The 71599-nt window shown below is 41.0% G+C and overlaps 3 protein-coding genes across 4 annotated transcripts in view; all 3 read left to right on the forward strand.

The window, feature by feature from the left end:
* Positions 1–10700: 10700 nt before the first annotated feature.
* On the forward strand, positions 10701–42757 carry ITCH (itchy E3 ubiquitin protein ligase; the record flags this gene model as incomplete). Of its 2 annotated transcripts, XM_082007072.1 has the most annotated exons (23): positions 10701–10785; positions 13255–13393; positions 15487–15611; positions 16782–16919; positions 19058–19100; positions 21167–21336; positions 21922–22153; positions 23425–23520; positions 24974–25148; positions 26123–26189; positions 28082–28166; positions 29548–29676; positions 30346–30418; positions 31217–31288; positions 33048–33136; positions 33808–33967; positions 34250–34383; positions 37511–37651; positions 39444–39564; positions 41073–41177; positions 41414–41510; positions 41897–41969; positions 42658–42757. In XM_082007072.1, 23 exons carry the CDS (start codon positions 10716–10718, stop codon positions 42755–42757), a joined length of 2634 nt encoding a protein of 877 aa, XP_081863198.1. The 2 variants fall into 2 exon arrangements, with proteins under 2 accessions (XP_081863198.1, XP_081863197.1); XM_082007071.1 differs by lacking the exon at positions 19058–19100 and having other exon boundaries at positions 10716–10785; positions 16782–16923; positions 21134–21336.
* Positions 42758–46939: 4182 nt separating this feature from the next.
* On the forward strand, positions 46940–53571 carry DYNLRB1 (dynein light chain roadblock-type 1; the record flags this gene model as incomplete). The annotated part of the gene is made up of 4 exons (XM_082007180.1): positions 46940–46963; positions 50111–50186; positions 51831–51998; positions 53118–53571. 4 exons carry the CDS (start codon positions 46940–46942, stop codon positions 53159–53161), a joined length of 312 nt encoding a protein of 103 aa, XP_081863306.1. The 3' UTR covers positions 53162–53571.
* A 5288-nt stretch (positions 53572–58859) lies between these two features.
* The window catches only part of MAP1LC3A (microtubule associated protein 1 light chain 3 alpha), a gene marked incomplete at its 5' end in the record, with an annotated part of 17354 nt that continues 4614 nt past the window's right edge, over positions 58860–71599 (forward strand). The window contains 2 exons of the mRNA XM_082007244.1: positions 58860–58899; positions 69033–69088. Coding sequence (XP_081863370.1) covers positions 58860–58899; positions 69033–69088 — 96 coding nt within the window. The remainder of the gene's footprint in view (positions 58900–69032; positions 69089–71599) is intronic.

A 71599-nucleotide genomic window follows, 5' to 3' on the forward strand; every position in this document is an offset into this window, starting at 1 on the left:
GACCAATGTGGTAGCTTAACCATGGCTGGCTGCCAGGTGCCCACCAAGCCACTCTCTCACTCTCCCTCCTCAGCAGGAGGGAGGAGAAAATAAGATTGAAAAAACTCCTTAGTTGATACAAGGATGTGGAGATCACTTACAAGTTACCATCATGTGCAGAACAGACTTAGCTTGGAGAATACTAATTTATTGTCAATTAAAAATAGAGTAAGATAGTAAGAAATAAAACTAAAAACACCTTCCCCATACTTCCCCTTTTTTTCCAGGCTCAAATTCATTCCTTCATTCTCAACTCTTCTACCTCTTCTCCACCCTGAGCAGCACAGCGGAATAGGGAATGGAGGTTGTGGTCAGTTCATAACACTTTGTATTTGCCAGTTCTTAGTCCTCACAGTTTTTGCATGCTCCAGTGTGGGGACCATCCTGTGAGATACCGTACTTCACAAACTTCTCCAATGTGGGTCCTTCCCCTGGGCTGCAATTCTTCAAGAATTGCTCCAGTCTGCATCCCTTTCCATGGGGTACAGCCCTTCAGGAGCAGGCTCTCCAGCATGAGTCCCCCAGCTCCTGCCAGAAAACCTGCTGCCATATGGGCTTCTCTCACAGAATCACAGAATCATTAAGGTTGGAAAAGAGCTTTAAGATCATCAAGTCCAACTGTCAACCCAACACCACCAAGCCCACTAAACCATATCTGAAGTGCCACATCTACACATTTTTTGAACTCTTCCAGTGATGGTGACTCCAGCACCTCCCTGGGCAGCCTGTTCCAATGCTTGACCACTCTCTCCATAAAGAAATGTTTCCTAATATCCAGTGTAAACCTCTGCTGGCACAACTTGAGGCCATTTCCTCTCATCCTATCGCTGGTTACTTGGGAGAAGAGACCAACACCCATGTCACCACAACCCCCTTTCAGGTAGTTGTAGAGAGCAAGGAGGTCTCCCCTCAGCCTCCTCCAGATTGAACATCCCCAGTTCCCTGAGCCGCTCCTCAAGACTTGTTCTCTCCATGGACTGCAGCTCCTGCCAGAAGCCTGCTCCTGTGTGGACTCTCCATGGGCTGCCACTTCCTTCAGGGCACATGCACCTGCTCAGGCATGGGGTCCTCTGTGGGCTGCAGCGGGACAACCTGCCTCACCATGGTCTTCTCCATGGGCTGCAGGGGAATCTTTGCTCTGTTGCTTGAAGTACCTCCTCCCCCTCCTTCTTCACTGACCTTGGAGTTTGCATAGTTGTTTCTCACATTTTTTCCCTTGTTTCTCACACAGCTGCTGCACAGTGTTTTTTACCTTTTCTTAAATATGTTACCACAGAGATGCTACCAACTAACTTTGGCCAGCGGTGGGTCCGTATTGGAGCCAGCTCTGTCCAACATGGGTGTAGCCCCTGGCCTCTTCTCACAGTGGCCACCCCTGCAGCCCCCCTCCTACCAAAACCTTGCCATGTAAATCCAATGCAACCACCTACTATGGAGGCAGGTTTGGGGCTAAATTTGATTGGTTGTCTTTGATAAGTTAAGTAAAAATGTTCTATACGCATACCCTTAGGGATTTGTTACTCCATTAAGAAAAGGCAACCAACAGTGATTTAAAAATCTTGACCTATGGGGTAAGCTTCCAGAAGAGGGGACCTAGGAACATAGTTTAGCCCATGATTATTTGGATAAAAGAGCACAAACCCTTATAAACAAACTTTTACTTTACGAGTGCATTGTCAGCCCATGATAACACCCGAGTACTTTCAGCCACAAAAGGAATAGGCTTCAGTACCTGGTTTCTTGAATGAGAAGCAATTTGTCTTGCTTTGTGAGTAGAAAGGTAACTGCTTACCTTCCAGTCCCCAGATTGTAATGTTGTTCTGGTTGTGCACTACCACTGAAAAATTTTCCTGAAGCCTCATCTCAAAAGTATTAAGATGAAATGTAGTTCTGAGTCAGTGCAGTATTGTATTGAAATTATATTATTACTACAAGTTTTTTCTAAAGAGTTTAAAAAGCCAAAATGAATTTCTAAAAGTAGTGGTTTGTAAAATGCAGGAGTTAATCCAGTTAATGTCCAGTTAATACCAGTAAATTCAGCAGTTTAAAAATGTACGTTTGTGGTAGTTACAACAGTACCAGTTTCATGGTCTTCTCTATCTTCCAGTTAAATTCTCTCTACTGTGGGTTAACATGCATGCCAAGTTTAATGTATCCTGTTTTCCAACAGTGATGTTTAAGAACTAGCCATTTTAAGTATTGCTCTATTTCTAAGATGACAGCAGCAAACCAGTTTTAGCTTAGTGGTTTGCATATATGAATTGTTGTCCTCTTTGAAATGGATTGTACCATGAGAAGGAAATGGCTGAAATAAAAATAGACTATCTCTTTGTTTTCACAAATGGTTTTAATTATCTCATGCACTCTCTGCAGTGGCTTTTCTTGCCAGGCTTTTTGGAATCAAGCAAAAGGCATATGATGTTCGTGTACGCTTTTGCCTGTCTTTCCCTCTTTGAGCATTTCTTAAAAGTTAGTAAAAGCTAACATCCTTTTAGTTAGGAAGTTAATTGGCAAGTTATCCAAGTTGGTGGCAAACCTGTTTTGTCCCTTTTGTCCTGCCTGCCACAGTTTCAGTCTAAGAACAGCTTGAGGTTGGGCAATTACTGATGCACTGCTGAAAGGGGAAAAAGCTGTCAAATTTTTTTTTTTAAATTTTGTATATTGCAGTACTGTTTCTATTGTTCCTTTATATGTCTTTTTTCCAATTCTTTTATTCAGTATCAAATAATAAACAGTCACATGAAATACTTCTGCTGAGGTGCAGGTTATACAAGCAGCTTCTTGGTGCATAGAAATGCTAATGACTGAATTATCTAAAATTTTGATCTAAGTTTTTGGTTTGGGAGGCCTTGAAGACATAGTTTAATTTGGATTGCAAGCAGTGTTGTTGAAAGCATTTTTCTCTGCAGATTGAAGTTGATGGACCAGTTTTTCTAATCTGCGCAGTTTGCACAAGGAACACTATATGCTATAAGGATCACAATACCAGGTGATCCCTGGTATTGAGGTGAAAGTTACAACATGAATATCACTGGGTGTCTGGCCATAACATTTTCAGAGTTATTCTGTCTTTCTTTGGGCAGTCTCTTTGTTTTGGTAGGTTAAATGTTTTTCAGCTTTTCCAATTTAGAAACTTTGGATTCAGAAGTTTCCCATATTTGGTTCTCTTTTGAAGTTGTAGATATTTAGGAAACACAAGGAATAAGCAATGAGGATTAGTGTTGCATAAATAATTGAGTGTTTTAGGAAAGGTGTTTAAAGCTGTTAGTCTGTAGTTCCTTAGTCTTTGCAATGGTAATTTTAAATCAGTTCATGACACAGAGTAGAGCCATCTTTTGATCCTGTTGTAGGATATCAATATGGTGTCAGACTGATTATCGTTCATGTTGTGTATGAGGTTGCAGGAAAGCAGTATAACAAAACTCAGCGTAAGACTGTACAGGGAGAGGATGTGGTATTTGCTTTTAAAGTCGCAAATTAATTTTACCCACTCACACTCATGCTGTCATACATTTATTTATGCTTTCTCTCACACTTGTGTGCTCACAAGCACCAGGATGTTTTTGTGTGTTGAGGTGGTATAGCCAGTGTCTCTTATGTGCAACATGGAGCATGGTACCAATGGTATCTGTCAACTGATTATCATGCATCAGGTTCCTTTTGGTGACAACAAACTACTTTATAGGTGACTATTTTATACCCTTTGCGAGTCGAGTTGGTTTATGCTAATCCTTTGCTTTAGAATCTGGTTTATTTCAGCCTCCATAAATGTTAAAGTGAAGGCTAATGCTATTTGTTTTTTCCTGATTTGGAATATCCGTATCTTCACAGCTACTGTATGTTTTCCTGTTGGGCTAACAGGAAAAGGAATGACATATGTGATGTGCTGTAACCCTGTTGGCACTCTCCTCTTTAAAGCACAGGCTCTTTTGCTGGCCAGTCATTTATGCTGTAGTCTTATCAGCGTGAAGGCATCCTGGTCTTGACACAAACACTCCTCAGTTTTATTGCTGTAAGACATGCCCTTTGTTATCAATAAAAGCTATTCCTTTAACCTTTCCTTTGCTGTTATTTCTGATTTATGCACACACATTACAATTCCCTACAAGGTATGTTTACTTGTAGCACAAAAACATCCAGTAGAAAGATTCAGGATGGTAGTTCTCTAGAATAGATTTAGATAATCTCGCTCATAAAATATAAGACCGGTTTTAAAGGAGTTGTGACTTCTAACTCTGATACACCACTGCACTTTGATACGGTGTAGAAATGATAGTAAGCAGACATAGCGAGAAAGCAGTTCCTGTGTTGAGCCAAAGTACAATGGATTGTATATATTGTATACATTAATTGGATAGGGAAAAATGTAAAATACACATTTTTAAGACAGCATAATGGATGAAGTTTCTACTTCAATGCCAAGGATTTCTTATTAGCAGGCCCATAGTAGGGAAAGAACAGAAGTTGTGTAGCTCTTCTGTTTCGTGATGTATGTATCTTGCTTTTCCCTCATTGCAGCCTTTGAAGGTCATGTCACTTGGGTCTCTTCCCAAACTGATTAAATTGTATTTCCCACAAATATATTTTTAGCTAGTATATTGAATTGGCTCGTGTTGTCTTTGAGTCTGCATATCACTCATTCTTATCAGAACAGCTGCCTGTATGTTAGCTTTGTAAATAGTTAAACTGAGTGTGTACACAGCAAAAGGGAGGTGTGCCTGTGTACCAACTGGCGTATCAGTGCTAGCTCTAATCTGGTGAGTACAGTTTTTGATAGCAGTGGAGATATGACAACAACAGGTCAGTAATTCAACCTAGAGTCTGGTTTTGGACCCAGTATGCACTGTATTTCACATTTGTTCAAAAAACAATTTAGGCATCTGGATTTTACGTTTCAACAGATGTATTGTGGCAGGGCCTACTTCGATTTTACTGCATTTTCAGTAAATAGGTGTAGTGCTGCTCACATGCAGCAATGGCCAGGGGAGCTAAGCTGCATTCTGCTGCTCCTTGATTCCATTCCTTATATAAATATCCCTTGATGCAAACCTCATAATTGCTTCCTCTTCCAACGTGTACTCAACACTCTTATAATCTGTGTCTATTCTTTTCTTCCTGGTTGATTACTTGGCAGTTTCTTTCTTTCTGTATGTCTTCTTACTTGTTTGGGCAAAACTGACCATGTCCTTAAAACTTATTTTAGGGGAAAAAAAATTATAGAAATGTAAAACAATAAAAACAGCTTTGTTAAACTACTTTAAAGTAAGAAGATGAAACTTGAACAGTTAAAGTAACTGCAAATTTGCTAAACAAGTTAGTTGCCAAACCAGCTGTCTCTGCCTAGGCTTACTGGGTAATTATATTTAACATTGAAGAGAAAAGAACTCTTCCACAATATGCATGCCTTCAACTAAAAAGAGGCTTCAGTGTTTTGAGGGAAGGAGAGGAAGCATTTGTATTTAACTTCTTGCACACAAAAAAGTGCAGAATTAATGTAATGTAAACAGCTGACTTTGAGCTTTCTCTGAAATATCTCGTCTAATCTCTTAATTGTCTGTAATGCACATACCTGTTGATAAAAAAATTAACTGTTGTAAGGGGAATGAGTTACATCTTACATGCAGTTTTTTAAACAAAACTTTGTATATTTTACACTTTTTCCAAAAGTATCTATTCCTGTGTTGCACAGTGAGGTTTTCAAAATCATTAAAATTACTAGGTATGTTAAAGAAATTTTTTCATTATGCAATTTTTTTTACTGGATTATTGAAACAGCAAATACATTTTGGATTGCTACACTATAAAGAGCAGTTTAGCCTGTTCTTAAAATCAATTACTAAACATAAGGCTTACAGCAGCCAACAATGTGCAATTATTTCAGTATTTTTTAAATTATAAATAGCATGTGCCAACATATTTTCGAAGCTATGCATGTATAACATACAGTCACAGGATTTCATTCTGACCTAGTTGTGCCTTCTATGAAACAAAATTACCTTCTTCCATAAGTCAGTTTTTTAACAGATGAATCCCATTGCTGAATAAAGTAACCATAAGTTAAATTGATGTGACACTCTAAGGATCTCTTAAGACTTTGATAGCATTTTTCTCCTGTTTATAGTCCCTGATTTTGTGGGGTAAGAAACTCCTTCCTAACTCTTCCCTTACTTTGCTTTAACCAAGAAGCACTCAGGGCTGCTTTTCTCCCCACTTTTTCTCATGATTTGTTATAAGAAAAATAAATGAGGATCCTCCCTTTCTGCCTTGCTTTTTCTGAAAGTGTTTGTAGCGTCTGGGCTATGCTCCTCTAAAATGTCGTCTTTCCTCCACACCACTCACACAAAAAAAGTCTGGTGATGAAGCTTGCTGGTTTGGATTAAAATGCCACTGGAGATGATGCAGCTTGGCCTGACAGCATCAGGTCATGCTGTAGGGGGGGGGCTTCTGAGAAAGCACAGTAGTTAGAGGTGGAATTCAAAGAACTGAATCCCAGAAGGATGCGTGTACCGAATTTCCTATTGTGAGGCAGATTTATTTTAAGTGATGCTTGTTCAAACCTGCCAGAATATGAACAATGGCATATGCAGTTATGAAGTTGAGCATAATTTATCTAATAATCTAGACACTACGGTAGCATGTTATAAAAACAAACCAACCTAACTGGGAGTAGGTATGCAGCCACCGAAGAAAGCAGGCAAGCATTTGAATGATTTATTTTTAATGACAAGAAGATACTAATTCTCTATTATTCTGTATTATATCTTTTTATATGCCAAATAATTTGTCTTGTTCATTTCTAAGAAAATTATACTTATGTGATCATGCTCTGTCTGCTACACTGTCCCACTCTCTCTGTCACAGTTTTCAAGCCTTTCAAGTAATGTTCCGAAATTTCAAATTCTGGCAGGTTTCTTGGAAGTGGGTAGCAGCATCTGAGGGAGTAAATGGCAGTATCAGCTTACTATAATTTAAAAGCAAAACCAGAAAAAAAACCCCACCCAAACCAAATCCCTAAGTATTTATGAAGATGTGTGTAATTTTCTACTGCAGAAAAAAACTTGAGTATGCATTCTCAGTTGTTTGGAGTGACAGTTTCAACTTGTGGAAGTACTTGTTGCATTATAATGAATTTATAAAATGGACATGCCTAGTTTGTAATGATTTCTCAAATTATAATTTTGCTCATAAAATGATTATTTGTAACATAGCTTGAAAGCAATCATAGTACTCCTTTCCACTGGCAAGGGGTCCAAAGGTCTAGTTCAGTTAAAATCCATGTTGGTTTTCACACATGATGGCCTGTTCGCATCCAGTTGCTGACAGAACTGCTTGTCTCTTTAAGACATTTGTTTTTCACAGAATCCTAAATATTGTTTCTATTGTAATAAAACTAAATGGATATATTTAATAATGGTTGAAGAGTATATGTTGTCTTATTTTGTGATTAAGTTTATAAGTAGCCCTAGTCTGGTTTTGAGTTGAAATCATATGCAGTGTTACCATTAAAAATAGCTGTTAATACAGTAGTTTATTACCAAACAGATTTTGTTTGTATGTGTGTTTGTTATATAAACAAAGAAGAGTTTAAATGCTAAAAATTAAGTTTAAATGTAGAAATCAGCTGGATGTGACTTGAGGGGTTATTGTCTTTTGCAATCTCTTTGTACTTCTTTGAAGTGTAGTTCATTAATCATCATGGAGTCTTACTTGACTAATTAATGTGGATGTATGTATTTCAGCCTTGTTTCCTAAGAAAATGAGGTGTACACAATTCCACCTGCCAATCCTGTTCTGCTCTCTTCTTTCCCCTTTTCCTGTGTGTTGCACTCCAAACTTTCTTAATTGCTGATCCATTCCAGCTAAAAGTTGATGGAGATGGAGGTATCAAAGTTGATTACATTTCTATGAATTACAAAAAATCTGGTTAGAGTATATGCATGCATGGTAGGGAAGATTCGTAAATTAGTGCCTAGCTGAGAGAAGAGCCGCGGTGTGAGTTCAGGGATTGTTCCTTGCTGGATGCCTGGCTTGGAACCAGCTATTCTACTGGCTGAGTCGTCTTCAACTGGCAGTTAGGGGAGCAGAAGAGGCATTGAGGTCAAGGTGTTTGAAGACATGAAAAGAGAAACAGGGCTGTTGAAGTGCAGGGCACAGCTAAATTGTTACTTGCTGCTTCTTCCTCTGGAACTTCGAAGTAATGGAGCTTGCTTTAAGTGAAGAGCCTCTGCATTTTAGCAAGCATGCAATAAAATAAGACTCTTCAGTTTTATTGCTCAAAAGTAATTAGAAACTTTATGGCAGCATAACTTTATTAAATAATGTGTAATGTAGTTTTTTGTTTAGAAGTATTGGGAGGCAATAGATTCCTGAAATTTTACTTAAGCTAGTTGTTAATAAAAACAATGTCTCACTACATACACACTTGCACAAATACATGTGCTAACTCAACAAATGTTTGCAGGACAGTCATTTCAGATGTGATTAAGCTAGAATTTTTTCTGCATATTCTCAGTGAAGATGATACAATATTCATAAAATCGTTTTAATGCATGTGTTGTGCAGTCTTACAAATGCAAGTTAGCTTTAACGTGCTTCTGAATGAATGTTGTATGCTGTATGTGCTTACTGTATGACGTCCGTTAAAAATGCTCACCTTCAGTAATTGCGTTTGTATTATGTGCAGTGTTATTTCTACAGGTGGAGAACAGCAGCTGTTCTGTAAATGCAAACTCCTTTAGGCTATCCAGTATGTCTGTATTGGTCTAGACACTATTCAACTGCTTTCTTAAATCATAAAGGGTACCTAGTGAGTTTGGTAGAACTAATCACAGATCAGAATTAAGAATTGTTCTGTAAATCTTTTGAATTTAGACTACTTTTGAAATATTTATATTGAAGGATTTTTCACTCTAGCAGGCTTTAGATTTGTGTGATTCACATCTGGAATCTAGTAATAACACTACTGAACTCCACTAGTAACACATATACTATTTAAGCAAGTCGTTAGTACTTTTTTTTGGTGGTGTCTTATTCTCCAGTAGTTAATACTAGCATCAGCAAGCTGTAGGATGCAAGAACTTCTGATTTTATCCCTTTTGAAATGCCTGTGGAATTATCAATTTCACGGTAATTGTCACAGTATACAGAGTTTGCTTCAGATTGCAGCCTTTAAAAAGAAAGTTGCGATATTCAGATCCAGTCTCCTTTTACCAGTTCTGTCTTGCGTGGCATGCAGAGGATAAGCCATGCACTTGTTTAGACTGCTTGTGCTGTTATCAGTTGGTAAGTTCATCCATGTAGCCTTTTGTGCTCAAGATAAAGATATCAGCAGCTTAAGCTAACATGTTACTTTCCTTGCTGGGAGTAATGCATGCAGAAAATGACCTGAGAGCTGGCACATATTTAATCTGCTTTGGGATTCAGATTCGGTGGCTGAAAATCACATCCCAAATGAAAGTCACATCCCAAAATGTGACTGACTGATGTGCAGCAGTGGGCTGGGAGGTTTGCATGTGCTGATTAGCCAGCCCCAAAGGAGAGAGAGATCAGACATATAGGTGGATGAGTAGTCTTGCAGTAGGTTGTGACCGCAGAAGACAGTGAGGAGATGGCACAAAGGAGGGAACACAGCATGAGAGGGATGCATAAGTAGTCTGGAAGTTGTGTGCAGCAGGTAGTTTAGAGTCTTCAATAACCCATTAATTTTCCAGTGGGTAATCTGCTGTAGAGGATTTACTGATACATATCTAGTTTAGTTGGTAAGGGATGTGTTTTAAAAATGAGTAGGAGACAAGGATATCTGGGTATTTCCAAAGTGATGTCTATTTTTAGTGTAATAGTACGCTATTTCATTTCTGTCTGTTAATATCGAAGCTATATGATACATATTGTCCACTTTCTCCCCCTGCCCCCCCACCCCCCGCCCCAAACCAAATACTGAATTAAGTTCAAAGAATAGTAGGAATACCTGCTTGCTTTGGTGGTGGGAGGATCAGGGTAGCAGAGGTGTGAGGATTGGGGTGTGGTAAGAGGGAAGGCTGGGCTGTAGAAGAAGGTTGTCTTACCCTCTCTCAGAAGTGAGGTATTTCCTCTTTTAGTGCTTTGTGGAATTACAGCCCCTGTCTGTAGACTTGATCTGACCAAGTGAAAACAAAAGACATACAGAAGCAGGTTTCTCTAAATTTGAAATTCACTTTTAAATTTAATAATTCATTTTCAGCCTTTTTCCTATGCTTGTGGATTTGGGTGTTTTTTTTTTTTTAAAAAAAAAAAAACCAAACAAGTAATACTTGACATGGGAAGGTAAACTTCTTACCCAGGACTTACGACATCAAAATAGGTAGATATTTTCAGGCATAAGAGGTACAGCAAATTTTGGCATTAGAACATCATTCACTCTCAGTTAATTGGCAAATTGAAGGGGCAAAATCAAAAGACCTCTTTTGCTCAGGGCATGAGTATTTACATATTCTGTAATAATAGAGACTAAGCCCTTTGTAAACCATTTTCTGTACTTTGGGGAAATGGAAAGGAATGAGAGAGAAAACAAGCGTGGTGGTTTTGTTTGCAGTATAATGTATCTAAATATCATAAACCAGATGATTTAATTTTTGACTTTCTGAGGATTCAAATGTTTATATTGTCTCTTCATCCAGATTCAAGATCCAGCCCATATTATGGCTGGCAGTGGGTCCAGATCAGGACCATCCAGTGGGTTTTCCATGAAATCACAGCTTCAAATCACTGGTAAGCCTTTTGAAAGGATGTATCTTTTCTGGTTAGAAATGTAACAGTGTTTTTCCAACAATTCAAGGGAATTTACTAGTATGTTGCATGTTAGGAAGTTTTGACTTGTATAAAACCCAAGAGGAGTTGTACAATAAAATCGATGGTGTTATGCCATCATTACTTGGCAGAAATATAGCTATTTTATTCAGAATTTTATCTAAAATGCATTTCGAAATGATACTTTTTTGTGTAAAAAAAAAAAAAAAGGTTCTTTTTGCATGCTATTGAGTAAACTGTACAGAACAGTCCTCTTTGAAGTGTAATAATGTAATATGACACTGCTGTCAGTTACTAACCCTTGACATAATACCAAATCTAACACTTTATCCTAACAACCTTTTTACATCTCAAGCTAAGTGAATCTGAACTGCTGTTCATTAAATTTGACTTACTGTTTCTTCCTTGTTATATGATTTTATGGTGACCATTGTAAAGGAGCTTTAATAAAAGTGTTGGTGAGAATATTATTGTAATTGAGCACCTGTAGATTGCGTAGGAATGGATTTACAAGACATGCTTTGCTTTTTGTAATAGCCCACCAACAGAGCAGCTGTTGAAACTTAATTACCAAGTTTTCCTCACTTTTGCTCTCTGACAAATTTTACTGAAGCATAAAAGCTGAAGCCTGGGAATGGGAGATCTGTGGGTGTATGCAGGTTTATGTTTAGAAGCATCAAGGGTAAATTTTGCACCTTCAGTGGGGAACATCTGTGGGTATAATGCAGAAGTTTCACAGAGTTGATATTGTGGGGATGAAAGAATTGTCAAAAATAGATGGGAAAGCTTTAGACTAGGAAGGAGCCTGGAACTGAGTATACTGGCTCTAGCTGTCACACTGAGGTCACAAGCTTGTTTTTTCTCAGTACACCATGAGACTTTAAGAGAAATCTTGTCCCTGCAGGTTGATGTTGGAGAGAAAAATTGAAGATGTTTGGAAGGAGGTACATCCTCCACATAGCTCTGGAGAGCAGAGCTAAGGCTTGAAGTGGTGATTGCTGTCAAAGGCTTGCTCCATTAAAGGCCTGTAACTCACATGAAGAAAGTGAGGTTGAAGAAATGCTTCAGTGTTTAGAATTGATGTTTGAACTGTTCTTGTTTTCTGTAGTTCAGCCACAGTCTGCAAGCAAACTATTTCCTGTGCAAGCAGGCGTTACCTTTTTGTAGACATTTCTGTAAACAGCACCCCTCACCACCTGCCCTACCCTCACCTCCCCGTTCTGCTCTCTTCATCAGTTTTAATGAACTTTCAGGTTGTCTGGGTAAGAACAAACCTTGAAAGTAGGTACAAGACTGCCGATTTGTGATGCCTCACAGTAGGTGGTGCCTTTGAAGTAGCTAGTGATGTTGAAGCACGAGATGCTGTAGGGTAGCTACCTGAAATTAATTTCTGTAAGATGTCTGTGATATAGAGAGAAAGTGTTTCCCTTGGGAGTAGCTCAGACCAGTTTATCCTAAGCTACTTCTCTCAATCTCTAAAGGAGCATAGACTATAAAGGGAACCTAGGTAGATTAGCCATATGGGTTTGAATTAGTCATCTTTTTTTAAGGATGTAGTGCAGCTGAGGTGGGTGACAAAACCTCAGGAGACCAAGTTGTTATTTGTTACAACAGAGGGCAGTTCACTGGCCAATTGGAAATGATAGTATCTTTGTCTTAAGTATTGTTTTGTGAGTTTAGTGTTGTCAAGGAGTCCAAGAACACTGCTAATCTGAGTCAAATGTCGGGGTAGACTTGGGCACATGCATGCTTCTTTGGCTAAATGGAGGCAACATAGCCACAGTGTTTGGAAAAACAAAACACATTACAAAAAAAACCCCAAGCCCAAAAGAAGAAGCCCCACTCCCCGAATTAAAGCTCTAGAGCTGCAATTCCTGTACAGGTTTTGTTGTTTCTAGAACAGTAGGTAGTATTGGAACTCAGAGTTTGCCTTTGGCTTTTCTGTATGTTTGCTTTGACACAGGAAACTTAAGACAAAGTTCTTAATGATATTCTTTTCATCAGAAGTCGTGGCAGTTTTCCGCAATTCCTTAATGAGAGAGACAGATCATGTTTTGACCTTTTTAACAAGCAAGTGTAATAAACTCCAGGAATTCTCTTGGCTGGTGATAAACAGGAGGAGGTTGTAGAGGATATTTTCTCCTTTCAGCACCGAACTACTTCTGTGGATCCTATACTAATTATTATTAATTATAGTGTCTGATGTTATAGAAGCACTGTTGCATGTTTTAGGCATCTGTGTGAGCTATAGCATTGTATAAAATGATCTGGAATGCAAGAGCATTTTTGTCCATCTAGTGTATTTTTTTCTTGAGCGTTATTGTCAAGCATTGATGACATGATACTCGAATACTGAAGCACACAACTGAAAAAATACTATTTGCAATTGAAATCTTATTGAGTAAATTATTATTTTCTCTTTCTTAACAGTTATTTCAGCAAAACTAAAAGAAAAAAATAAATGGTTTGGGCCTAGCCCATATGTGGAAGTCTCAGTAGATGGACAGTCAAAGAAGACAGAAAAATGCAACAATACAAATAGTCCAAAGTGGAAACAGCATCTTACAGTGTAGGTTTGATGGTTTTGTTTTCCAATTTCTTTGACTTAAATTAATGCAATTGACAGCGGACATAAGGGTTGTGTTTTTATTTTAAGTGAGGCATTCAATGTTACATGATATGAAGACATTTGTGTAATTTTTGAAGCAAAAATGCTACAGTCTGGACTATATATTTACAAGCTATTGCATTATGTCCTATGGAAAGAACCCAGTGTTTATGAAGGAATATATTCTGTGTTCGTGTATGTGGCATATCAAAGGAGCTTTAATTCTGTGAGTAGTAAGGAAAGTAAGGTAACTTGATATTAAAACTGACAGACCCATGCATGTTTTTGTTCTCACATGTAAGGTTACAGTGTATCAGAAATACTGTGGCTGAAAAGTGTCTCTGTTCTTTCTGTACCACTTTGGTGTGTACCATGCCATAGCACAGGTAGTTAGCTCTGTCTTGCGCATGTCTGAATTCAATCACAAGTACAAAATTCCTGATTAATTTTTGCCTTGAGTACAAAACTAACATTAGATTCAAGATTAACACAGCTGTTGATGTTTTCTTGGCCCAGTATTTGTGAGATGATAGGAAGTATAAAGCAAAAAAAAAATTATCTGCAGCTCCTATATAACTTAGTTTTCTCTCAGTGTGTCACATGGAACACTGATAAAGGTCAGTCTTGTGCTTGCATGTTTGCTTATGCTTAAATTCTAGTTTATTATTCTTGAGGCATCTTGAACATTCCTGCCTGATGAAAACCATTTTTGTGCCTGTTCTTTTCTTAAAATTCAGATTATTATGAAGTTTTAGTTACTACTATTTACCTTGCTTTCCACTGCAAAGAATATTTTAAGAAAAAGAAAACCTTGTACATAACTGCTGGCATAGATCTGGGAGTGGAAGGTCTTACCGCACAGGTAATCCATGATCAAGAGCTTTCAGGTTTAGGGAGTGACTGCTGATGGCTTTTCTAGGAGCAGAGATGTACTTTCTCTGCCACAGGTTGACAAATTCAGACTCTCTGTGTGTTTGGCAGAGGCTACAGTAATGTGGTTTTATGACCTTACCAACCCACAAGATTTTTCAGAGATAAATTTGGCTCTTGTTTGAACTATGTAGAGACTTACATTTAGACTTAGATACAGAGTACTGTTTGTACTGTGCCTGCTCTCTGGAAGGCAACTTTCCAGGTTGTAGCACCATGCTTTGAATGAAGTTCAGAGTTTTGTGTCACTAAGACAAGTAAAAACTTAAAGCCTCAGGGAAGTGAAAGAGGGTAGAAATAAATGGTTGAATTCTTCTTTGAATTACTTGACAATTTGGAAAGAAGGGAAGCTGTTGTTATAGTTGGGCCCATAAGGGACTCTTCTGGTAGTAAACCTGGAACCAGTTCTCCAAGGTCATAATCAAATTAGCACACTGTAGAAGTAATACAGCCTGCTCCTGGAAATGGTGAGGGAAGTTTTTGAATTGTTAAGCCCTGGAAGATGTAGTGTGTTCTTCTGTTCTCAGTAAATGCATTGTGAAGCCAGAAGTATACTAGTAAAATGGTAAATAATTTTGTGTATATTCCTGCTTCTTTGTCATAATACGGTGCAAGTATATGCCAGTTTATTAGGGGAACAACCATCTTGAAATATTTTTTAGTATTTCCAAGTACTTCCCTTTTTATAGGACGTCCTAAAATGTTCTGATAACCTCTTCAGAAAGCAAATTTGCTATGTTCCCTCTGTGTGTGAAAAATATCACATCAAGGTATGCAAATGCTGAATACTCAGGAAATGTGAACCTGCAAGAACCAGTCTTCTTTTCTAATTCTGGTTACACACAGATGCTAATTGTCAGCTGGTAGTTTTTCTATAGATATTTCCCTTAAAATAGTAATAATTTAAAATGTACTCATCTATGAAGTCTTGCAACAGTCTTGATTTACATGACCTATAAACATGACTGCATATTAGACTGTGATAATTAGAAATGGTTTGATATTACAACCATTATTTCTTTGTTTTCAAATAATTTTAAGTGACGGTTGAAGTAGATTACTCAGTTCACCCACTTCCCATGCCAACAAATGCCGTTACACAGTGCTCAACTTTTTCTTTTCAGAATTGTCACTCCTGCAAGTAAATTAAACTTCCGAGTCTGGAGCCATCAAACATTAAAATCTGATGTCCTTCTGGGAAGTGCTGCTCTGGATATTCATGAGACTTTGAAATCAAATAGTATGAAACGTAAGTATAAGATTAACAGCACCTTACAATGCTGCAGAATTTGTCAGGAATTGTCTGTTAGTGCTGTGTGCAACTCTGTAGATGGCTCTTAAGAATTGTTTTTGTTGCTACAGACTGCATTTATGAGCTTCCTCCTACTTTTTTAGTGTAATTTTTTTCATTATACACAGTCTGCTATGGTGTCATTGAAAACATGGTATTTTTCACTTTGCTAGTAGGTGCAAGAGTGAACACCTAATTAAAGAAAAGAGTGTTTCCTTTTATATAGCTTGAAAATGAAAACTCTGATCTATGTTCCTGGTGGTAGACCGGGAAATGTGTAAAGTTATTTGTGTTCTAAATAGTGTTATAGGGATATGCTATATTATTTCATGCATCTTAGAACTAGTTAGCCTTTAGGTAGTATGTGCATCCCATAAAGCTTGAAAGAGAAATACAGAATTCTACACACCCGTTACAGAATTTATGTTGCTCCTGCATATAGCTTTGTGTTGTCATACTTACGTTCTGTCCTTTAAGGAAGTGTTTGCATGTTGATAGCAGTGTAATAAGCTGTTCTCCTGAGAGAGTGTTACTGTCCTGCTGAATCTGGGTAACTGCATTGTTCTGTATGACACCAGATACCCTGAAACAAAATTCACTGGATTTTGTTTCAGACCATTTTATCAAGGTTTTTTTTACAGTTATTTACAGTTATTTACTCTGAAAATACGTTTGGTCTGGGCATATGATGCAGAATCATCACATTCTAAATGTATGTGTTGATGTCATTAGATAAATGTGAAATATTTTAATCAGAAGATAGAATTGGTATCTGCTCTGTATGAAGATTAAGGTGAATTACATTTCCTAACTATAGGTTTTTGAGGACAGGTGTATTAATTGCTTTACAAGTGTGGGCAGAAACATGAGACTCAGTCTGTGCTCTAATGATAATCCTTTCTTTAGGCAGCAAGAAGCTTATGCTCCAGTTTCCCCCTTTTCATAGAAATAACTTTTTACTTGGTTTTGTTTCGGTTGGGTTTTCTGCCTTGATCAATGTGGTCTATACTTGGCTTCTTGAATAAAATGCACTTTTTTGTCATGTAGTAAGATAAATTCCCATTCTTTTCCAGTTACCTTTTTGTCATGTAGTAAGATAAACTCCCATTCTTTTCTGTACTTTTTCAGTTGAGCAGGTAGTGGTGACATTGCATCTTGTTGGTGACAGAGAACCAGCAGAAGTGGTAGGAGATTTGTCTGTCTGTCTAGATGGGATGCAGGTAGATCCTGAGCTCCTAACCAATGGTGATGCCTCAAGTACAAGAAGTAAGTGACTTTCAGTTCAAATGTGGCCTCTGCATAGTCTGGTATACAAAGCTTTTTTTTTTTTCCCCCTGGAAGCTTTAACGCAATGTTTTAATAATCATAGTAACAGCAGTTTCTATAACTTCTTGTTATAGAGACCAGAACTCATATGCATTTTTATTTGAGGTGGAGTCATAGTTCACAGTGAAGATTTTCAACCCTACTGTAACAAAAATAAGATCAGCATCTTTATTTTCTGGACTTCACTAGCTTACATCTAGCAATCCCAAACTTTAATGAAAGCCGCTAGCTTCCTTGAATGCTTAATAACATCATAAACAGAGAAGAATATAAAATAAGTTAGTTTGATATCATCATCACCATAATAAGTATTTTGCTCACTAGAAGGCATGGGTTTATATTAATTTTTCTTAAAATATCTCATTTAAACGTTTTCATAGATTTTGTTCCCTGTGGAGTACTGCAGAGAGGGATCCACTATTCTGTTTAGTTGGTGTGTTCAGTTCCAGATAACTAGTATTTTTAACTGAAAATCTTGAATACCTGTAAAATCTGTAATTACACTAAGATAAAAAGGGGTTTTAATTCCACTGGTGCAGGACAGGCAGTGCAGCATTTTTGAGGGTATTGTACATTGCGAAGTAGAAATAGTTAGGAAGTTACTTCTCCAGAAGGCAGCATTGGGGTGACTCGCTGCTGTAGCAACTAGCTAGGCAGTTAATTGACAATTTTTAGGCTTCTGGGTTTTTGGGTTTTTTAGAGGACTAGAGGAAGTTGCTTTGAGATACCATCTAAGTATCATACACTAGCTTTGTAACCATTATTTCTGAAAGCTTTTAGTCCATCTTTCTTTGCATCTTGTAAAAGGATCAATCACATGATCTGATGCTGTGGGATTTTTTTTTTGTAAATAAAAGCCAAATGCTGGGATTGTGTGGGGCTTGTAGAGCAGCTGTGTTGATAGAAATATCTAGTGAAAGTAACAAATTTTCCCCTTATACAATACTTGGTTTTCATCTGTGGTTTCTTGCATTTCCTGAAATTCACCTACTGAGAAAAACGTGCTAGCAAGTAGAACGAGCCTTGCAGGTAGTGAAATTGAGTACTGTATATAGTTTGGGGCTTGACAGTAAAGACAAATGTTGACATACCAAGCCAGAAGTTCAGCAGAGGGTTCCCAGATAATCAGGAGACTGGACCATATGAGAAAAAGAGTTAAATCTTAAAGTAGTCTAACACATTCTTCTTGTGCAGGCTAAAGGTACTTACGGGCAAATACATTGTTTATTGAGTAAACTCTTTAAGTTAAGATTTCTGTTTCTTGCACAGCCCACTAACAGACTAGATCTGTGTCTTTGGCTTAGAACTGTACATAGTTCCCATCAGAACTGATAATTGATTTCTTTGTTAATGACATTTGTTTAATTCTATGGAAATAAAATATTTGTGCTGTCTACATGAATGAGCGGTTCTGTGCTGCATATTCAAGTATTGCAAATGCTGGCAGAAAAGGCAAATATTTCCAGGCTGGCTGAATAAGCCATTGCAAAATGTTTGCAAATCTAGGCTGAGCTGCTAAAATATGGAGTGCCCCATATTTTGTACCTGCTTGAATGCCTTTATGCTAAATAACTTACAGAGGAAGGGAGGTGTCCAGGCTAGAGAGCCCCAGAAAACAAAGCCCCTGCGGTTGCATGGTAGCCAACCAGAGAGAAGATTTTAGAGAAGTTGTTGCTCTTCCTGATCTCCCGGTCGTCACTGAAAAGGGAGAATATGAAAAGCCAGCTCCACTTGAAGAATGGAGAACACTTCTTGATACTGCTGCAAAGACAGAGGACAATGTTATTGAACTGTGTGTGTTTGGGAATATTCAGACAGTCAAATGATACCCTGTTAGATCTTCCATAGGGTGAAAATATTACAGTGGCAGTGTTTTAAAAAACAACGTATGTACATTCTCGCATATATAGACACATGCAAAATGTATACAGTTTTTAAGTAAGACACTAGATAAGCAGAACATAGTGTATCACCTCCACATTTGAAAAAAATGTGAGTGTTAAAGACTGCTTCTTTTCTTGGAAATGATTCAGAATGTTGCTTACACTTCTGTTGTGTTTTTCTTTCTGGTATTTAAGGTCCTACACAGAATGATAGCTCCAAAGTAAGGAATGATACACGGTAAGACTTTTTTAATCTTTTTTTTTTTCATACTGCCTGTTAGTGTGTGCAATTTTGAAAGAGGAATTGTATGCTTTATAAAGACAATTGAAAAATTTCTGAGTATGCCCTGCAACAGTATCTGTTAAGATCTGAGCATGTCCTTAATGAAAATACTATGCCATTGTATGTTCACATATTAAATTGTTTTCCTTATGAGACCCATCTTCTAGTGTCAGATTGCTTCCATACCTGACTGATCTTTTGGTTTTTCCTCTTTGTGTTCCTTATCCTTCTCCCAGTGATTAACCAAAGTAAAATATAAAGAAAAAAAAATTCCACTGGTGAGTAAATGGCAATGGTTATTTTTACACTTTTTTGCTTTATAGTATAGAAGTATCAGAATTATACTTAGCTTTGTTAAGAAGATGCCAAAAGCTGTCTAGCAGTTGCAGTGTTTTAAGGCCAATATTGGATTACATACCCTGCTGCTTGGTGGGATAAAGTGTGACCATACTTGATGGTGGATTAATCTCAATGAGCACCATGCTGCTTTCATTAGTCCCCAGTACTACAAGTATTTTAAGGATCTGTACAGTGCACAACACTCTTGGATGGCATCTGGAGTAGCTAAGTTATATTTCACTATTTTTGTAAATAGATCATAACTCTTAGCTATGTCATCTAAAATCTTTCCATGAAAGTTTAATGTTCTGTTTCCTTTTCGTGCTCAGAAGAAAGTTTCCGTGCTTGGGTATTCAGAATGTCAGAGTGTGTAATAGTTTAATAATAATAATAACGGATTTGATTTTAGAACCAACCCGTGGGGGTTTTGGTGTTCATTAAAGGTCCATTTTGAGGATCGTGTCAATGATCTGGTGTATGTCTAGCAGTGGTTATTGTTATAGGTATAATAATGTGTTGATATGCATTGTTATACCTTAAGCCAACTGGTCAAATACAAAAAGATAAAAGGTTCCACTTTTGACTTTAATGTTCAAACAGCAGTATGCTTTCTGGAACTGAGGAAGACCTAAACTATAGCTCTTACAAACTTCAGATTGCTAATGATTTGTACATGCTTGCATAATCATTTAGTTTGGGTTGGTGTGGTACGGTGTGAATTATGTACACCACACCTGGTATAGGGCAAAAGTGTGTTTGACAACGATACTGAGGTCAAATGTATATGATTCTACTTGATCCTGTATGACTTGTGATTTACTTGAGCTTACGTACTGGTTTTTATTTTGTATACGTTTAAAGGAATGTAATTTTAGAGGTGCTGTGCTGAAACTATAACCTATGGTTTTATTACTGATGGCCTATGTACTTGACCTGTCAATCCACTAGGATTTTAGTTGGCAATCTTTTTATTTTGCTCAATGTATTCTGAAAATAAAATGCTTTAGAAGTAAAGAGGTAGATACCTGTAACTCTGCTTAAGGAGCTACAAATATATCAGAATAATACACTGCAAGGTATAACTGATCAGTACAGAATGGGTGAGTACTGCTATTTAGTTTCTTAATTTTTGTAAAGTTGAGAAGCTTATATTCATAGTTGTTGGTCAAAACTTTAATGTTTAGTCCTAAATTCTCCAGCCCTTTCCAGAACTGAATGTAGGGAGAAAATTGGTGTATGCGTAACCAAGTTTTCTGAAAATTTGAAGCATTGTGTGCGTTCTGAGCCTATGCTAGCCCTGTGGAGCAAATGCACACAGGCTGTTCTCAGGTCTTAGGTGGCTTCCCATCTCATCAGAGATGAGTGGAATTCATGGGTGGAAATAGCTGAGCAGCAAAATCCAGAGCCTGGGCCTAAAGGCAGGCGTATCAAGTTGGGAAATGAAAGAGGAGATTTCAGTGACAGATGTTATATACATCTACTTCACAACCTTTACATCAGTAGAGGTTTCATATATCTCAGGACATAAACTCTTAGTATGTTTATATGGATGTATAGGTTTTTATAATTATTATGAATGTAAGAATCTCACCCGATCATAACTATTCCAATGTCTTCCATAAAGTTTAATGTCATCCATACACTACTAGAACAGTTCTCCTTTCTGTCTTTTCCTGCAAAAGGACTAACTCAAATGGTCTTGAAAGCTGTGAAGATGCTGCCTCCAATGAAAACAAGACTGTTAATGGCAGTGATTCTCCATTGCTCACAAATGGAAACTGCAAGCCTTCCAGACCTCCCAGGCCTTCTAGACCTCCACCACCCACTCCCCGCAGACCCACTTCAGTAGCTGGTATGTATTCTAGGGCCAGGCGTTCATTTCAGGTGCACAATCATTGAATGAACATAGCCATTTCTGATGCTGATTTTTAGCTGCGTTTTTTCATGGTAAATTCTTTGGCAGATAACTTCTGAAGGACTATTTTTTAGCTTGCATTCAGTATATGTTGTTTAGTGATTGTTCCTATTATTACAAATGTCTTGCTTCCATGTCTCCTAAGTAATGATTGGTGTGATACTGTTATGTATAATGGAGCTGGGACCAAAAGAACACAAGTGAATGATACTACTGCACTAAGACATCCACTGAGTTTGAGGCTTGAGATGAAATCTTCTGAAGGACTCAAAGAACTGTCTCAAGTTGATAATATTGGGTTTTGAAATACTAGTTACTTGTTTCCATAATTCTAGTTAAATTCGGTGAAATAGCACTTAAAACATTCGTTACTCTTGCACTGAAATGGATAGATTTTTTACAAATCTGTGTGCTGCACTTTGAAATACCAGTTCTTGCATGATTTACAAATTCTAAAATATATCGGTGATAAATATCAGTTAAAGCCTTTTTTTTCTGTCTTTGTTATTTCTGACAACATAGCAAATGTAAATGGTCCATCCACATCCACAGAAAATGATGGGGCCAGTGCAGGATCACTGGCAGGTATAGCTGCAAATACAAGTTCAGAACAGAGCCCTGAGGGGGCAACAGCTGCAACCACAGCTCCCGCAACTGCGGCACTCGCCACACCTCCAGTGTCAAGACAAGTCCAGCCAGTAAATCCTCCACCTCAGGCACTTACTACAGTCAGTCAAGGTCCTCTTCCACCTGGGTATGAGTTTAATGCTTGGGTTTGGGGTTTTTTTTTTTTGTGCTGACATTTCTGGTTTTACTTTATTTTACTTACGGTAGGTATAACAGAACATTCGTACCATCTGCCTTTTGCTGCATAACAAAAATCCCCCCTGATATTAATTTGGAGGTTTTTGTAACTGTTTAGTCTGGTAGGCCTTCAAGCATGTTTTTTTCAAGAAGAGAATTAATCTTTCAGATGTTTTTGACATGTCATACGTTCCTCTGTCAGTGAAACATGGAAGTTTTAAATAGTGTGACAGCTTACTGTCTTCAAATTAGAATGAAGTCAGGTAGTAAACTACTGCTATAGATAAGCAGAAAAGCTGCTATTGCCGTACATAATCTGTGATACGTCCTGAAGTTTTGGACTTTGTACTGCAGCTCCTGTGAGTCACGTGGGCACACTGTTGTGTTTCAGGCATGTGTAGAACTTGCCTGGAATGGTTGATCTATTGCCCTAAAGCTCCCATTTAGATTCTAAACTTTAAAAAAAAAAAGTTTCCTGACTCTTTGAGTGAGGGAAAGCAAAAGCTTCCCAATGTGAACAGTGTAACTGGTGAAATATCTGCCTTAATTTGCTGGCAAATTAAGGTAGGAGAGGTCTGAATTACCTCACTCACAGGATAACTGTGAAATATAAAATCAGTCTTGAAAACATTGATTGTTGCTTTACCATTTTGATTTCACCAGAATTGGCAAATTAGCGTGCTTTTTTCCCCGCAACGTTACATTTGCAAATGCAGGGGTAAGTCAGCATCCCAAATGCTGCATATGCAGAAAAATGTGACCAGTGTCCTTATGTCACTCTGCATACATGTGATCTGTGCAAAATTTGCATATTTTGAGGATTTAAATGGAAATAATGTTACTCTAAAAGGAGATTATGCTCTACAGATGATTCTGTTCAACAGGTTATTGATACACTTGATACTGAATACAAAACTTTGCCTCATTGCTTGCTAAAATTATATGTGTAGCCATGAATTTTAGCTTCAGTTTCGCAGAAACTGAAGGTGGTCTTGTAGAAGGCTTTTTGTATTCTAGTTGGCATAGAATTACCGTTAATATAAACATGGTACCACTGTATATTGTACAGCATTTTGGTGCATCTTGTGAACCAAGTGTTAGTTTCCAGCATTTTATTTAAAAATAAGCATTTTATGAAAACATATATTTCTCATCTTTGTACTGTAGATGAATGGTTGGAGTAGTTTGATCTAGAGGAAGATAATTCTTTTTTATTTTCAGTTGGGAGCAAAGAGTAGACCAGCATGGTCGTGTATACTATGTAGATCATGTTGAAAAAAGAACAACGTGGGATCGGCCAGAGCCTCTTCCTCCAAGGTGAGCCAGGATAAGTCATATGATTGTCTAGGATATGTCTGGATTTTTCAGAAATTAATTGGCTGACAGTTTACTAAAGCTAGAAAGCATGTTTGTAAATAGAAATGTGAACCCAGTACAAATAATTGCTCCAGGTTGTGTCCAAGGAGTTCTACAAAAATGCGTAGTATGGAAGAGTTGAATGTCAAAAATAACACAGCCTGAATTTCCTGTCAAATACTAAGCAAGAGCATCTTTACTGAGAAACAGATTTAAGTTAAAGACAGTAGATACCCCCAACTGTAAAAGAGAGGCAAAACCACAGAAAAGTATTCAAAAAACGTGTGGATGTGGCACTTCTGGACATGGTTTAGCGGGCATGGTGGCGTCGGGTTAACGGTTGGACTTGATGATCTTGAAGGTCCTTTCCAACCTTAGTGACTCTGTGAAAAATATTTTGGGATTGAAGTAACTATCTGCTTGAGCAAGAATGCCCTTAGTTACCTCTTTATCCTGAGGTTACTGTTTCCTTTGATCTTGTCTCAGGGGTTCGCAGCTGCTAATTTACTATGCTTTTATAAAGCAGCTTTGGTTATTAGGCTTTTCCAGCTGTTAGCATCGGAACAGCCAATGATGTTAGTTTCTACATGGAAGCAGTGTTCACATTTGTTCTGTTTCTTATTTTTTAAAAATGTAAGGAAAACATAAGAACTATTCTGTTGCACTTCATTCATACTCAAGTGGTTCACATGCTATACAGAATTGCAAGGTACAATCATGTGGGATAGTAAAAAACCCTTGATATTAAAGAATAAAAACTGGCAGACCGTCTCATAAAGGGAACTCATGTGTCATACTCAATTTACTTTGAACTCTTTGAGAGGATTAACTGCTGTGTTACTTAATCTTATTCAGAATAGTAGTGTTTTCACTCAGGTTTTGTAAATAGCACTGATTTCATATGAAGTGAAAATAATTAAAAAACCCAACCCAAAAACAAAATAAAAACCCAAAACAAATCCAATGCTCACACCTTCCTTTTCTGCAAAATTAGTGCGTGAGGCAATCTTGCATTGTACAGACTGAACTGTCAGGATTTTTGCAGTCTTTTTTAGGAGAAACCAGTAGACTATTGTCGTATGGGTTGGGCAGGATAAATATAATAATGACAGTATGGTATTGACAGTGGTTTGTGTGGCTCTTAATCTATTCCAAAAATCCCAAAAGTGCAGTAAACGGAATGAGTCTGACTTGGTATAGTATGCAAGAAAGTAACAGAGATTTAACAGAGATTCTACTTAAACAATGTTAGTTCTTACATAGTTTTAGTGGAGGGTGAAAGGAGAAAAAAATGCCTGCTGATGAGCCCATGCTTTATATCCACTTCCAACATACTGCCTGTTTGCCTAAAAGTGCTTCTGAGCCCTTAAAATTGTCTGCTATTGAGAACTGTTGCTTGTAATTTTTTTAAAAGCTGGGAGCGACGAGTTGACAACATGGGGAGAATTTATTATGTTGACCACTTCACTAGAACAACAACGTGGCAGAGACCAACATTAGAGTCTGTCCGAAATTATGAGCAGTGGCAGCTTCAGCGCAGTCAGCTTCAAGGAGCTATGCAGCAATTTAATCAGAGATTTATATATGGGGTAAGGAATGTAATGATGACTATAAAGTTTAAGTAAGAGAGGTATCTTTTTCAAATTTTCAACTCATTAGTCTCTCTTCTGGATATTGAAAGTATATGTGTATTTGGGTTTTGGGCATGCTTGTGGGTGACTTTTCCCCATAAAAGTAACAGACTTTGTTATGGTTTATTCTTTATGATAATATATTATCTTTGTGTGTGTAGCGTGGCAGGAAGTAATAACTGGTAACCTTAGTTCATGTCCTTGCAAAGACTGCAGGCAACACATGCAGTGTAATGTTTTTTTTATTCATCAGCTGAATATAGGTGGTGTTCTTTGATAACTTTTATGTACAATATTGATAAAAGCCATTGGTTCAAAACAAACTATGGCTTAGTAATATGCTGGTTTCTTTGTATTGTGTCATGTATTGGCTTGGCCAAAGACCTGGAAGCTGAGCAAGCTCACAGGAGATACATTTCTGCTTTGGATAAAATGAAATACACACAATGAATGTTATGAAAACAGGGAAATTGAAAATAATCCTTCCAGAATTTTAAATCCATTGTTTACCTCTGCACAGTAGACTTCAGATAAACTAGTAGCATGAGTTGGAGTTATCAAGAACGGTGTAGGTTCTAAATTTGCTGTATGCGTAAAGAATAAAAATGGACCTCATAAATGGTGGTAAGAACTGTACTGAATGCAAGGATGAACTGGTTTGCTTTCTGATTGTTTTGGGTGCTAATTTCTCTTCTGCATAGGCAGGGACACTAAACAAAGAATAATTATTTTCTTGGCACTGTAGTTAATTAAGCATGCCGAGGTCTGTAAAATAAGCCTTCTCTGTGGAGAAAAATAAGTTGTTGGCATCTTTGCTTATATGTAACATGAACAAAAATGCATTTACTTCAATAATTCATGATGGCTATGGTAGAACGTCTGGAAAGCAAATGACTAGTCATTAATGCACCATTTGTTTGTGTGACTTGCAGAACCAGGACTTTTCATCCACACAGAACAAAGAGTTTGATCCTCTTGGCCCACTGCCACATGGGTGGGGTAAGACTGACTTGAAAGTGTTTTGTAATGCAATGTAATTAAACATTAAAGCGTACTTCTGCCAAATTATTTTGTCAGCTGTTCTAGGCTAGTTTTTTTTAAAATGAAAATCTGGATTAAAAATCTTTCAAAGTTAAATCTAATCAAGTGTGCTGTAAAACAGAGTCCTGACAAGGATGTGCAGTTTCAAAGTAGATTAGAAACTATAAAGTATTCTGGTTACTCCCTGCAACTATCAGAATAGCTTCTTTCACACTGTCATCCTGTTTTTTACCACTTTCATTAGGCAGGATTACCCCCCACCATCCCGCTCCTGCCAAATCAGGCTCCAAATCCCCTCTAACTCAGAATGCCAAATTCCCTCTCCAAGCCAATTCTCAGAGAATTTTCTTAGTCTGAAAATGATTTTTTTTATAATGACAACTAACCAATTCTTGACTTGCCCCTCTCCCTGGAATAAATTTGATTTTGTACTTTAGAGGGTTAACAATTTACAATTAATATAATTGGGAGGGTTGTACAAAAATGTAAGTGTAAAACTAATTTCTAGTGTGACTATCAAACAGATAGAAGAATTCAAGTTTCATGATACATAGGCAAAGGTCTCAGAATTGTGTAATTTTAAAATGAGTACTTATCAGAGTTAGACCTAGGTTTTTAGCTCATCTGTTTTTCAAACATAACTATTTGGATTTTTAGTTCTGCTGTTAATGCAATTTCATGCCATAAAATCGTTGTTCCCCACACCTAAGCTTCCTTGCATTACATATATAACATTTCAAAGAGAGTTCTTTAGGCTGACATTGCCCAGGAAACAACAAAACTGAGTTTCCACATCGTGTTGAATTCTGTTAGCAGTGTAACTTTCATAGACAAGTGTCTACTTCCAGACTTCTCCTGTAAACTGAAGCTTTTTACCTGTGGTAGTCAGATTTTGGGTTTTTTGTAATTTGTGTTTCTCTTGCAACACTAAATAAAAATTGCATAAAGACCTGCAGAATGGTACAGAAGACCAAGCCAGGGCATTTATCACAAACTCTGTTTAGTCATGGTCATACACTAAACTATGTGAGAGAAGATATAAATGTGTTTGCTTTGATCATTTTTTATTTCCTGCTCATAATCTGAATATGAAGCCCTTGTACTTTCTTGATACTTGTGTATACATTTGTTACCTATTTTGTGTTTACTGTCTATATTGCTTGTAAGGTATGTCACAATAATTGAAGCAGCTGGAATTCCCTGTGGAGAAAGCAGCTTACATTTTTTCTTTCTTGCAATTAATTTTTTCCTACAGTTGAAAAATAAATAGCATAGTAAAGGACCTTAATATGGAAATTTCTACTTCTTCAATATTTTAATCAATGTAACTTTTGACTTGCAAAAATAATGAAAAACCTTTATAAAAGGTGCTAAGAGTAGGACAATAGGTCTAGTGAAGATAAACCTCCTGTGACGAGCTACTTCCTTCATGCAAATGTTTACATTGTTGTTATGATGCCCAGAATCTCTCTTGCTGTCAGGACTGTTGGTGTATAAGCAGTGCAGGTGGAGATAGATGAACTTTTCAGGGTAAGAACTGAGATCTAAAGAACTCATCTATGAACACCATTAAGTGCAGCTTTTCACCGAGGGTGGGTGGTGGTGCAGTTTCATATGACTGTTAGCAGTCAGTAGTATGGAGGCAGTTTTCTGTTTCTGCGTAGCCTAGTAAGGAATACTGCCGATGAAAGTGAAAAGATGTTGAGTCAAAGGGGGTACAGAGAAACCCGAAGACAGTTAGAGGCTGTGGCAGAGTATGGTGGTTGATTTTATGTACTTATTTGATTTTAGGTAGTCTCAGCAATATATTAAGCAGGTATTGAAATTTTTTTCCTTTCACATCTTTTCAGAAAAGAGAACTGACAGCAATGGCAGAGTGTATTTTGTCAATCACAACACACGAATCACTCAGTGGGAAGATCCCAGGAGTCAGGGGTAAGAAATCAGTTGCAGCTTCATGTAAGTCTGGAGTGAAAATATAACAAAGTAGTGAGACCGAGAGCTAGGAAATGCTGTCCACAGCTGAAACATGGACTCTCCTACACAAACTTCAGAGACAGCCCATTAAAATATTAGAAGGTACTAGCCAAAATGGAAACTGTCAAAATATTAACTTAGTAATAGTACAATTACCAGAACAGCTCCTACTCTTTTTATAACTCAGGTAGCATGTCTAAACATTTGTATCACTGGGGGAGGGAGGGATTTCTTTCATCCAGTGATGGGATGGTGCAGAGGATTCTGAATAAGAATTTGATTATTTCCTAGACAGTCAATAGCTAAGAGACAGAAAGAAGAGAAACTTGAAAAACTGCAGCACCCCTCCTGACACTTTCTTTTAAAAAAAAAAAAAGACGCAGAAAGAGAACTTGAGGCACTACTACTAAAAGTAATGTAGTACTGTTTATTTCAGGCTCCAGTCACTCTGATTCTTTGAGATGGGGAATGCAGGCAGGAAATTGATGGTGAAGGGTGTTCAATCCTAACTCCTCCTGTTTGAGCTGAAATTTTCCATTTGGTGAATTAACTTCATCTGTCATCTATAGAGAAGGAGTAAGAAGAGGGGGAGTGGAATAGCCTAGTATGTGTGGAGGGGTAATAGCTGTAGCCAGAGATGACAACTTTTCCATCCCAGTCATGTCTGCAGCAGCTGACTGTCTGGAGAACATGTAATTACTCTTAATACAACCCAATGACCAAATGTGCTGGCCTCACAGTTAGAAATATGGTCCTACAATGTAGTTCTCTGGAGGGAGGTCACTCTGAGAGAACTTTGGAGTGATACTACTCATGTCTTCCAAATATATTAAGATCTATCTTGGTTTATACCAAAATTGAGTTGGAAGTTGTCAAAAAATTTTACAAGATCAGTATCTGCATTTTCTTTTATTTTTGTCATTCTGAAACTCCTAAGGTTTTGGCTACTGTGATTACACGTGAGGTACCAAAAACTACTTATTAAAATTATGTCAGTTTTTGAGGAAAAACATAATAGTTAGAAGGTAAAATTCTGTTGTTTAAGTGGAGGAAACACCGATAAACCTTGCTTACATTTTTCCTTAGGTTTCTCTTTGCCGTTACTCCAGGTAGTGCAACCAAATGAGCTCATGTTTCTTTAAACAATCATTTTGATCTGATTGAGAGCTGATGTGAAAATTTAAGAGGGGGGCGGGGAAAAACAGAATAAATATTGACTGGAACGTTTCTTAATACGTAGTTTTTCTAGATCTGCCAAAATGTTTACTGTCTCAGGTATTGTTCACTTCCTTAATGTATTAAGTTGATCAGTTACCATATATTTTCTTTGAACCCATAGTCAATTAAATGAGAAACCCTTACCAGAGGGCTGGGAAATGCGATTTACTGTGGATGGTATTCCGTATTTTGTGGATCACAATAGAAGAACCACTACATATATAGATCCCCGCACGGGCAAGTCTGCTCTGTAAGTGTTTTTAATGTTTTACTAAGTTTTCAAAAGTGAAGTTTAGCACGCATCAATTTTGAAATGGGTTTTTTCTCTTTGCACATTTTTTCTGCATTTCTACAGTTTTACATGTAGTAATGCTGCTTTAATCTTCTGGGTTTTTTCATCCACTCATAACTGCCCCTGAAGAAGGCAGTGTTTTGAACACTTCAGAATCCTTCTTGCCAAGTAGTATATAAGATTTGAGGATATTTGAGGGTAATGGAGGAGCTTCAACAGTACTGTTGATGACCAGATCTTCTTCCAGTTACTACTCCTTCTTTTTATAAGTTCAGTCAACCCTTTCTTTGATTTTTAGGAACCAGAATGGAGTTAAAAACAGAATTTAACTCCCAACTTAAATTAACTGAATGTCATCCCATTCTTTGTTAGAATCTTTTTTACAGTTAATAATCACGTACTGTTTAAAAAGTACTGTGTATGCACTCCACAATTTGCAAAGGAAGATTTTTTTTTTTAGTTCAAAAACAAGAAAATTATACCCCCAAATCAAAAAATGTGAATAAGAAACTTCCAATGAGATAGCCAACTAAACCATACAACTGTATAACTATTACATTTGCAGGCTTTTACTTAAATTACAAAAACACTTTTGAAATTAATTTTTTTTTTCTCCTTTGGTTCCAGAGACAATGGACCCCAGATAGCTTATGTGCGTGATTTCAAGGCAAAGGTCCATTATTTCAGATTCTGGTGTCAGGTACGGATTAATTTCTTGAGAATATTTGTTTGCATTTTTGGTTTTTGTGTACATGCTTGAAATGAACTCTTCAATGCCTTCCAAGTAAAGGTAATCAAACTAAGGTTAAAGGCGAGTTAAATTAGGAGGGAGTAAACACAGGTCTTGTATAAACTGATGTAAGCTTTAAAGCTAGGTAAGCTATGGCTTTAAAACACGGGGCATTTGACACTGAACATGCATGTCTAAACATTGAAGAATATATGGTGTTGCACATTAGCTTGTTCTAACATAGTATCAAATTCCAGTGTGTCAGTCTTGGTCCTCTAAATTCTATGTAAGTCAAAAGATTTAAGTAACTTGGTGTTTAGGAAGAAGGTTTAAATGTTCCAGTTTTCAAGAGTCAATGAATTATCCTTTGAAAAACAGCGGAGAGACTAGCCTAATTTTTCACTTTTTATTTTGTGCAGAATAACGTAAATTTTCTAATTTTTTATTAAATTCCGGCGTAGAAAGCCTTCCTGACTTAGAGTATGTTATTGATCTTAATGCTTTCCAACGTCTTGTAAGAGTACAGTAGTTGAACCTGTTCTAAGCAGGTTCTGGAGGCATGTATACCTCACTGTAGATACCAATATTGGAAGCAATTTGTTCTTGGAGTAAATTACAGTCTAAATATCGTGATTACTGGGTTTCTTTTATATGCATTAATGAAATTCAACTGTACCTCTCAATATATACAACAAATGGCAGTCCAAACTCAGTATTAGAAACTTTTAAGTGATTGTACGCTTCACCTCCAAAAAAATTTCATTTCAGCAACTGGCAATGCCACAACACATAAAGATGACAGTGAGCAGAAAAACATTATTCGAGGACTCATTTCAACAGGTATTGTATTAAAACATGTTAGTAGTGGGTATGAAAAGTTGAGCTGATTAAATTTATTGTCACATGTCATTCTTGACCCTTTGACATCTTGCTCGTGTTATTTTAAGTGAGACTAACAAAAAAATATGAGTTTAATATTTAGGATACATTCATACTTACATATTAAAAGTTCATACTAAAATATGATGTTCTGACTCTAAAGACTGATTCATCTGACAGAAAAGGTGATTTTTAAAATTTTTTTTATTTTCCCCCAGAATTCTTTAAAATCTGAGTTAATTTTGAGGGGAACACTGTGGCAGAGTGGCTCCCCGTTCTCAGGAAGTTTTCATGTTGTGCTTATGTTTGTTGGCACATTTACCCCAACTGTGTTATATAAGCATGGACTATGTACCAAAATATATTAAATTGTTCTTAGTCTGGGCGTCATGAATCTTTAAGTGAGTAATGAAATGGTTAAAATAAAACAAAAATAATTAATTCTGTTTAGATTACTAGTAGCAAAATTCTTGTTAATGCCTGTAGACCTAAACCATGGTTAAAATGTGTTTCTGTACAATATTTTCAAGTGCTTTTTACTTTTACTTTTTGAATGTTCAGATGCATAGCAACAGGCTTGGAAGTGCACAGAAAATTCCACTTGGCTTAGCAAAAGCAACAAATAGTGCAGTTCGTTAGTCTTTTCTTTTGGAACAGTGATGTCTTCAAATAAAAGGTGTTAGAAGGGGACAAAATAAATCCTGTAACTGAAAGTTCACTGCAACCTTATTTCTAAAATTGCACTTGGTCCTTTTACAGTAACCGTAGAGGGAATAAAATTGTACTGTGCTGGAAAGAATTAAGAGATAGATTATGTAATTATGTAAGCATCAGCAAAACAGCGTGCCTTATCAATAATGCAGGTGACATAATCGCAAAGACCAGAGTTAATTTTTTATACTTGTTAGTCATTCATCATTTGCAGATACTTCTGTTGGGGTTATAAAATTTTTTGTGATGATTACTGCAGACATGTAGGAGAGATTTTTAAAATGCAAATCTTGACCCAGATTCTGTGCCTCTCATTACAAACAAAAACTTAAGGTTCTTGGACACACACAAGCTTAATGTGAAGTTTCTTTATGTAAACATCCGACAGTTGACCAAATCAGCATAATTACAAATTTGGTCATTGTATTAAAACCAGCATTAGTAAAGTTCCTTAGCATCTATGATTCTTCCTAAATTTAAAAAACAAAAAAACAACCAGGTAGATTTTTATTCTCCTCTTTAGGAGATGAAGCTGTAAAATAAAAAAAAATATATAATATATGTTTATTATTGTTTTGTTTCTAATTTGTTTCTCTGAGTCCTTGATCATGTCTCTTCATTACTTGTAACTGGGATACCATTCAGTATGGTATTTAACAAATACCGAATTTGCTTACTCTGGGCCTGTTACTTATTGGCTGGATTTCTGTCACATACTTATAGACAGGCTGCTGGCCTAAGTATCCAGAGTCTTTAATTTCAGAATTATTATTTCTTTTTCTTTTACATCTTTTACTTTTTGATCTATGGAAATAGGTTTGCAATAACACTTCAGAACATTTGCGCTAATGCTCCAGGAACATTCCATAAGCAGGTACTTCAGGTACTCATAGTTCATTTTATGGTCTGAATTATTAAATGCTATATTACTGGATAGCAAATAGTAATAAGTCTAGCCAGTGCTTATAGCTGTTTTCTTAAAAGAATTGATTGTTTTTCTTTTACTAAGATAATGAGCTTCAGCCCTCAGGATCTACGGAGACGTTTGTGGGTCATTTTCCCTGGTGAAGAAGGCTTAGATTATGGAGGTGTTGCAAGGTAAACTAAACTGAGATGGCAAATAATATCTTTTTCTGCAAGTTGTTAGTGTGAAGACTTCCCCGAAGCACATACTTAAACTGCAGTGCTTTCAAAATATTAGTGAAGTTTATTCCCTATCTTTCCTCAGCATATCTGAGAAAGACAGTTCCTTAAGATGTATGCATGTCTTGAAACTATATAAAATTATTTTCCATTTGCATTATGAATTATTTAATCGTCTCTGTGAATAGAGATGCACAGTTGACTGAACTGTATTAAGCCTTTGGCACAACCGTTAACATCAAAGGAGAGGTTTACTGAAAAAGTGAATAGGAATCTACTTTCGAGTCAAAAGTCTTTGCCGGAATGTAAGAGAGAAGTGCATATTTTAATTAGCATTCCCTAAAACGCTGAAGTTTAAATTAGTGGTAGACTTTTAATCTGCTCATTTAGATAACGGTGGTTTTTATCCAAAACACTGACAGTTGTACGCCATTGTAACTTTGCATATTAATTCATAATTTGTGTTAGTTTCAATTTGCTTTCAGTTTGGTCTAGCAGACTTCCTGGTAAGGAAGTCAGATTGACTACTTATGTGCCAACAAGTTCCTAAGTCAACAAGAGTTAGCTAATGTAATTTCTTACTTAACTTATTTTGAAATATGTTTTTATTGTTTGTGTGATTTCAGGGAATGGTTCTTTCTATTGTCACATGAAGTTTTGAACCCAATGTATTGCCTGTTTGAATATGCAGGGAAGGATAACTACTGCTTACAGATAAACCCAGCCTCTTACATTAATCCAGACCATCTGAAATACTTCCGATTTATTGGAAGGTTCATTGCCATGGTACGTTCAAAAGTAGGAGGTTCTCTAATGCAATTTTCCTGTAAATAAATATTGTACCATCGGATGGATAATTAGACAATTCATTTTTGAATTGAAACTGTTATCATGTGTTTGGATATAACTACGGTTGATGTAAGTTAATTCAGCATATTAGCAGTCATGATATTCTAGGTTGTTTTAATTCTTTGTCTGTCAAATTACGTTGGTACAGAGTATAGAATGTTGTCATACTAAATATTCAATTATCTTTTGCATTATTTTGTCTATTTTCATGTTCTTCAGGCTTTGTTCCATGGGAAATTCATTGACACTGGTTTCTCTCTGCCATTCTATAAACGTATCCTAAACAAGCCAGTAGGACTCAAGGATTTAGAATCTGTTGACCCAGAGTTTTACAACTCTCTCATCTGGGTAAAGTGAGTTTGACTTGATTTTGTTCTTGAAATAGCAATACAATGTTTTTGATTTTCACTTATGCCAGGAAACAGGTGTAAATTTATTACCAAGAACCCCACTGGAAAGTATAATATGTAAATTGCAGAGCAGTACTGGAATTTTTACTGTAATTTTAGATACACAAATAATAGATTGATAATGCAGAAGACTTTCTGGTTCATTGAATATTCTGCACAGCATCTTGTGTTCCATTTTTGCTGGTTTTTAATAAATCTAACTAGGCATTATACAGATGTGGCTGTCTTGAATGCTGTTACAAATAAAATAGGTTGAACAAATTCCACTGAAACTTTTCAGGTAACTGATTAAAAGAAATCAACAAAAATCCACTCAGTGTTTCTCTCTCTAGTACCTAGTTTAGTTAGAAAATGTAAAAAGTTTAGTGCTACAATGAAGCAAGTAAAAGGGATCTGGAGTTTGTAGACTGCAATTATTTTGGAATTATGTGTTAAAATATTTTAAGAAATAATTTTTAAAAAACTCTTAGATCTAAAGAATTGTAATTCTATGCTACTTTTATCTTAGCAGGACTCCAGGATGTTGTAGTCCATGGTTGATGTGCACCATTTGTTTCAGTAACACAGGCGATTTTCCCTTCCCAACAGTTAAAAAAAAATTAGAAGGGAAAGACAAACTCAGTTAAATTTTTCTTTGCTTCTGCTATAGTAAAAATAATTTAGCAGAAAAATTAGTCTTTTTTTACGTGACTAGAGAGATAAAATGTTTTACTTAAGTATCATACAAAACAAGAACAGTTTTAAAAAAGCTTTGACAAATTCATAAAAGTTGTGAGGATAGATTGTTTTTTAAAATGCAGAAATAAATATAAAAGACAAGATTATCATCTCCTGTAGTGGTGAATCTTGGAAGTATTATCTTGAATAATGAGTAGGGGGGAAAGCAGCTTTACAAGATGTTTACAAATTGAGACAGGAATTCTGATTTGGTTTTTGAAGAGTAGTATGTTCCATACTCCATGTATGTGCTGCTAAAAGGTGTAGTGAGTTAAAATTCTGTTAGGAAAACTTAAAATAATTGCTATTTGAGTAGAGATGCCATGAAACTGAGACCTGAAAGGTAAGAAAAGGTCTCAAAGCTTTAAGTCCTGACTTCTGTAATTAAGCAATCCTGTTATCTGTTTTGTAGTCAGAAAAGGTACATATATTTTTTTTAAAAGGAGGGTACTTTTTTGTCTTCTGTGACTCACGGAGTTTTAGAGACCAAGCAAATATGATACTGAAAAATGCAAGTTATAGGGAAGAAATCTGCATTAAATCATGGGGGAAGCTGTTACTGGTGAACAATCTTCTGATTAAATTGTAACAGGTTGCACATATAATGACATTTACTTATTAAGGGATTGATACTGTTCATATTCTGTGGAAAGTCTGGAGTAAAGGATGGTATCTTAAGCCATTATCTGTAGAGGTAGTTGCATCTTTGGATTTGTGTGCGTAGTGCTGGAGTCCATGAAAGGCTTTGCCCTACTGGAAAAAAAAAAAAAACACCACCACACAATGATGTGAAAATTCTGGAGAAAAACCTTCAGACCTCTGAGGGGTGCACATTAAGTACAGAGACCCAAACTTCAAGTTTAGTATAGTTGAGTCTGCCTATCTGTAATGCTGATGAAGTTATCCTCTAAGGAAATGACTCCAAATTTGTAGGGGGAAGAAAAGCCCTGTCTCTCAGGGTGGACTTAATTTATTCCTCACCAAAAAACTCTCTAGGAAGGTTTCACTAGTTTTGAATTTCCTGGTCCTTCTCCTATCAGGTGAAGGTGAAATGATCTCCTGTCATTTTTCTCATTCCCACAACTTTGAAAATTTCACAGAATCATCGAATTTGGAAGGGAACCTCTAGAGGTCATCTAGGAAAACCTCTCTGCTCAAACTGAGCTAGAGCAAGTATCTTTCATTTTAAAAAGAAGGGGTGATTTTATTTCATTATCCATCCATCTGAAGCCTTCCCTCCTCATCAGAGATTTCATGCAATAGCATGTATTTTGGAAAGATCAAGTTCAGAAGCACTGTTGCATCATGGTGCTAGATAAACCACAGTAATGTTTTCAAGATGGACATTTCTGTGTTACGGTTCAGGACAAATATCTTGATTTTGCACTTTATTTTTGGTGAAAAGAGTCATCAAAACCTCTGCATATGCAGGTGATTCTTCACTTTACAGAAGCACATATCAATATAGAGGTTACAGTGATGTACCCATTATGTTGTCCTGGCTATTAATGCCTATAAAGAGAATAGAGTTTATTTGAGCAATGTTTGTTGGCTACAGATTCTTCCTATGTTGGAATTTGTGAGAGAATTCCTCTTTAGCAGGAGTATTTGTACTTTGTTAACTTAGGAGCTTGGGACACTTCAGTATACAAGATAGTCCCATAAAGATACTGGAGTTGAAGATAATTCATTAAGCATGTAAAGTCTTTTTTAAGACTGCTTAGAATTTTTAGAATCGTAGAATAGAATCATAGAATGGTTTGGGCTGGAAGGGACCTTTGGAGGCCATCTAGTCCAACGCCCCTGCCATGAGCAGGGACACCTTCAACTGGATCAGGTTGCTCAGAGCCCCGTCCAACCTGACCTGGGATGTTTCCAGGGGTGGGAACATCTACCATCCCTCTGGGCAACCTGGGCCAGTGCTTCACCAAGTTGTTTCACCAAGTGTTTCTTAGTTGCTTCTTACCTATTATCTGACAAGGTGATGGCTACATTTTAATACAGTCTGTTGCCTGTTAGAAGCAGCAATCATGCAATGAAATAGGCAAAAATGGCATTACTTGAAAAGTTTCTGTATTCCATAGACATTCCACAGATCATAGTCAGCAGGTAGTTTGTCAGCTTTGTGATTGGTAAATTTAAGGGTATTACTGGTCAAAAATTTCTGATCAGGAGTACAATTCATATATGCAGATTGGAAAAATGAGTTTGTAGTTCTTGCAAAGCCATAATTATAGTGTAAGGAACATTTCCTTATCTTGACTATTTAGCTCCAAACCTTTTTTTCTTAAGTTTCTTCATACGTATCTCCTCTACTGAGTACAAGGCCTTGACACATATGTTTTCCTTACAGAGAGAATGACATTGAAGAATGTGGCTTGGAAATGTTTTTCTCAGTTGATAAAGAAATTCTAGGTGAAATCAAAAGCCATGATTTGAAGCCAAATGGTAGCAACATTCTGGTCACAGAAGAAAACAAAGAAGAATACATTAGGTAAGAATAAATGAAGATTTTAAAACACGCTTCTCTCCGTCATTTTCTTTCTTTAGTTCTAGCAAGAAAAGATTGTCAAGCTATGTAATCTGAAGCATTGTTGAAATTCTGCCTCTGGGTAATTGCTGATGTTGGCAACAAGTGACAATTGTTTGCATATTGTATTTGAAAGAATAATATTGATAGAAATTAATTTTTAAAATCACTTTTCCCAAAGATTACAGTTAGTAGACCTAGTCCACTTTTTGCCTAGAGATATTTATGTTTAGCAGATCATGACAACAAATGTGAATATCAGGTATTTCATGAAATTGTTGCATGTGTTTATTATTGGAATTATACCACTTCATATCCTGCTGATATTCTACCCAGCAGTTTATGTTTGTGAGTGTTTTTTTTAAAACTTAAAAACATTTTTGATGCTTTTGTGATGATTCTTACTTTTTAAAGACACTTCGGGTCGCTACTAGTTTTATCTGAACTGGTCTGGTGTAATTAGGTCTTGGCATTCGTAACAGGACACTGTTATGAATGACATCATAAGTTGTATTGTCATAAATGAAGGATTATGTTTGCAGTACCAGAATGTTGTAAAGCAGTAGGTTAACAGAGAAGGAGCCTAAGAGTGATTAAAGAATAAAAATGTGAACAGTGACCTGCTTTGTCCTGAAATATCCCCTTCTACCTCAATGTGCAACAGTAAGTTCTGCTTTAAGGTGTGAACTTCAACACAGAAGCTTGGAGGATGTGCTTGCAAAAAAAAAGTCATACATTGCAGGCACAAAATAAACTGAATCACAGTAGAATCTTCCTCTCTTTCTTACGATGTGTTTCTGTGAAGGCTTCTTTCATGGGAAGGTGTGAGGGAGAATGGAGCAGATTTTGTTTTCATCGCATGAGTAATCTGAAGACATTTCAGTGATTCACAGAAATGGTAGTATTTGCAGAAGAAACATACTGACATTTTGCAGTTTTGCGAAGTATTAATACTGGGGTTGAAAGTAGGGAGGATCTGCAGAAAACCATTCTCTTCTAGTTTCTAGGAACCCAGGGAGAGCTCAGATTCCAGTTTCACTCATTCTTTTGTCTTACTCTGAGTCCTGCTTTAAGTCACCAAAGTTTCTAGGACTGAAATCAGAAAATAGCCATCTCTCCTTTAGACTCCAGTTCTCCTGACAGGTTAGGCTTGAATTCAGCATAATATCTGCTTCTCCCTGGGTTCAGGTTCTTCGGGTCTCCTGCCTGCTTTTCACCCTTTTATTAATGGAGAGTGGAGTTTCTGCCACAGAGCAAAGTTTCATGATTAACAGAAACAAATATGGAACTTTCCAAATGGACATAGTCGTTTCTTGGTAAGCTAGCAGTCCTACTTATCTTCACCGGTACAACTTGACCTAGTTTTTACCTTTTCATGGATAATGACTGAGATTTCTGGGGAGAATATTAGACAAATATAGCTCTGTGTTTTTTTTTTTTTTCTTCAAATACCTAGGGACTGCTGTGCTGTCATGAATATAATCCATGAATAGATGCTGCCTCCTCTCTGAGTCTAAAATACTTTCTATAGCAGAATGGTTGGAAACATAGGGTTTTAACTTAAAGGAAAAACAAAATCGTTTGCACAGAGTAAAGGTTGCTAACGAAATTATACAGTGCTCTATCCCCAGAACTTTCCAGACTTTCCATATCTTTTTTAACTTAGCTTACAGTTCATCTCAGAATAGGCTAACACAGATGTGGACTTGGGTTAGCGTAGGCTATTTAAATCACTTTTCTGTATCTTCTTTTACAGGCTAGTAGCAGAATGGAGACTTTCCCGAGGTGTTGAGGAGCAGACACAGGCTTTCTTTGAAGGCTTCAATGAAATTCTGCCACAACAGTATTTGCAGTATTTTGATGCTAAGGAACTGGAGGTAAAGGATTGTTTGGCTATTGCTGGATCCAGGTTGTTACACATAAAATACTTAAACTCCAATCATTTTGTCTGAAGAACAGAACTAGCTAAGGCTGACAACTTTGTTTTATAGGCATAGGTTTTATGGAGTATTATTTGATTTAATGTGTGTCCTGGTTTCGGCTAGGATAGAGTTAATTTTCTTCCTAGTGGCTGGTACAGTGCTATGTTTTGGATTTGGGATGAAAATAACGTTGAGAACACACTGATGTTTTCAGTTGTTGCTGAGTAGTCAAGGACTGTCCGGCTTCTCCTGCCGGCCTGCCAGCGAGGAGGTTGGGGTGCACGGGGAGCTGGAGGGGACACGGCCGGGACAGCTGCCCCGGGCTGGCCAGAGGGATGTTCCATACCATATGATGTCATGCTCAGTATATAAACTGGGGAGTTGGCCAGGGAGGGGCTGCGGCTCAGGAACTAACTGGGCATCAGTCAGTGGGTGGTGAGCAATTGTGCTGTGCATCTCCTGTTTTCATAGACTCATAGAATGGTTTGAGTTGGAAGGGACCTCTGGAGGCCATCTAGTCCAACCCCCCTGCCATGAGCAGAGACATCTTCAACTGGATCAGGTTGCTCAGAGCCCCGTCCAACCTGACCTTGAACGTTTCCAGGGTTTGGGCATCTACCACCTCTCTGGGCAACCTGTGCCAGTGTTTTGTATATTCTTTTATCATTGTTATTACTCTTCTCTTTCCTGCCCTGTTAAACTGTCTGTATGTCAACCCATGAGTTCTGCCTTTTTTCTGATTCTCTCCCCATCCTGCTGCAGGGATGAGGTGAGGGAATGGCTGTGTGATTGTTTTAGTTACCTATGGGGTTAAACCGTGACAGTGTGTTTCCCTTTGCTTCTGTGTTTCCATGACAGTGGAACCATGAAACCATGACAGTGTGTTTCCTCTTTGCAGCCTACTTACACATTTCTGAAGGATAAGATTCTGCCAGTAGAAATTTCTTACCAAATTGCTTTGCTAATCCTCAGCAATTTGATTTGCCTGTGTTCAAAGAGTGGGTAATTTGACAGAAAGGGAGATAAAACCAGATATGCAATGGATGATCGCATATAGACTGGACCAGGTTCTAGATGGCTTTGATCTCTCAAAATTATACTTTCTGAAGCATCTGTTCAATTAAAAAAGATAAAAACAAAACATCCTGTTCCTAGTGGAGAATTGTAAGGCTGGGCAATAATAACCTGTTCCTGGCTTGAATGTCTAAACGCAAGTAATTATTTCATTTCTCATGACAGAGATGCTTTCTATTTTGTGGCCTCTCCAAATACACTTCATGAACAGTCATCATTTTTTGTTGTAGAAGTTTCAGATAAAGTTTAAAATTAAAAACAAGTATACTGTCATTGTAGATGCCTCTAAGTATGGGTGCAGTTGGTGTTGTATTTAGCTACATGGGAAGTCATAAGAGGAAAGTCTAACTTGTACTCATGTGTTTTATTTCCCTTTTTCTCCCCTAAAGGTGCTTCTGTGTGGAATGCAAGAAATTGATTTGAATGACTGGCAGAGGCATACCATCTACCGGCACTATACCAGGACCAGCAGACAGATAGTGTGGTTCTGGCAGGTCTCTAGACTTTGTTTTATTCTCAGACCTAGAGATCTTACAGAGCATGGCTACAGCTTCGTAAACAATAGTCAGAATTATGAAACAGATCTGTAGTGTGTAAATATAAATTGTTACTGCTAAGTCAGCTATTCGTAACATTCATGTAACTTGTTAATCTATAGATCATGATGATGATGTGAAAATCTGAATATCAAATCTATACCTAAAAGTTTATTTCAATTATTGTTTTTCAGTTTGTGAAAGAAATAGATAATGAGAAGAGAATGAGACTCTTGCAGTTTGTTACTGGAACATGCAGATTACCAGTGGGAGGATTTGCTGACCTCATGGGTATGTGTTAATAATTCCTCTAATGCCCTAGATTTTTTTTTTTTTAAAAGAACCAGGTTATAGGTTTATGGACATTTTTAATGAATTTTATATTGAATTCTGTTTTGTCAGTCCTGCATATACTTGAGCTATGATGGAAAAAGAGATGGAGGGAATGTTTACACCCGTTGTATTGAGTTTCAAAATCACTTCAGATTTACACATTTCACCACATGCATACTTCGATCTAGACAGAGTTGTATAGTCAAAGACAGCTGTTTTTTCTGTCTGTGCAAGTAATGGTAACCTTGTCTTGTGTTTAAGCCTTTCATACTTCAGTTGTAATGTATTACCTGATGATACAAAGGTAGCTAGACCTATGCCTTGTTTATTTGAATTTGTTACAGGGAGTAACGGACCCCAAAAATTTTGTATTGAAAAAGTTGGAAAGGAAAACTGGTTACCTAGAAGTCATACCTGGTGAGTATGTAACAAATCAGAATATGACTATTGTTCTGTTTTTGCTGACAACAATCTACTTGGAGATTTTAGTATATGGGTAATAAATGGTTGAGATTGCGAAAGCAAACACCAAGTTATACCAGTAAACTTTGTTGTTGAATAATAGCTGAACTTCTGAAAAACTCTTGTGGCATGGAGTAGATTCCGTTGTAAATTCCATGGATTTCTGTTCTACTGAAAATTTAAAGTAATAAACAGCACTGTCTGAAAAGGTTGGGATTGATCTTTTGTTATTGCTACACTCCATCTTGATAGTGAAGTAGCTGCATTCACACTCCCTCTTCCCTAGAGCAACTCCTCCTTCCCTAGAGCAAAGGTAGCTTCTACGCAGTTCCTCAGGTGTACTAGTGGTTAGTAAAAACACACAAATTTAAACATTCCAATGTGAATGATGACTCCAGTTAACCAACTAGGAAAAGTTAGTGAAACTTTGTACCAACTACACTGCATTTCTAGAAAACTGTCACTGTTCAAGCACTTGAATTCCAACTTTTGCTCTCAGAAATACATAAATTTATGTCAGTAGTCAGCTTTTCACAGGGTATAAATCCAGGTATCCATCTACACAGCAAAAAGTTTAATTACCCATATTCATAATGGATTTTTTGTGATTGTTTAATTATTTTTCAACACTTTTTATTTTCAGTTTCAATCGCTTAGACCTTCCACCCTATAAGAATTATGAGCAGTTGAAGGAAAAGCTGTTGTTCGCAATTGAAGAAACAGAAGGATTTGGGCAAGAATAGCTAAAATTTGCACCTTGAAGAATGTGAACTCAACATGATGTATGTTCTTCACTTCTTCTGCTTGTTGCACACTTCATTGTAAAGTAGACTTGACTTGGATTTATTTAACAATACTAATGTGTAAGCAAATGGATGTTATCCTGAGGTTTTACCCACATTAACTCTGGATTTCTACTGAGCACTTTCAGAAATCAAATGAGCAATCAGATATGGCTACAAATGAATTATGACCTAAGTAGAGGTTTAATACAGCTTTGGGCTCTGCTTTGTTTTACCATTCGTTAATTAGAATGTGTCCTTAATGACTGACAGATTTTTAACAATAGTTTTGTCTTTCCTTTTTAGTAGCATTTTTTGCTACTGATGCACTGGGAAGTTCATTGGTAGCTGCAATGCTGCAGCATCATCATAAGCCTCTTCGCAGCAGTGTTGTTAGAGCCAGCTTGTAACCATCCTCTGCATACTGTGAGCAAATTCATTGCTTAAGCTCTTTTTTTCTAACTCAAGTGTGGCCAGCGTGTTTTTGTTTTTTTTTTTTTTTTTCCCCCCCGCCTGGAGTCTGCTCACACGCCAGCTGGACTCAAGCTGCTGTTAAGGGGATGTCAAGCTGTGGCACAAATCCAGGGCATAGCTTTGCTTTGGTTTTTTCCCAATCCTGCTAATTTCAGCAAAATAGACATGCGCCCAAAGTTGTTGGAACATTTCTGTGTGCCCTCAGAAGAATTCTGATCTTTTTCTGTGTAATACATTTAACACTTAAATCAATATTAACACTGTGGTACTTCACTTGTTTTGCAAAAGACAAGACCACCTGGGATTGCACTGATTCCATTTAGATTCTTGTTTGAAGACTGATGTTTCTTCTCAAAAGTGTTAATGGACATTATTCTCAGTGTTACTCTTATGTGTTGGAGTCGGTTTGCTCTGAAAACTTTATTGGGTTCTCAGGAAGAGGTACAAAACAACTGGATTCAGAAAATGATAATACTTACCATTTTTGCTGATAAACTGATATGTGATACTGAACCTTAGAAAGTTGAGACACGGATTACAGATTTTTGAAAAGCTGGAGTATCAGTAAATAGTTCTGTAAAGATTGAAACTAAAGTTGGGGGGGCGGGCATTTCTAAGCTAATTCACCTTAAGCTGCTTTATAGCTGGTAACTTTTGTAGTGAGTTCTTGTTGAATTAACAACATCTTTTACTTTCTTTTAGAATCTGTTAATATTCAGTTCTCTTCTGGTTTACAATAACATTTTGTTTTTTAATTCTCCATTAGACTGAATGCACTTTTTGGGTATGGTCAGCTCTTTCCCTATCTGAAGGGAGGAAAGCAAACTTCAACGCGATGAGCTGTTAGCCATAGTAAAAGACATGGCACTTGAAATAGCATGTAGCACGTATTAAAGCATAACTGCAGCTCAAAGCATTGGGACAGGAGCTGTTTTTAAAAGGCTTCTAGATATCGGAGCTGAAACAGGACAGTGGGGAACCATAACACTGAACTTCTAGTCTTGAAAAGAATATTTCTTTCCTGCTGTCCCTTCTGTCTAAAGTATAAGAGGGAAAAAACTGATTCAGGCCTAAGAAGAACCAAGACACTACAGTTTTTAACTTGACTTCAAGAGTTTTTCAGGTCATACGAAGTGATACATGCTTATTGGAAGGCAGAATGATTAGACTTCAGAGTGAATAGCTCTTTTGTCATGCATATGCTAAGAAAGGCATGGAAAAGAGTTTGTGATGATATAGAAATGACCCTCTTATAGTTTCATTGAAGGTGAGAACTAGCCTGACTTCGTGATTTTACTAGGAGGAAAATCTGCCAACTTCAAAACATTTGACGGATATATTACAGTATACAGCTCATGAGGAGAAAAAAAGCCTTATAAATATTTTCTGTTTATATTAATTCTTACAATGAAATGTAGTTACCTAACATATTTACAAGAGAGATTAAATTAAGCAAGATAATGCAAGATTAAGCTATGAAAAATAGTCTGTGTTCTGCATAATGCTTTATGATTCATGTAGGGAACCTAGAAATATTGTTAATGTATAAATATCACCCAAAAGGCTTTCAGCCCTATATTTTTAAAATAAAGAATAGTTATAATTGAAATAGCCTTAGCCCTAGTTCTATAGGGTATGGCTGTTTAATATTTTTATGGTTGAAATGTTTAGTTCAGGAAAAAGGTAAATGCTTGTATATATTTTTGCAGTCCGGGATTCCACTTATTCCATTTTTCTTTCTTTAATTTAAGTGGCATGTTTATATGTCTCTTTCTGCTGTATGGGTGAAAGGGGGCTGGATATCCCAAGCACCAGATAATGATTTTAAAATACTGCAAGTAAAGAATTCATTGGGGGGGAGGGCAGTAATCTGTGAAACATTGGATTTCGCCAAAATATAAAAAAATTTAAAGCAACTTTACTGTGTTAAATTGGCAATATTTCTGAAGTCAGAGGTTAAGATTACCCAGGCATTTTACTTTATCAGCATTGTGAATGCTAACAAATCTGTTAATTTTTTTACAGCATGTTCTGTAGAAATAAAAAGTAATTAATATACGCCACTGGTGCACTTTTCTGTTCTTTATGGGGATCTGGTGAAAACAAGATGTGGATGAGCCCACAGCATCTGGCATCCTAGATAGTAGGTTATTATGCATTGAACTTACAAGTAAGATTTTCAGCAGAGATTAATGGATTTGTCTCCCACTACTTGAACTGATTGATTTAGTAGCCTGCGCTGCATAAATTCATACTATGTCACAAACGTACATTCATTTGCAACTGTCAGTTGATCCTAATTTTCAAGTATTAAAATATCTTTAACTTATAATTTTGCCTAATGTGAATGGCATGAGAAAATTCAATGCTGAGATGCCGATCTAATAATTAACAAAGCCTTATTGTTCTGGATAGCTCAGGAAATGTTAATATTCTAATGAAATGCACCGTAAATGCGTCATGTCTTCATCTGATCTAGCATGGAAGTTTCGGGGTCTTTTTTAAATCCAGTTGCTTGGTTTTTGTTTTTTGTTTTTTTTTAAAAAAAAGCTTTTATTCTGAGAAAAGTAAAATTTTGATTTTGTTTGCATTTTCCTTACATGTTGCACTGGATTTTTAATCTCTACTCTCTCTCTCTTACGTTGGCATCTCCAGCCCCCTTTTTGTGGTGTCTTTCAATTTTCTTCAAGAATCACTGTTTGTGTACATGTGCTTTAGTGAACTCGTATATAAACTGGGATCAGCAGCACTGGATTGTAAAATACTGTACTGAAATTCATTGTTGAAATTTCCTTTCATTGTAATTTCAAATACTCAGGTAACTGTAACAGTATCTCAGTAAGTCAAATACTTTTATAAAACTACTTAAAGAGCTGGTAGTCTCGTCATTATTCCTTCTGTCTTAAGAAGTATCTGTGTGCAGATGAATTGTCTGTGTGTTCTTTTGGGGGCGAGGGCAGCTGTGCACTGCTTATCCACTGACCAAACCTTATGATCAGTGGTTGGGCCTGTAAATTGACTCACTCTATGGTAAAATGACTTTCCGTAGCCAAGCTTTAGAACTTACTGCTGGACTGATGAGAGATTAGAATTTAAAATTGGGTTGCAGAGCTGTAAGTATCCACTAGAAGAGCAAGTAGCCATATCTCTTGGATGCTAAAGAAGGATTTGTTCCTGATCTGTGAAGATGCCTGATCCCATGTCCACTCTCAACCCATCAACTCTACTGTAGCATACAAAGGGCAGGGTTCATTGGAGAAATTTTCTGTTTTCTCTGAGCAGAAAGTAGTCCCTGCCACATTTGAAGGACCAGTGAGCTTATCTGCGATGTCAAATCCTCTTTTCTGGAGTATCTTGGGGAAAAAAAATGAACACCACTTCATGAGGTCATGTTTCTGGTTTTTTCTGTAACTGTTGTGAGGAACCGAGCGGTTAGCCGAATGTCAGCTTTCTGCTTGCAGGGTTGCAATGCCAAAAGAAGCCAACATTCAGTTCAAAGAGAGAACAGGTTCCAGATGGAAGGGGGAAAGCGCCAGATGCTATTGCTCTATGTGTAGGGTTACGTTTGGTATGCTTCTGTGTGTTATTTTGCCTTCAGACTACAGCATGTCCCCAAGCATTTATCCTTTTCATGCTCACAGAGGCGGAAGGCACTGTTAGCCCTCTGACATGGATTCCTGGGCTCCACGGCAGGTAGGGCTCTCACCAGCCCCGTGGTGTCAGGGGTGCACGATGCCTGCAACGCCGCAGTGGGGCCTGGACTGACCTTCCAGCTCTGCCTGGCGCCTCGCCACCCTCTCGGGGGGCACCAGAGGCAGCTGAGGCGAGGGCCGGGCCGGGGGGCCGGGTCTCTTCCCCGCCCCCTTTACTTTGAGGGACTTGGCGATCTTGCAGGCCTTTTCCAACCTTAGTAACTCTATGATCCCATGAGGGTTTACACTACAGGCGATCAACGACGCAAGGGGCACCCAGTGGCTGTTACCGCGGAAACGCCGGCCTCCGCCCACGCCTGCCGTGGGCCAAGTGCTTCCGGGGCAGGGCGGAGGCCGGGTCGCACATGCGCGCGGTGCCGTGACTGGGCGGAGAGGCGGTGGATCGAGATGGTGGGTGAGGCCACGGCGGGCGCTGGGGGTGCTCGGGCCGGCGGGAGCGGGGCCGGGACCCGGGCGGGGCCCTGTGCCGCCTCTCGCACGGCCCTCGGGGGTGCAGCGACGTGGGAAACGCCCGTGTTCGCGCTACCGCCAGCACCGCCCTGCAGCAGGCGCAGAGGACCGGCCCTACGACCCCCTCGACCAGAGGGGCTGCCCTGGCGTTCGGGCCGTCCGGTGTCCTGCCCCGAGTAATGGCGAGACCCACTCGCGGGCAGCGGCCGGCTCTCTCCCCGGTGTCCCTCGGGGTTGGTTTCTGTGCCGGCGGCGCGCGGGTGCGGCCCTTCCCGCGTTAACTGGGGGGCCCGTTGTCCCGCGGCTTACCGGGGTTGCACCCAGCGGCGCTTGCGGCGGGGGGGGCCTGCTTTGGCACGGAGGGCTTCCACCGTCCACTGCGCCCAGCCTGCCTGGCAGCGCGGGCCGTGGGCTCCTGCCCCACAGTCACCGCGGGGGGACCGTACGACTCCCACCAACCTCCAGTTAATCCTGTGGAGCCCCGAGCTGCGCCGTGTGATGGCAGGCTGAAGGCGTTCAGAGGACATCCTGCGTTTTTAGGGCTAGCAGGTTACAATTCCTAAAGCTGAAGGCAGTCGGGAAAAAAAAGACTGGTGTAAAAGGCTGTTTTGTGGAACTTGGAACATATTTATTTTATGGTAATTGTATTGGAGGTTGCTTCCTGTTCAAATGTATCGTTGGCTAGCACATACTCGTGAAATGGGGGACCAGAATATGTGGAAAAACGTCTAAAGAATTAAATACTGACCGAAGTTGTAGATGGAAAATCAAAATGGTCTCATAAAATGTATATTTTAGGCAAACCTAGGGGTTAAAGCTTTCTAGATGGAAACAGGAAGGTAAAGGGTACTGTTGTATATGCAGCAAAGGTTATATGAGAGCAAATTGGTGATGGGAGAGTATTTATCCTCCTTTCCCAGGGTGTACCTCTCCTTCCCCATATACTGTCTCTTGTAACTATTCAGCCCTTTCTTAAGATAGTTTTTGTTTGTTTCACGAGTTAAATATTTAATTGTTTTTTCTGGTAATATTTTTCCTACTCTAGTGAGTTGAACTGGCTTGCAGAGGTGTTGGACAAGCACCAGAGCTGGGGTGTGTGAAGCGCTACGTGTGTGTTGGGGAGTGTGAACAGGAGGAGCAAGACCTTCCCATGTCAACAGCAGTGAACTGTTAGAGCAGATCACCCCACCTTGGTGGTTGTTAGAAGAAATTAAAATTAAAAATTAAATTAAAAATTCATTCTGTGTGGATGCTTCTTTGCATCCAGATGGGTTTGTTAAGGTCCAACGAAGGAAAGTATTTAACGAATCAGGACATAAATACTGCTAGTAAGAAGTCAGAAAGTTATTTCAGACCTAATAGTGTGCTACCGTATTTCTCTCAGTGCTGTAGTTTGTTCTTTGTTTTACTTCCCTTGTCTTCCACTTGAAAATAGTCCAGTATTCAGAAATAATGAAGAGCTTTGTTGAAAAGACTGAATTTTTCTATTCTGGATAAGACAGAAAACCTCTGATTCATAAAGACAAACTCGGGTCGTGCCATCTCTTACCAGCCACAGTTTGTGTTACCCCAAGCTACTTGTACTAACAACACTCTGCAGAGAGTTTGCTAGTAGTTCTGAGGTTGAGGCCACGTCGTTTTGTTAGGACAAGGCCTCTTCCCAGGGAACAGGGCTTATAAGACGACTGTGTTCATTTGCTGCGGGGTAGAAGTGGAGAGAGGGTTATTCACAACACCTAAGAAACGCAGCCGTCTTGGCCAAATGCCCCATTATAGGTTTCGCCTTTCCCGAGTTCAGGTGATTCCTGTCTTCTCTCCTAGACCATTTCTGTGGGACACTGTCTTGTCTCCGTTTCCTTTAATGGGAATAAAAAATGCTAAATATCCACCCAGCTGTGGAAGACAGCTCAGGTGCTGAGGTTTTATGACCCTGTTGGAGGATCCATAGTTAAATTTTTATTGATGTCCTGTAGTAACAGAAGATGTGCAGAAGGGTTTGAAAGCTCTTCTGAAGTTGATGGTGATCTGAAGGCAAAGAGACTACTGCCTTGGCCTTTAATTTTAATTTCTTTTTTTAAATTGATTTCACAAAGTTGTAAATTATTGTTACTGCTTGTAATCTCGTAGCTATCCCAGCACAAATTATAGTTATAAATAAATAGCATTTATGCATTGTTTTCCCCCTCGCTTTTCTTATTTGTAGTCACTCTTAGCATTCATTTGATAAAAGGGAAGGTAGTCTTGCACCCAGAGTGTATCTTTTTCTACTTTTTTGATAAATACCATGTATATTTTCATACCTGATTTTTGCTTGATGCCTAAATTGTAGCAGTCTGACTAAGCAGTCTTCCAGTTGCCAGCCTACAGTAAAGAGCTGATGCATGAGGTTGTGGGAGGGTTGGGGAGGAGGAGAGAGGGAAAGCTTAGAGGGGAGTTCCAAGTTTCCACAAGATTATGATCACAAATGAGCAAAGAGAGATGGGAAACAACTGAAAAGGTCATGCAGAAAAGGCAGTACCAAAGTACAGAGACACTTTTCTGTATAGAACAGCATAGGGTAGAATCTCTTTGAATCACCTCCGTGCAGCTTTATTTTCAGACACATTATTACAAAGCTTTGGTGAAAGGCAAATAGCAGCTGTAATATTCTATTGATTTGTGCTTTCTCCGTTTGCAGGCTGAGGTGGAAGAAACACTGAAGCGAATTCAGAGCCAAAAAGGAGTGCAAGGAATCATTGTTGTTAATTCTGAAGGTACTGTGTCAGTCTTGATTTTCTGAGATATAACTTATTTTAAACGTGCGCTTTAAGGACTGCTGGTTGTACTACTTGCATTTAGATTACAGTTTGCCTTTAGGAAAGGTTTTCCTGTAGCCAAAGCAGATAGACAATAGGCTACAAGAGAAAACTGGATTCCCATTTCTGCTTTTCTGCAAGCTCACTTTATTATTTTAGGAAATAAATTAGATAAAATAAATTGCAAAAGCTCAGAAATATTTGAGTTATGCCAGTGTTTGAGACTGTGTTCTGTCAAAGCGTTTATCAGCAGCACTAAAAGCTCTCATGACATCTGAAATCTTGCCGCTGTGTGTGTCCAGAATGCTGCTGTCTTGGCAGACTCAAGTAGCGTAGCAGCTGTCTCGTGCTCATGGCCTCAGACTCATAAGCTGGTTGTCTCTCTTTGGAGTCATTGAGGGGTCCAGCAGAGCAGACTTGTTCAGAGCACTCTAAATGCACTCTGAGCAGCCCAACTTTTTCAAATTGTGTGATTATCAATTTAAATTGAATATTTCCTGGAAATAATCCTTTGAAAATATGACAGATAGTAGCTATATGTGAATATATTGAAGGTCAGAGCATTGTGTACTTTTATATAGCTTGTGTTCCTGCTTGCTGCTTTTTCGTGATAGTGAATATTTGAACATACACCTGCAGCAGTTTTTCTGCCATGCCAGTATTTGGTAGTTTGCTGCTGCATTGTTCTGACATGTGAGCTGAATTTTGGCTAGGTTTTTGTGGGAAAACTCTGGGGAGGGAGGGAAAGCTCTGGCCAAACAGTGTCGGTGTGTCTGCCCTTTTGGCTGGTGCACAGGCATTGAACCAGTGACCTCACAGGACTGCATCAACTCTTATGGCTAAACGTTGGAGCCTCAGCTTTGTAGCTGTGATGCAGCAGCTAATGTCCTGTATAATAAACAACAATTCCAGCCTAGATTACTTGAATGTCATTTAGCTGACGTTCAGGAGTTTATTTCTGAAAGGAAATGCTGTCCCCAGTCAGGAGAACAAAACTGAAATATCGGAATGTCATTGTGTGTGTGTCCCCCCCCATTTATTTTTGTTATTATTTTTGTCTATTTATAAATCTCATTTTAAAAAAACCCAAATATATGAAAAAGCCAAAGTAAAGCACTGATGCTACTAGAGGTAAACAGTTCTCACCTACACCTGTGGTTCCAGATCTTAGCCTTTCCACATCCTATGTTATAGAATCATAGAACGATTTGGGCTGGAAGGGACATTTGCAGGCCATCTAGTCCAACTCCCCTGCCATGAGCAGGGACATCTTCAACTGGATCAGGTTGCTCAGAGCCCCATCCAAGCTGACCTGGGGTATTTCCAGGGATGGGGCATTTACCACCTCTCTGGGCAACCTGTGCCGGTGTTTTGTATTTTCTTTTATCATCATTATTATGATTATTCTTTTCTTTCCTGCCCTATTAAGCTATCTATCTCAACCCATGAGTTCTGTTCATGTTGTTCTTTTTAAAGGCTTAAAAGAACACTCCTAATCCCTGATGTAGCCACAACACCTGCCTAGTTGGACCTGATGATGCCCAAGGAGGAGCTAGTTCTGGAGTTTTGTCACTGACCTTTGCTGTCCCCTGTTTCTTGCAGGTATTCCTATCAAAAGTACTATGGACAACTCCACAACAATTCAGTATGCAGGCCTCATGCACAGCTTCATCATGAAGGCAAGGAGCACCGTGCGAGACATTGATCCCCAGAATGACCTCACATTCCTGCGGATCCGCTCCAAGAAAAATGAAATCATGGTTGCACCAGGTAAAAGTGAGTGGGGCAAAAGCAGGCATCAGGGAATCCAGCAGGATTCTTTTCTCATAAGATTGACACTGCCAGCCTGAGAGAAAAGTTCTGCCTGCTGCTTTTATTCATACTGTATAATCTCTTCTTTTCCAAGAAGCTGTTTTGCTTTCTTCAAAGTTGAAACCTTTTTCTTGACCTCAGTTTTCTTTTTCGTGTTTGAATGTGGGAAATCACTTTCCTCATTTCATGTTGATCAAAGTAGAAAGCGTTAAATAGTGTTTGAGAGCATGTTGCAGCCTCTCATGCTTTGTGTTTTTCAGTATAAAACCACAGGAGTTGGAAAGGAATATGTTTTGAGAGCAATTTCAGTTCAGCACTGTAGACTAAGTGGTAAAGAAAAAGAGTCTAATAGATTTTTCCAGTTCAGACAAAAGTAATAGAGCACATTGTAGCTGTAGTCCTGAGTCGTAGAATATAGCAGCGACAACCTTCTTTTCAGGAAACGTCCTCAGTATTTCATCAAATTATGAAATGTGAATGAATGAGATGATTACAGTTCACTAATGTGGTAGGAACTCGGATTTGTTCTTTCATACCGCATCATCTCTGTGGTGGGATTGTGCCGATGGAGAGCCAAAGGAGGGGGTTGCAGTTGCAGTAGACTGCTCCGCAGAGACTGCTCAAGGCAGATCTTAAGACAGGCTCTGGGGTTTATGCTGAGGCAGCCTCTGATTTCCATATGAAGGATGAAAAGAGAGGAATAAGCATTGCTCCGGAAAAAATGCAGCTACAGTCGCTACAGCCCAGTATTCTGCCTGTGAGACATGGGAAATCACTGTCTTGCACCACGTGTTTTGATTCCATCATTGCGTATGCCAGCTACTGTTATTTCCTAGGCACAAACTGACTTAAATTCAATTGGCTTGGGAGCATGCAGTTTCTAAAGCTGAGACTTTATCTCAGTAAGACTCATCAAAATAAGTGATCTGACATGCCAAGCCTGTTGTGCTCATTGAGGATGAATGCCAGGACCCTGTAGTTCCCACAGTGTATCAGTGAGAGATGAAAAAATGTTGAAATTTACTGTTGCTGTGAACAAATATCAATGAAATAATTTTTTTTTTTTTTTCTCTCCAGATAAAGACTACTTCCTGATTGTCATTCAGAATCCAAGTGAATGATTACACTGACTTGGTCTGGTTTTTTCCCCTTTACCCAACTGTTTTTTTTTTTATTTAATGGTAAAGAATAGAGCATTGGTGTTAACTCTGCTGTGCCACTTCAATGATGTCTGGAAAAACAAAAGCAGGTGTTTTTGTTGCATATAAACAGAAAAAGTGGCTCTTTTTTTTTTGTATCACAAGTAATTTTGAGGAGGAGTTGGTGAATTAGAATCAGGCAGTAAAAAATGCAACAGATTCTTTTAATAGTTAAGAAGATAATATAATAAAATTCTAATAATGTTCTAAGAAAGATTATTCTTTGTATGTTTCCATGCTTCTGTCACCACAATTTGTTTTTACGCTATTACTTTTGAATGACTGTAAATATGAAACTTGCCTATCCTCTACTTCTGTCTTACTCTGTTGGTTTTACAGGTTACTTTGAAAAAGTCTGGCCATATCAAATTAAAAAGTGTCATCAGTGACTGTTTTTGTCTAATGTGTTTTCCTTCTGAAGATTTTACTTATTCTCATGATAGATTGTGTTTTTCTTCAGAAAACAGAAGCTTCCTAGGACTATTTTTACTCATGTGTTGCTTTCTTTAGACAAGGATTTAGTCTAAGTGCATGTGCAGTGTACTCATGATTGCCTCGTATGTTGGAGCATTTTCCTACCGCTTTTTGTTTCAGACAGAAGTGTTGTGAGGCCATCACGAGTGCCTGTTGGAGCTCTCATACTATGACAATTCAGTAGCCAATTTGATCTGGTATCTCCCTTTAGTAATTTTTTATTGATGGCTGTTAAGGACCAAATAAGGTCATCTGGTTCCTCCAAAATAATAAAGGGGTTATTTTTGTAGCCTTTTATAAGGCTACAAAATTACAAGGCTCTTTCAGAGCCTGGTAATTGCGTGCATAGCTCAAGAATTTGTGTAAAGTGTCTGCACTGAGGGTGTTTGTCACATGCGCGACAGACACAACTCTGGCTTGTCCTGAAGAGCCTTAGCGATGTGCAGGACACCATAGCCCAGATTCAGAAATTGTGCGTATTGTCTTGCGCTGCATTTTCTTTGCATGCTCGGGTAGCTCAGTACAGCTAACAGCCACAGCCGAGAGCGGTGCTCAGAGCGCCTGGTTCCTTCCCCGGTCCCGTTCGTCCCACAGAAAGAGCGGGGCTTGCAGGTAGTGTCGCTGCCTGCTGGTGCTTCAGCCTCCTCACGCGTCTGGCCTCAGACTGCTTGTGGTAGATGTGTTTTACCAGCCTGAAAAGGAATTTCTCCTGAAGTGCATCTGAGCAAAGAGGCACAGCTTACAGGCATGAAATGTACTGTACAATTAAAGAACGAATGTTGATTGAGTAGCTGCAGTTTTACTAGGGGATGCTGTTTCTTGGGCTGTTGAGGGATCACTCCTGACTCATGTATCTGTCTCAGCAGAAGTGTATGACTGTGTTTAGCCCTGTTCTTTCAGAATTACAAGCAGTAGTAGGAACATGTGATACTGTCCATTTCTACACCAAGGAACAGACTAAAAATTTATGGGTGATCTCAGCAGGTATGGGGGGATTCCAGGCATTGTCTGCAGTGCAGTTTTGGAGTCTTTAGTAAAAATGTTGATGTTGACTTGGATGCTTTTCTGGACTTCAGAGCACAAAGTGATGGGGTGGATACGTGGTGACGCAAACAGCTAAGAAAACTTCATGTTCAGTGTTTGTTTTCTGTGCACTTTCATATGTGGGCATTAACTTATAGACTGTGTCTAATTTTTTACGTAGTATTTATGACCATGAAGGCCAGAAATGCTTTTTAAGATCTGTAAAGTCCTGCAGCATCTGGGTGAAGGTACTTTACAATATTTTGGGTACCTCAGCTGTCATCGTGACTCGTCGTCGGCTGTTACTCACTTCATGAACGGTTTCTCCCATCAGCATGTGTTTGACCACCCTAAACTGGCATAGCCCTGGGATCTCGTTTTGTGCTGAGAAGTGACTGACAGAGACATCCGTCTCCTAGTCGTAGAAAACTGACGGATAACTCACATAGTATGTATTTACTGGCCCTTTTATTGCTGACGTAATTTATTTAATATATTTAAGCCGTGCCATCAAACCAGTGAATAGGGTCTGAAATCATGCTCTGCATTTGGAGTAGTTCCTGATGCACAGCAGCTTATATAATGCATGTGTTCTGTCATAATTTAATTGATGTGTTCTGTCATAATTTAATTGATGTGTTCTGTCATAATTTAATTGAATGCTGTCTCCAAAAAAAATCATCTCCAGCAAGGTGAAGTCTCTGGATAATAACTGAATAATGAGGTAAGGCAGAAGAAAAATGTGACTTCCGTTATCTCCTCTACCTTTTGTTGTTCATAGTCAGAGAAATGTTTCCTTGGAGGTGGTGACCTGCTTCTGTAACAAAGACCATGCCCATTTTCTGTATTGTATTGAGACCATAAACTTGCAGTGAAATTACGGAGTTCCTGCTACATGCTGATTGGGGGTTTGGAGGGGGTTTGGGTTTTTTGTTTGATTGTTTTTTCTTGGGGTTTTTTGTTTGTTAAGGACTGTTAGAAGTCTGATTTGAAATATCCTCAGGAATTTGAATAAAGAGGTCTTAAAGAAGCTGGTTTTGGAGTCTGGTGGAGCTTGTCAAATCTATATGGTCAGGGCAGGGCCTTGCTTATGCCATGCTAGTGATACCTTTACACTAGCAGAGTTAATTCAAATATTTTTTTTTTAAAAGGGGAAGGGGTGGATGAAGCTGAAGAACAACTTCTATTTAGACACTTGATATGGAGAAAAAGCGTCTTATTTGTATCAGGAGCATCAGGGAGGCACAGAGACATGACCAGAAGCAATTCCTCTGTTATGCATCTTAGGGGAGGATGTCCCTTTTCCGAAGTTATCTTAGAGAGGGTCAAGAAAGAGATGGGATGAAGTTCTGCTGCTTGTCCTGTGTTTGCTGAGTCTGGGCCTAGTCATTTCTATGGTAAAATGACTGTCAAATTGAGAAAGAATAGGAAAATAAGCATTATAGTTCCAGTCCTTTTTTCTCGCCAGGAAGCATGCCAAGGTGCTTCCAAGGAGGGCTTGAACAACCTTTGCGATCTGTGCCTTAGAGCTGCTTTGTGTGGTGATTGGAGACTGGCCTAATTTGCTGTCTTGGAGAAGTCAGTTCTGATGGATCCCTCTCTGAAGGCGGAGGAAGCATCTGCTGCTGAGATGTGGAAAACAGACCCTAATGCATTAACAAGCTGATGAAAGGAAGCTTGAGGTACGGCTCTGGGCTATGAACAGCAGCACTTGAGGCCCAAGGACACGCTCTCTTGTGCTGACTCTGCTCCGAGATAAGGCTCTGGCAGAGGAATGGAGGTGATAACGTACTAATACTGCAAAAGCTAGGCTTGTAGAAACTCACCTTCTATGGATCTTAGAGCAGCTCTTTTAAGCTGCTCCAGCTTGTGTTTGCTCCAGCACCCTCCTAGGCAACTCTTCGTCTGCCTGAAGTGGCTGAGCTCTGCTTGTGCAGCGCTCCTCTTCACGTACAGGACATTGATGTTTGGTCTTGTCTTAACACTCTTGTTATGTACAACTACATCTACAGGGGATGAAAGTCTGGCACAGATAGTTACACCAATACAGGCTGACCTTACGTTAGTAGAGCTGGAGCAGCTCCTTGAACCAGCGTAATCTGTAGGAAAAGCTGTGGCAGCTGAGGCGTGCAGGGGCAGTGAGCTCTGACAAACACTGCCATGTCAGCAGAAGCCTGAGCTTTTGCCAAATACACTTCCTTTACCAGAATGACAGGATTCCTTTGGGGAGATTTCCCTCCACTGGCATGGTTCTGCAAGCATCCAGGGGTGCTTATTACCAGTGGTGTTTACCCTGTAGGAATGCTGGCATGCCCAAAGCTGGTTGTTGTTGATCCTAGGTCATGTTAGGACAGCTTGCTGGTGCTGGGTTCCTTCCATCTTCTTTAAACCTTTGACAGATCTGGAGGTTTTTTGGATCTGAAGTGCACCTCCTTAAATAAGGAGTTTTGCCAATGACGACAGTAAGAACAGTCAAAAGAGGTATTGGGGTGTGCAAGATTTTTCAGGAAAGCTGAGGGCTGAAGGAAGAGTTGTATTATAAGAAGTAAGACTTCCTTGATCCATGTTGCATTTTTGTGAGTAAGCACATTAACATGCTGAGAAGCTCCAGAGCTTCCATGAACCAGGGTTTTTTCTCCCACTCCCGGTGTATGGATGATCTTCTATGGAATTATGGCCCCAGTCCTGCAATGAGGTTTGCATGGACAAAAATCAGGGATCAAATCACTAATTAGAAAGAGTTCCTCATGCCTTTCATCAAAAAGGGGTTAACACTATATAACAATAGTAATAAAAAATCCTTTGCCTGAGGATGCAGCCTGTAAAGTTGATCGGCCTGCCATGTCTAATTCAACATGACTGCTTTCCCTTACGTATTTTCTGACTGAAAGGACCTATGTTAGAAGTGAATGTCTCTACCTGTATCTTAATTGTAAAAGTGAATCTGAAACACTTCCTTACCAGTATGTGTTTGTTTAACTACTGCTACTGCTTGGTCAAGGAAAATCCATGATGTTAGCCATGCAAGTAATTGTTTACTTTCATGGGTAAACTCTACAAGGAGAAAAGAATTTGTTCGATTGTAGTTAAATACATTTTACTTTTCATTGGTGACACTTTTAATAATTGGGGTAGTTTTTAATATGTGCATATCTCGTCATTTTTTAACCAAGGTTGTACATAATCCTTTAATATTTTGTGTTCACTCCCGTTTCATGCCAATCCGCTGTGAACGATGAAATCGTGCTTCGGCAGCATCCAGCTTTTGTTGCAGCATACATTGAGGAGGAATATTAAACATGGTTCTTCGTGAAACGCTGACGTTCTGTGTGCAGTTGCTTTTTGGTTCATTTACAGTAGCTCCAGAAACAGCCTGCCCTAGTTGTCGACGCGCTGCGGTCTTTGCTCGGCGTAGACGTGGCTCAATGCGGGAGGGAGAACAGCCACTCCTCAGGTGAGGAGTGACGGAGGCAGCCGTGGGAACCGCAGACGCCTGGTTGTGTCGGCGGGTTCGGTTTCCGTCCGGTTTCGCTGGCTGTAGAAGCCGGCAGATACCCCCGAACCGCCCCAGCCGCCATCCCCGCAGCTGTCGGCAACGCTCGGAGGGCGCCTCTGAAACCCCAGCCCGCGCTGCCGCTGCGGTGAGACAGGCCCGCCGCTCGCCTGCCTCCGGGAGCTGCCGGTGCGTGGGGCGGCCAGGCCGTGCCCTGCCGCCGCGCTCGTTACGGGCTGGAAACGGCCTTCCCGACGACGTCGGCGCCCCTTGCAGTGCCGGCAGCGGCCGTGTGCCGTCGGGGGGAAGCACCTGGCTGAGGGGAAACGGCGCAGCCCCGCGGGGGCGGCTGCAGACGGGGCGGATCCTCGCGACGGCGCCGTCACCAGGGAACCAGCCGCGCCCCCGTCCCCCGCGCTGCGGCTTCTCCCCTCGCGCGGCCGCGGCCGCCTCCCGGCGAGGGGGCGGGGCTCCGGGGGGCGGGACCAGTCACCACCCCTGCCGGTCGTGCTGCTGTGACGTCACCGGCCCGCTCCGCCGCAGCCCCAGCGCAGGCCGCGCCGCCAGACGGAGCCGCCAGCCGGCACCCGCGCCCCGGCCCGGCCCGGCCCGCTGCCCCCCCCGGCCGCCATGCCCTCGGACCGGCCCTTCAAGCAGCGCCGCACCTTCGGTGAGCCGGGCGGGGGTGGGGTGGGGGGTCCCCGCGCCCTCCCCGCCGCGCTGACTTTCGGGGCGGCACCCCCAAGCCACCCCCCCCCCCCCCCAACTCCGCCGCGGAATTCGGCCGCCGTCTGGCCCCGCCGTGCGCAGCCGGGGCGGGGGCCGGGGGCGCTGGTGCCGCAGCCGCCGCGCGATGATGTCATCCCGCTCCGAGGGCCGCACCGTGCGGCGGGGGGGACAGCGGCGGCGCTGGGGCGGGAGGACGGGCCGCGCCCAGGCGGGCTGGGAGCGCAGGGGTACCGGGCGTACGTGCGCATAGCGACTGCTCGGAGGGCGGGGGCCTTGCCGCCCCTCGTTATGAAGGTGGAGCCGCCGGGCTGCCCCGAGGGAGCGCGGCCGCGGCTCCCGCCGAGCGCAGGCAGTCGCTGTGCGGCGTTGGCTGAGCCGTCGCCCTCCTGGGTCGCGTCGTGTGTACCCGGCCGAGGAACTGGGGTGGCTGGGGCGGGGTGACGACTACGAGGGGCTCTGAAATCTAGGGCGCAGGGGTAGTCGTCTAGAGGTAAATATTCTTGTTTTACCCTTGCCCTGGGTCCAGTTTTTACTCTTTTGATCCTCGGAGCACAATGACCTCTTCAAAAACTACCGTCCCTGCTCCCCATCTCGTTAGCATTAGAGCAGCTGTTGTGCCAAGGCTTTGATACACCCTCTCTAATTGTTCTTGAGACCCAGAAGAGTTAATGCTCACATCATACCCATCCCTTGGAAAACTCAAATGACAAGGAGGTTACCGTAGAAGGTACCGGATTTGATTGCCAGGCCCGATAGTGAAATCAGATGAAGCATCAGCTGCTGTTTCTCTTGACCTTTGCCAGCTGGCATGGGGGAAGGTGCATGTTTCTGGCAGTTTACATCCCAAGGGAGGTATCGGTTGAGCTTTGCTGCCTGAATAATGCTGAAATCAGTGTATTCATGCCAAACAAGGCCTCATTTTGTGTCAGATACTGTCCAAACGCAGGTGAGGGAGTGTTTCCTATGTGAGTCTTAAAATTGGAGCTTTTTCCTACTGAACTGCTGATCCAGCTTCTCACTGCTCGCTTGGAAACTGCAAATGTTTGGTAATTTATTGGCACAGCCCTTCCAGCCTTGAATGCTTACCCAGCCTTCTCCTGCCACAGCGACCAAGCCAAGTGAACGTGCACAAATGAGAATAAAATGAAGTCTGGGTGCCCTGGGATGCTTGCTTGAGACCCTGCTGTGTTCTCCTACGCTACATATTAAAAGCAGTAAAGTCCTAAATCAAACCTTTAGTAATTACCTACTGTTTAAGTGGTGAGAATCAGCTTCTTAGGTCAGGGGGAGTCGGGTTTGCCTTTGCAGATTGCTCAGCCTTTGTATGAGCCAGAAGGAAAACAAAATCCGAGGCTCAGAGGAGTTGAAAGCTAGCAGGATTAAAATAGCCCAGGAGGGAAAGGGGGGTGAGGGAGTCTGGTGCCGGCAACTGCAAGTGCTCCTTGTTTCTGTGTACTTTCCTCTGCCCTTTTGCTCTCTCAGCTGACTGGTCTGCAGAGCTCAGCCAGGAGGAGGGGAAGGAGGAGGAGGCCTGGCAGCCCACGCAGTTGCTTTGGGTCAGGGCTGGAATTGCAGGGTTGGAGAAAGTAAATACAGCTTGTTTTCATCTTCGAGTCATTACACAACAGGAGCAGGAAGCGATTGTTTACAATGCAGTTGGAGAGGGCTGATGGAAAACATCGCCAGGGATGCCGTACCCTCAGAATGGCTTAATTTTTAAGGCTTCAAAACTTTGTAGAAGTGGAATGTTTCCAAAAAAACAGAGAAAAGGCAGAGTCAGGAGTACGACTGTTTATACAAAAGGCATCCAGGCTCCAGTTTCACGGCAAGTGGCTTGCTTAGGTCTTGGTCTACCACCCCTTGCTGAAGATTCTGCTTTCCTCAATGCATGTTTTCCCCTTTCTTGTATTTTTGAGATTTGTTTTTTCCACTAATTTCTTGTACTTCTTCATCTGCTTTGTCTTGGGTTTATCCTGAATGAAATTTCTGGATTTCTATTAATCATTGTTGAGGACTTGGAAAAAGGGACTGGCTGGGAAACACAAGGGGTTTGAGCCCAGGTGTGTTGAGGGCAACAAGTGCTGACTTCTCCTGTGATCTGATGTGCCGTTAGTGGCGAGAGGGTGATGCTCTGTGACCTGCTCTGGTCCTTGTCACGTCTGCAGCAGACTGTCTTTGATCTGGGTGCATGGGGGTAAAATCTGACAGTAACCGTCTGCTCTCATGTGCTGAACCCGTCTGTAGACGCTGAGGCAGCTGTCTTCTGCGTAGTCAGATCCATTGTAGGAATCCAAAACAATTCCCAGAACAAAGCTGGGTCTGTGTCAAAGGAACAGGGTGTCCTGGCTGTAGCGGGAGCGTGTGGCAGCCTGACGACACTGTTGCACTTCCCGTAAAGAGCGCGAGTCCTTCAGAGCATTGGGTAGCGCTTGCACCTCCCACTGCTCTTGAAGTGATTGTTTGGAACTGGCTGCTCTGCCGTTGCAAGGCTGCCGACCAACAGACTTCAAGCTTTGTTTTCAGTGCAACGCATAACCAGTGTGGTTACGGACACGGACCTTAAACCTAGACTAGTCGGTTAACTGAAAGTAAGTTGGCCTTATGCCCTCACGCATCCTGCCAAAATGGAGGCACTTCACAGTAAGACACATATGTGTGTGTCCTGTTGGTCAGCTGGAGCCCCTGGCCAGGTGACAGAGAGGTTTGCCCTTGGCCTCTCTGGACTGAGTATTCCCACCCCAGGTTCAGTCCCATGGGAGATCTGCCTTTAGTTCTGGGAAGCCACTTCTCTTTAGAGGAAAGGCAGCATGTGGAGCTGAATTCCCTCACCTCTTGGCTCTGGGGAAAAATGAAGCATTGCCTGCTTTTGGGGACTCATCTAGTGTAAGCCCGCCATGCTTGTAGCAGTTGAAAGACCGACAGTGGATGGATTGTCCGTCTCGCACACCATCCTGTGGGTGTCGTAACGGTTTTGCTTGTTGGTGGCTTGGAAAAGCATCTTGATTTTGATCTGAGGCTGGTTAGTGAGTCAGCTTGTCCTCATACTCTGTGCTCGGGGTATTCACGCTCTAGCAGTTGTGCTTTAAGAGCTGGGATTCCTTGAAATGAGGCTGCTGTTGCAAGTTGGTGCTTAGCTGCCTGTGTCATGTTGTATTAATTTCCGAGGACATTCTGTGACATGGTTTGCTGTGGGGTTAATTATCAGCATCGAGGAAAATATTGATACAAGAAGAACTGAACAAACATCCAGAACAAAGGCCAGCCAGACATGTAGACCACAAATACTGATTTTTTTTTTTTTTTTAATTATTATTCTTTTATATAACAAAAGGTCCTGACTGGCAGCCAGGAATAATAAAACCTGCATGACCTCTGTTCATTACTTAATACTTTCTTCACTACAAAAACTCCAGCTATCCCCTTGAGCCAGGAAGGTACATACTGTTGAATCTAGGAGCTGTAAGACTACTAGACTCTTGCAGCCTCTGTCATCGAGTAGACCTGAGTCACCTCCTTTGGCTTCTGTGTTCCTTCCTTGGTCAGTCCTGGTGGGGATCACAGTCAGGAGAGTCACTCGGGAGGTCTTCCGGTGTGTCACCCTGCTTGTGTGACGTTCTGCAGTCGACCTGCAGTGTGTAAACACCTCTGACTCTGTGGTCATGCAGTTGTTTGCTGCCTTTTGTCTTCAGAAGGCGGTTTGGAAATAGGCTGTGAGAGAAAATGAAGGAATAAATTCAAGACTCTTGTGCCTAGCACGTCTCCCAAATAGGTCCTGCAAATCTGCGCGTGTCCAGGCATGTTTGTGCACAAATAGCAATGACCCAGGCTGTGCAAATTCTCTGTGCATGCGCGTGTGTGGTGTTCTGCATTAAAATACAGTTCTGTCAGGAGTGCCAGTTCTTTGAGCAATTTGAAGTGTCCTGAGTAGTTCTGAGAAATTTGAGTGCATTCCTGCTGTCTTGGAGGCTCATAATTATGAAGGTTGTCAAGACGGAAGAAAAGGTCAAACAAAAGCTGGAGGGAAGTCCTGGCTGAGGACAGCCTCCTGACGGCTCATACGGAGGGAACTTGCTGTTCTTTTTCCAAGGCTAGCGAAACTGTGATTAAACATTGAGCAAAAACCCAGTTCCTTATCTGGAGCTCTGGTGTAACTACTCCATCTGCTATCTGAACATGGCACTTCTGTGGTATTGCCCGTTTGCCCCATAGGCTCAGCCCTGTTTTAAGCTGTTTGAATGATGGAGGCCGGGTGCTTATCCTTCGCGGCCCACGGCAGGGGTGACATGGTACTGTGCAACCAGAGAGCAATTATCTTGACGTGAATTTAGACTTCACAGTTGTTGTGTGGTTCTGCTTGGTCACGAGCTGAACCCTTATCATGGATTTGCTAGATACAAATACTCATTTCTGGAGACAGGCTCAAAATCAGACTCAGTTAAATTTTGAAACTGCTAAAAAAAATTAAGGTGGTTCCTGTTTGTCTTTTAAAATCCATTTTCAAGCTCTACTCTGGAGCCAGGAAGATTGGGAACTTACGAAAATGAACAGAACTGCTTAGATCCTTCTGCAGTCACAGGGCTTCAGGAGCTGGGCATTCAAAAATCCTTCCATAGGCATTACACATCTTGTAATGAAGCTGTAATGACGAAATAGATAGTCATGCAGACAGATCATCAGTTGCTCCATATTCGTGTTGGTAATACCTTCCTTTGACAGTGGAGCGTCAGACTCTACCTTCACCATGCTGCAGAGACACACTTTCAATCAGATAGTAAGTTGAAAACAGTGTAGTTTTGGTCCCAAGTCATTGGTCCTGTCCGAACCCCGCAGCTTTGCAGACAGAAGAAGTAAAATATGACCAACAATCAGAATCACTGTCAAGTTTCTGCAGCACTGCTGTCCCACGTAGCCTGGGACAATGACCCTTTCTTAGCAGTGAGGACAGCCTTCCTGCACGGCTGGCCTCGCAAGCTCTGCCCTCCTTCCCTGGATTTGGGAGTCTCCTCTTTCTCCTCCTGCAGTGCCACTGGCCTGAGAACGAGGTCTCCAGCATTGGGCAAGGACAGGTCAGGTCCTTGTTGTGTGAGCCATGACACATACATGGGGGTGTACTTCCTGGTGGTGAGAGGTGTCTGGCCTTAGGGTGGTATGATATTACAAAAATATTTATTGATGTTCATCTGGGATGACCTGCATAACTTGCCCATGTCTTCAGCAGTTGCCAGCTCATCTCAGACATATCCTGATTTCAGACCATCCAATTGCTCTTCTCCTTGCAGAAAATCTCTTGTAGAGGAGGACCATGTTCTGGCAACCCTCTGCCCTGGGACTGACTGCAGCAGCTTCTTGAAGAAACATGTTCATTTTTCCATCTGCTTCAGATCTGCCCCCAAGCTGGCTGGCAGAGCGTCTTGTGGACGGCAGTGAGAAAGCCACAGGGCTAGCAGCCTGCGGCAAGTGGCAGGGCTGTCTGCATGTTCCCTTCACGCTGTGGGCAGCTGCACCCAGAGCCCTGGGACGTGGGACCACAGGGAGAGGCAGTAGCTTATGGCTGAATTTCTACTCCCTGCTTTGCTTTCCACGCGCAGCTCTTGCTCAGCTCAGGAGCTGTTGACCTGGTAGCACGTTGATGACATTTCCAGATTTTTTCTTAATGGTGTTTTCTTAACAGCATTCCTGTTGGTCACAGGAGCAGGGCTGGTCATAGAGTCCATCCGCTGCCCCAGGGCAGCACCAGTGCCTGACCAGTGTTTTTCTAGTGTCTCCTGAAAAATGCTGTCCCTTACAAACTGCACTGTTGCAGAACTTGCCATGTGTTTTCCTTCTCTTCCACCATCTGTATCTTTTGTCTGATTAAGCTCTTTTGCATCCAGGGCTGTCTTTCTGTCCTGCATCTGCACAGCGCCCAGCACAGCAGAGACCTATCTCCCGAAGCCAGGGTTCCTGGGCACAGCTGATAAAAAGGGTTAATGCTTGAGAAGTCTGACTTTTCCACTGTTTTCCTTAACTGTCATAATAATCTCATCCTGCATTGCCATGGGATACATTGTGTGCCCACATCTTTGGGAGAACAGCTTGGGAAGGCCCTCAGTCAAGAAAACAGCTGAGGTTCTGGCGTTTTGGGCAATTTGCAAGCTTTGCTGTTGGTACTTAACAGTTGAAACAGCAGTTGGAGGAGAAATAGGCAATTTTCCTGGCATATGCAATGCTACAAAAATACTCCTGTCTTTCAATAGGCCCTGGAAGTGAAACTTTGCTAGGAATAAGCAATAAAAAGTGTGTGGTCTTTATCTTGCTGCCATCATGAGCTCTCACATCCTGGCACTGGGGAGAAGCCCGGCTTCCCTTGCGGCAGATGTGTGGTGCCCACACCTGGGAGCAGAGACAGTGCTCTTCCCTCTGTGTGCAGATCATTAATCTTTGCTCAGCCCCTGCAAAACAGCAACTGGCTGTAGCCCCTTCATCCCATCTTGCTTGGAGTCCCTGAGCTGCTGAAACCAGGTGTGGTGTTTTGCTTCTCCTTGCAGTGAGGAAGGGCCAGAGAAAAAAATGTAGATATGGATGGGGTTGTGTAAACTGTTCTGGCTCACTTTACATATAGGCTAAGGATTAACTGTAGCCGGGTGCTACAGAAATGGGGAAAGTCAATTAGTACAGCTATAATTTGGGAGAGCTGCAGAAGAGCAAGGCTTGTAAAATCAGAAATGTGAGTGTGCAAACGCTACTAGTGAAAGGGTGGAGGGAGCGTCTGCAGTGCCGTGCCTGGCATGAGCGTGGGTGCTAGGCTGGCATCTCCATCAGTGCCTCTCTGAAGTGCCCTTTAACGGTTTTCTCTTTATTCTTGTGACTTAGGTTAGACTACATATTAAATTAAAGGTGGTATTTATAGCCGTTCCTTGCCATGTGACGTTGAGGATGTGTCACAGGATGAACCTCTAGCTCCCGCTGCAGGCTGTGGAGGGTCGGGGTGGCCATCACCTGTTTCTTGCAGGACATCTCTAGCGCCTGAACTTGTTGTGTGCATGGAAATTACCCTTGTGCAGGGTTTGATGCAGGATAGCTTCTCCTGATTCCCAGGCCTGCCAGGGTGGGACTGAGTGCTCCTTAGCAGAGCTTCAGGTGTCCTGGCAACTTCGGCCTGAATCCTCCAGCACCTCGACAGCTTAAGGTGGGGTTGCTCCCAACTGCCTTCCTGAATGAAGTTTCTGAAACGGGCGTCTCCTGGGCAGAGAAGAAGTGCAGGGCTTTAGGTGCATGTAGTTGCAATCACACGTACCTGCTGAAGGGATCCAGCAGCCCCTGGAGCAAAGCAGCACCTACTGTCCTTGCATTCTGGTAACCTGCAAGTCTCCCACCTCCCGTAGGGTCCTCCCAGATTAGAAAGCCTGCAAAAGCCCCGGCCCCATCAGACCAGTTGGACCAGGTCCGGGGCACGTGGCAGGTCTTAAAGAGTGGGACAGGGGAGCTGCCACTGTGGTACATCAGACTTGAGGCTAGATGAGAGCTTTATCACCGGTGGCTCGCGCCCTTAATCCCTGCTGAGCGTGAAGTTAGCAGGACCTAGAAGAAATGTGCTGCAGCAGCAGCCTGGCCTGCCTCTGTCCGAGGCAGCTGCAGCCTGCACCCCTCGGGGGACAAGGGCCTGTGGTTTCAGGGGTGGAATCCCAAGGCGCTGACGTGTGGCTGGGTAGGTGATGTACCGTCTTATGCTCCGTGTGGCGTCTTTTTCAGTGTGATGGGCAGGGGGCACCTCCGGCTCCTCCGTGGAAGCGAAAGTGGTGATGGCTGGAGTTGGCGATGCGTGGGGAGCAAGAAGGGGTATCAGCCGCGTGGCTGCCCTGTGGCACATGCAGCCTAGACTACTTGGATGCTCTGAGATTATCTACATTATCTAACATACAAAGACTGGAAATTTGCCATTGGCAAATTGCTTTTCAGACCCTTCTCATAATTACCTGCATCACTGGGGCTTCCTGTGCAAACAGTTCTGTGACCCTACAGGGAAACACATAATGTCTAGGAAGTTCACCCACATGGGCATCTGATAGCATGGAGAGAGATGCAGAATAGGGTGGACATTGAAGCTGGAAAAACTAGCCAGCCATGAGGACACACAGCTTTCTGCAGGCTCTGTTAGTAGCCAGCAAGTCTGACTTGACTGCAGTCAAACTGCCTGACATACTTACGCTGGTAAGTGTTGTCCACTCGTGCTCTGGATCTCCAGCCTTTCAGAAGCTCTGCCCTGCTGGAGCTTGTACACAGCGAACACATGAGAGCGGAGATCTGCAGAAGTGGGGGCCCGTGCTTCTGGCTGGCTGCTCAAAGTTGGGTGCTCTGTGTCGGGTGCTTGTGTGCTGGATGCTTCTTGTCACTGTGTCCTTCAGCGTTCCTGGAGAGGTGTCCCTGTACCAGCGTCATGTGCAGTGCTGATTTCTGCGTAACTCCTTGCTGATTGGGACCTCAGGGGAAAATTGTCCGTATTACAAGGATAACTCTGGATGCCCTGTAGCGTTGGATAGGGTGAAGAGAAAACATGAGGAACTACATCTTCAGGCATAAAACCCCAAACAAATATGCCCACATTTTCCATTAAATCCAAATAATCTTGCTCTGTCTTGCTAGGCCATGGAGTCCTACAGAAGGTCTAGCAATTCCTAGCAGAGGGATATTTTCCTCTCAGAGGAGACAGAAATGGTGCTCAAAAGCTTCTGTGATCTGGTGATTTTGTAGTCTTTTGGCCTCTGAAAAAACTCCGTTCTCTTCCTGAAGTAGTATCCAGCCAAGTTCCATTGATAAGCGATGAGGTTTTCTTGAGTGGTTAGAGGAGAAATGCTCAATGTTTGGGGGGAGAAAACACACTCAAACACATGCACTTACCCTGCCTGACATGATCCTGGTGGGTCGTGGGAAACTGGGGCTGCGTGAAGCAGGTGCTGTGCCGGTGACTGTGTGTGTGGCAGGATGATCCCATGACAGATCCTTTGAGACCCAGATCTTGCGTTTCTAGGCAGTCCTTAGTTCTTGGCCTTCACCCCCCAGCTTACCTACTGTGATCCATGAAACTGCTTCCTCTGGGCACTTCAGATGGTCAGTTGTAGGCTATGAAGCACTTCCCAGAGTAATGGTAATGCCAGGAGGAGCGTAGGTCTGCCGTGTCCCAGGAAGAGCAGACACAGAGCCTTACCTGGCCCTGGTGTGGCTTCTCCCCCTCCTTTCTGCCGCTTTGAACTGTGCAAAGTGGAGGGCCCTCTGGAAAAGCAGTGAGGGGACACTGAAATTTTCCTGTGAGCTTGAAGAGCGTACAAGCTTTTATGTGCTGCCTGTTGTGTGTGTCGGTACACGTGAACTCTGGAGGAAAATGGGTTAGGAAGTGTCAGAACAACTGCAGAAAAAATCTTTTAGTACATGGGTCATCTCCTTGCTTAAGCTTTTCTTCCTGTTTCCACAACAGGTCTAGAAATACTTTGTCAGGCCAATAGCTGTTGTAGCTACTCTGTAGATCTATGCTCAGGAAGGAGTCCTCCTTGGCAAGGTATATCTCTTTTGGACTGAGGCACCGTGCCAGATAGTGCTTGGAAGTGCCCACCAGGCAGAACGAAATGGCTAAAACCCAGCCCCGGTTGGAGAATCGTCTCCTCTGGGGAAGCGGCCAGGAGGAAGAGCGAGCCTGAACTTTCAGAGCTGAGACCCTAAAGCTGTACTGCCGCTCGGCACCGATGGTTTGCGTTTGCTTAAGGTAGATTTAGGAATACAGTTTTGTAATCCTCATGGTCTCATTTAAGTCATTTGGCTTCCATGAGTGTTGCCCAGTTTTACCAGGCAGGGTGGCACGTCCCTGCCTTGGGGGATGATTGGCGGGTAGGAAGCTGTGAAGGCTTGATCGCTGAAGCTCCCATCTGGCTGACCATCTCACTGCTGCAAAACGTTCAGAAAAGGCCCGATGAATAGAATTTGCATTTCTTTTGCAACGTCCCTCTTTGTCCGTTTGCATCTTGCAGGGGGGTTACATTGGTTTTGCCTGAACTAGCACAGCCCGACGTTTCTAACTTTGTTTCTTTACTTCTTTCTTTCTAGTGGATCGTTGTAAAGAAGTAGAGCAGATCAGAGAGCAGCATCCAAACAAAATCCCGGTAAGTTGTCGTTCTTGCTCTTCTGCATTAGACTTTGTTCTCATGACTGCTGTGTGCTGCTGGATAGCCTCCACCAGCCTGGCGCGGAGGTTACAAAACTTTGCTCCCCAGAATCAACATGGGACACTCTCCATAAGCCTCCAGTGCCTTGTAAGTGCCAGCTGCTCAATAGCAGACCGCATCTCAGCGGTGCAAAATACAGTCTTTCTCTTAAGCTTCATGTCTGCCCTAGGGGCAAGGAACTGGTTTGATCTCAAATCTACTTCCAAGCTAGTGCAGCAGGAGAAAACTCTGAAATGGCCTTTTTTTCTGTTGTTGCAGTAGCTACCTGACTTTTCCTGGATAACCTGGTAAGGATTTCTCTGCATCTGCCCAGATAAAGATGTGTGAGGTGATCTTCACTGTATTGAAATCAAAGAGACTCTGCTAGGATAATTCATACCACAGCCAAATGGTCACACCCGTTCTGTGCTTTCCCAGCACCTGTTGTTGACGTGCGTAGGTGAGACTCCATGAATTGCCTCCAGTTCTTCCTGCCCATGTGAGACCTAATGTGCTGTCTTGCTCTTTGGCCGTGAGTGTGCTTTTGATATCCTAGCTGAGTATTTGCTTCTCTTCCTGAGAAGATGGAGGACTTGGAGAAATAACGTGCTCAGGGCTCGCTCGAGTTAGTATTTGCAATGTCATAGCATGTATGACCAAAAAAAGGGCCATGTTCCTAGTTCAGCTCGCTCTCAGCGTTGGATGAACATCAGCCTTGTCTTAAAATTGCATACAATCTCTCAGCACTTAGCCTTCAAGGCTTAATGTCTCCAACTGCTCTTGGCACATACTAGTCCATTCTTGCCTCGCTCTTCTTTTGATTTTAGCACAGCATCTTCTAGAAAAAAGAATTCTTCTCTTCCTTCTCTTCCACCACCGCTGTGATGTCCACGTGTTGTCAGCTCAGCAGAGCAGGACTTGCCCCTGGCAGCACACCGAGTACCCATATGCCACATCATCTCCACATTTACTGACCACTGCTTTTAACATGGTTTTCGTGGCATTAGGCTGGCTCTCCATTTCTCCAGGGCTGTGGCAAAGCTACTTGCAATGCTTTAAGGCTCTGGCAATAAGAACGGGCTAGAAATAAGTTGTACATAAAATATACACACATGCATATATCAAGTGCCTGTACCTAAATGTGTGTTGCCTGGGAAATGGACAGAAGGAGCCAGAACTCTGCAGCCACATGCAGAATTTTACCGGCCTTCCTGAAACGTGGTGGGAGAGCTTCCATGGCTGGAGAGCAATTTGTGTTGGGGTCAAACACCATGTGCCCCAGGAGAAGGCTTCTGCATCATCAGGACCTGGCCACTGGTGTGGTTGTCTGGGGAGTTGTGTGTGTGCGGGGAGGTTTAGCCATGGCAGAGACCTGAGCCCTCCCACCTGCTCCAGTGACCTCTTTCTTCAGTGCCTTGTTCTCCTTGATAGTGTCCTGCATCCCAGCATTGTCAGAGGATGAGGGCCTTGGCTAAACGCTTGGCTGCTTGGCTTTCCTGGGCTGACTGACGCGACAGAGAGGGGATACGTTTAGCTGCAAGTTTTGCTGGAGCAGTAAAAAGAATCAGGAGGAGAGAAGGGTGTTGAAGGCCTTGGGGAGCGCAGCTGTCTTCGTGTCACGGGCATCTCTAAAGGCCTGGTCCTGGTTAGACCCTGACACCAAGTTTGATGCTGTCTCTTCTCTTTTACATAGCAAAGTCGCTGCAAGTCGCTGTGTGTAGCTCTCAGTGGTAGGGCCGCGAGCCAAGCCTCATGCTGCAAAACAGAGCATGGTGTGGGGGATGGCTGTGGCTCTGAGCAGTGCAGTGCAGGCGCACTGGCTGTAGGGAGGTCTTGGTCTTCCGCAAGAGGCAGGAGCTGTGTTTGCCAAGTGACTAGCTTCCCTGGAGAGGCACTTGGAAGTAGCAAGGGGGTTTGAGCCCCCAGCCCAGGGCAGGTTAGGGAGAAGATGGCCCAGGTCGCACCCTTACCGCTGTCAAAAATCACAGCAAGCTGTGCTGCAGCTGCTGCCCTCTTCTTGCATCTCCAGGTTCCACTCGGAGCCCTTGGGTGAGTCCCCTTTTGCTTTGACAGGGCGCCAGGAGGATTTGCAGAGTGCATGGCCTGGCTTTGTGCCCAGGGAAAGGCATTTCTCTCCTGTTGCCGTGAGGGTACTTCCAGAGGAGGCTGAGGAAGGGGCTGTGCCACACACACAGGGGAGACCGTGTGGGGAGAGAGCCGGTGGTGTGTCTGTCTGTGCCCACCAGAGACAAAGCAGTAGATAACCTGGCGTGGAGTTCTCTGCTTGTGTTTGAAGGGAAATCGCATCCCAGGACGCCTCGCTGGCACATGTCATAAAGGAGGTACGCAGGAGCTAGGGGCTCCCCAGTGTTTCCCTGTCCACCTCATGCCAGGGGCTCCTTTGCTGTCTCTGCATGCCCCAAAGCTGGCTGCACTTCCATGGTCAAAAGTGCTGACCACAGGAACACA

Source organism: Phaethon aethereus, assembly GCF_964289735.1.
Source record: "Phaethon aethereus genome assembly, chromosome: 16".
Taxonomy (NCBI): Eukaryota; Metazoa; Chordata; class Aves; order Phaethontiformes; family Phaethontidae; genus Phaethon; species Phaethon aethereus.